This window comes from Lithobates pipiens, unplaced genomic scaffold (genome assembly GCF_037356315.1).
Source record: "Lithobates pipiens isolate NorthernLeopardFrog02 unplaced genomic scaffold, aLitPip1_a1.2 Scaffold_1, whole genome shotgun sequence".
NCBI lineage: Eukaryota > Metazoa > Chordata > Amphibia > Anura > Ranidae > Lithobates > Lithobates pipiens.
This window is the reverse complement of record NW_027507685.1, coordinates 99401459-99473547: the sequence shown is the minus strand read 5'-3', so window position 1 is coordinate 99473547 and position 72089 is coordinate 99401459. Positions and strand designations below refer to the sequence as shown.

At 46.9% G+C, this 72089-nt stretch overlaps 1 protein-coding gene across 2 annotated transcripts; it reads left to right on the top strand.

The window, feature by feature from the left end:
• Positions 1 to 34841: 34841 nt before the first annotated feature.
• PDCL (phosducin like) lies at positions 34842 to 67649 on the top strand. 2 transcript variants are annotated; one of them, XM_077467432.1, is made up of 4 exons: positions 34842 to 34987; positions 52571 to 52730; positions 54512 to 54693; positions 66958 to 67649. In XM_077467432.1, exons 2-4 carry the CDS (start codon positions 52574 to 52576, stop codon positions 67507 to 67509), a joined length of 891 nt encoding a protein of 296 aa, XP_077323558.1. In that variant the 5' UTR covers positions 34842 to 34987; positions 52571 to 52573; the 3' UTR covers positions 67510 to 67649. The 2 variants fall into 2 exon arrangements, with proteins under 2 accessions (XP_077323558.1, XP_077323556.1); XM_077467430.1 differs by having other exon boundaries at positions 34851 to 34998.
• The last annotated feature ends 4440 nt before the right edge of the window (positions 67650 to 72089 follow it).

The following is a 72089-nucleotide window of genomic DNA, read 5'->3' as shown; positions in this document are numbered from 1 at the left end:
GTACAGTATATAGGGTTGTACACGTATAATATACTTTCTTCCAAATATAAAAAGAATATTATACTTGACTGCTGCCCTATTCTGCAGCAGTCCTTTATCAGTGTAGGGACTGAGGTACAGTCTGAAAATCACTAGCTACTTGGTCCACAAAGGTCCTTGTAAGGACTGATATAGGTGTACTGTTTGGAGGTTTGTGGTGCACTGCTGCAGATTGCTGCCCTATTCTGCAGCAGTCCTTTATCAGTGTAGGGACTGAGGTACAGTCTGCAAATCACTAGCTACTTGGTCCACAAAGGTCCTTGTAAGGACTGGTATAGGTGTACTATTTGGAGGGTTGTGGTGCAATGCTGAAGATTGCTGCCCTATTCTGCAGCAGTCCTTTATCAGTGTAGGGACTGAGGTAAAGTCTGCAAATCACTAGCTACTTGGTCCACAAAGGTCCTTGAAAGGACTGGTATAGGTGTACTATTTAGAGGGTTGCGGTGCACTGCTGCAGATTGCTGCCCTATTCTGCAGCAGTCCTTTATTAGTGTAGGGACTGAGGTACAGTCTGCAAATCACTAGCTACTTGGTCCACAAAGGTCCTTGTAAGGACTGGTATAGGTGTACTATTTGGTGTGCAGTATATAGGTGTGTAATACACATATAAAATACTTGCACATATAGAAAGCATAGTATAGTGCAGGGATATGCAATTAGTGGACCTCCAGCTGTTGCAAAACTACAAGTCCCATCATGCCTCTGCCTCTGGGTGTCATGCTTGTGGCTGTCAGAGTCTTGCTATGCCTCATGGGAATTGTAGTTCTGCAACAGCTGGAGGTCCGCTAATTGCATATCCCTGGTATAGTGCATTTCCACTGTGCAGCATTGTGACTGCTGAGCGGTTCTTCAGCGATACTACAAAGAGCGACAAACGCAATAAAAAAAAAGTATTATAACTGGTGTGATAGACCAGTGGTCCCCCAAAAACAACAGATTGAAGCGGGGTGCTATATACCTTCTTCCACATACATACTGCACTTCTCTAGAGACTTTTGTCACAGGGTCATTTAAAAAATGACAGGCAGAGGAAGAGGCAGGCCCTTCTGCAGGGGTGGTAGGGGTAGGGCAGGAGCAACAGACTTGGTTGAGTGCCTCACTCAGCCTTACTCTTCTGCACCCTCCTCATCCTCTCGATCTGCACCCTCTTCTTCTTCTGTGTGCACCCCCAAAGACACTACCACCAACACCACCACCACCATATTCCTTCCGCTTGAGTCACAGGAATTATTTTCTGATCCATATCAAGACATTTCCGATGCGCAGCCACTCTTGGCATTGGATCAGGAAGAGGAGGTAGCAACAACCGCCGCTCAACAGTCTGACGACAGTACCCAGATCAGCCCAAGGAGGAGGTTTGTCCCAGCTGTTGCTGCCTACTCCGAGATCTCTAATTATAGCGGTGGGGAATGTGACGTCGATGATGACGTGTCTAGTGATGCCACGTGGGTGCCCACAAGAGAGGAAGAGGATGGGAGTTCAGAGGGAGATATGGACCAGCAGATAGGGAGGAGAAGCAGGAAGAACTTAGAGTGCACAGGAGGGACAAAGCAGAATGCGCATTTATCAGGAGCAAGGCATCAACCATGTACGTTCACATCTGGCTCTCCCAGGACGCCGGCACATGGCTCCACAGTGTGGGCTTTTTTTAACGTGTCCGCTAATGACAATAGTGTTGCCATCTGCAATCTTTGGAAGTAAACGCATAAGTCGCGGTAAGCCCAACACTCACCTAGGGATGACCACCTTAAGAAGGCACATGAGCTGTTATCACCGAGCCCAGTGGGAGCAACAGAACACACAAAGCCACACTCCAGGCTCTCACTGTCCAGCCTCGTCTTACATAGTTACATAGTTAGTCAGGTTGAAAAAAGACACATGTCCATCAAGTTCAACCACAACAAAAAAAAAAAAATGAATAAAAATATCATACAATCCCATATACCCAATTCTATACCCACAGTTGATCCAGAGGAAGGCAAAAAAAAACAGCAGAGCATGATCCAATTTGCTAAAGCAGGGGAAAAAATTCCTTCCTGATCCCCAATCGGATTTTCCCCGGTTCAACTTTACCTATAAATGTTAGTACCCAGTTATATTATGTACACTTAGGAAATAATCCAGGCCCTTCTTAAAGCAATCCACTGAGCTGGCCAGAACCACCTCTGCAGGGAGTCTATTCCACATTTTCACAGCTCTTACTCTGAAGAAGCCTTTCCGTATTTGGAGATGAAATCTCTTTTCCTCTAGATGTAAAGAGTGCCCCCTTGTCCTCTTTGTTGACTTCTACTTCTCCTTCTTCTCTCTCCTCACAATTGTCTTCCACTCCACCTTCCATCACGGCAAGCTCACGTTTTTCTGCAAAAAGGCAGGCTTCCGTGGGCCAAATGTTCGAGCGTAAAAAAATGATGACGCCGGATAACCCTCTTGCCCAACGGTTGACGGCTGGCTTGTCAGAACTCAGAGCCCGCCAACTACTGCCATATAAACCGGTGGACTCGGAGGCCTTTCGAAAATTTGTGGCCATTGGAACACCACAGTGGAAGGTCCCAGGAAGGAAGTATTTCTCACAGAAGGGCATCCCAGAGCTATATGGCCACGTTCAGCGGCAAGTGAATGTATCTCTGGCACACTGTGTCGGTGCCAAGATACATCTGACCACAGACATGTGGTCTAGCAAACACGGGCAGGGAAGGTATATCACTTTTACTGCCCACTGGGTGAACCTTCTGACGGCCATCAAGCATGTAACCCGTGGCACCCGTGTAGATTTGGTTTTACCGCCACGGATTGCATGCAGGCCTGGCTCTTCTTCTCCTCCTCCTCCTACTCCATCCTCCTCCCACCTCCTCGGTTGACTCCTCCTTTTGCGCTGCTAGCGTCTCTTCCGCTGCGCCACCCAAGCTCCCCAGAACCTATTCGACGTGCCAGGTGAGACGTTGCCATGCCATGCTGCGTCTGTTGTGCCTGGAAGCCAAGAGCCACACTGGCCCGTCACTCCTTTCAACTTTGCGTTCACAGACAGATCATTGGCTAACACCGCTCAATTTGACAGTTGGTAAAGTGATGTGTGACAACGGTGAGAATCCGATTAGCGCATTGAAACAGGGCAAAATTACGCACATGCCATGCATGGCACACGTCTTAAACTTGGTCAAGCAGCAATTCGTTGTCAAATACCCTGGGGTCCAGGAAATCTCCCCATTTCAGAAGATCTTACGCGGCCATGGCTCGCCTTGCTGACATTCAGCGGCGACACAATCTGCCGGTCAGACGTCTTATTTGCGATTGCCCGACGCAATGGAACTCAACCTTCTATATGCTTGATAGGCTGCTCCAGCAGAAACGTGCAGTTAACGTCTACCTGTATGAACTCTGCGGCAGAAAAGGTTCTGGGGAGCTGGGTTTTTTTTTCACCGCGCCAGTGGCTGCTCCTGCGCAGTGCATGCAGACTTCTGTGGCCATTTGATGAGATCAAAAAACTGGTCAGTCGCAGCCATGGCACCATCAGTGATATGGTACCTTATGCCTTCTTTATGGAGCGTGCATTGCATCGTGTCATTGATCAAGCCGTGGAGGAGCAGGAGCGGGAAGATGAGGAAGTCGCAATACTGGATGAATTCCCAGGGGGGGCTACTCTATCTGAGACAAGTCAACAACAGGAGTCTGAAGAGGAGTCAGAGGAGGATGGTGCCGGGGCGGATGAGGAGGAGCAAGAAGAGCATGCTTTAAACCTTTCTGGGATCCCTGTTGTTGTGCGTGGAGGGGGAGAGGAGAACAAGGAGGACGACATTATCCTGGATGATGAGCAGGAGCCTGGCCACCCCACCGCTTCCAGTTTAGTGCAAATGGGGGCCTTCATGCTCCAGTGTTTTAACAGAGACCCCCATATAAATAAGGGTCAAGGACCAGTACTGGGTGGCAACGTACTTAGACCCCCGGTACAAAGACAAAATGGCGGAAATGTTACCACTGTCACAGAGGGTTGTCAGAATGGAGCACTTCCAGGCCTTGCTTCGAGAAATGCTGCATTCTGCTTTTGCGTGCGCTGGCAGAGGAGCAATTCCCAATCCCAGAGAAAGAGTTGCGGGTATCAATCCAACAGCGCCTGCAAAAAGAGGGCGGTTTGAAGATGTGTTGGTGACTTCTGATATGAGGTCATTCTTTCAGTCGACCCATCTACAGACGTCATCTGGATCCAGCATCAGGGTACGCCAAGACTGATAGGTGTCCGACTACATCGGGTTAACAGCCGATGTGGACGCTCTGAGGAGTGATGAACCCCTGGACTACTGGGTGGGCAGGCTTGACCTCTGGCCAGAGCTTGCCCAATTTGCAATGGAACTGTTGGCTTGCCCCTCGTCCAGTGTCCTGTCCGAAAGGACGTTCAGCTCAGCAGGGGGGATCGTGACCGATAAGCGCACTCTCCTAGCTCACGACAGTGTTGACTACCTCACATTTCTAAAAATGAATGAGACATGGATCTCGGAGGAATTCAACATATGTGACCAGTAGACCATGTATATTTCTATAAACTATGTATTTAATCGAGCACACAGACCTTTTTTCTACATTTGGCTCACTTCCTTGTACAAAAAAAGCACACCGTACTATATGCCCCTACCCTCCTGTTTGGAGAGGTTGAGCGGTGTCATATTTTTGGGGCCCAGCAGCGAGTTGCTGGTATCAGTGCTGCTGTCAGTGCTCTCTATCTTGGTGCTGGTGTCAGTGCTCTATATCACGGTGCTGGTGTCAGTGCTCTCTATCACGGTGCTGGTCTCAGTGCTCTCTATCATGGTGCTGGTGTGGTCTCAGTGCTCTATATCACGGTGCTGGTGTCAGTGCTCTATATCACGGTGCTGGTGTCAGTGTACTCTATCACGGTGCTGGTGTCAGAGCTCTCTATTACAGTGCTGGTGTGGTGTCAGTGCTCTCTATCTCGGTGCTGGTGTCAGTGCTCTATATCACGGTGCTGGTGTCAGTGCTCTCTATCACGGTGCTGGTCTCAGTGCTCTCTATCATGGTGCTGGTGTGGTCTCAGTGCTCTATATCACGGTGCTGGTGTCAGTGCTCTATATCACGGTGCTGGTGTCAGTGTACTCTATCACGGTGCTGGTCTCAGTGCTCTCTATCATGGTGCTGGTGTGGTCTCAGTGCTCCATATCACGGTGCTGGTGTCAGTGCTCTATATCACGGTGCTGGTGTCAGTGTACTCTATCACGGTGCTGGTGTCAGAGCTCTCTATTACAGTGCTGGTGTGGTGTCAGTGCTCTCTATCACGGTGCTGGTGTCAGTGCTCTATATCACGGTGCTGGTGTCAGTGTACTCTATCACGGTGCTGGTGTCAGAGCTCTCTATTACAGTGCTGGTGTGGTGTCAGTGCTCTCTATCTCGGTGCTGGTGTCAGTGCTCTATATCTCAGTGCTGGTGTCAGTGCTCTATATCACGGTGCTGGTGTCAGTGCTCTATATCTCGGTGCTGGTGTCAGTGCTCTATATCATGGTGCTGGTGTCAGTGCTCTCTATCTCGGTGCTGGTGTCAGTGCTCTATATCACGGTGCTGGTGTCAGTGCTCTCTATCACGGTGCTGGTCTCAGTGCTCTCTATCATGGTGCTGGTGTGGTCTCAGTGCTCTATATCACGGTGCTGGTGTCAGTGCTCTATATCATGGTGCTGGTGTCAGTGCACTCTATCACGGTACTGGTGTCAGTGCACTCTATCACGGTGATGGTGTCGGTGCTCTATATCACGGTGCTGGTGTCAGTGCTCTATATCACGGTGCTGGTGTCAGTGCTCTATATATCACGGTGCTGGTGTCAGTGCACTCTATCACGGTGCTGGTGTCAGTGCACTCTATCACGGTGCTGGTGTCAGTGCTCTTTATCACGGTGCTGGTGTCAGTGCACTCTATCACGGTACTGGCGTCAGTGCTCTCTATCACGGTGCTGGTGTGGTGTCAGTGCTCTCTATAACGGTGCTGGTGTCAGTGCTCTATATCTCGGTGCTGGTATCAGTGCTCTATATCACGGTGCTGGTGTAAGTGCTCTCTATCACGGTGCTGGTGTGGTGTCAGTGCTCTCTATCAGGGTGCTGGTGTCAGTGCTCTATATCTCGGTGCTGGTGTCAGTGCTCTATATATCACGGTGCTGGTGTCAGTGCACTCTATCACCGTGCTGGTGTCAGTGCTATATATAACGTTGCTGGTCTCAGTGCTCTCTATCATGGTGCTGGTGTCAGTGCTCTATATCTCGGTGCTGGTGTCAGTGCTCTATATCACTGTACTGGTGTCAGTACACTCTATCACGGTGCTGGTGTCAGTGCTCTCTATCACGGTGCTGGTGTCAGTGCTCTCTATCACGGTGCTGGTGTCAGTGCTCTCTATCACGGTGCTGGTGTGGTGTCAGTGCTCTCTATCAAGGTGCTGGTGTCAGTGCTCTATATCTCGGTGCTGGTGTCAGTGCTCTATATCTCGGTGCTGGTGTCAGTGCTCTATATCACAGTGCTGGTGTCAGTGCTCTATATCTCGGTGCTGGTGTCAGTGCTCTATATCACGGTGCTGGTGTCAGTGCACTCTATCACGGTGCTGGTGTCAGTGCTCTATATCACGGTGCTGGTGTCAGTGCTCTATATCACGGTGCTGGTGTGGTGTCAGTGCTCTCTATCATGGTGCTGGTGTCAGTGCTCTATATCTCGGTGCTGGTATCAGTGCTCTATATCACAGTGCTGGTGTAAGTGCTCTCTATCACGGTGCTGGTGTGGTGTCAGTGCTCTCTATCACAGTGCTGGTGTCAGTGCTCTATATCTCAGTGCTGGTGTCAGTGCTCTATATATCACCGTGCTGGTGTCAGTGCACTCTATCACCGTGCTGGTGTCAGTGCTATATATCACGGTGCTGGTGTCAGTGCACTCTATCTCAGTGCTGGTCTCAGTGCTCTATATCTCGGTGCTGGTGTCAGTGCTCTATATCACTGTACTGGTGTCAGTGCACTCTATCACAGTGCTGGTGTCAGTGCTCTCTATCACGGTGCTGGTGTGGTGTCAGTGCTCTCTATCACGGTGCTGGTGTCAGTGCTCTATATCTCAGTGCTGGTGTCAGTGCTCTATATCACGGTGCTATTGTCAGTGCTCTATATCTCGGTGCTGGTGTCAGTGCTCTATATCACGGTGCTGGTGTCAGTGCACTCTATCACGGTGCTGGTGTCAGTGCTCTATATCACGGTGCTGGTGTCACTGCTCTATATCACGGTGCTGGTGTCAGTGCACTCTATCACAGTGCTGGTGTTAGTGCTCTATATCACAGTGCTGGTGTCAGTGCTCTATATCACGGTGCTGTTGTCAGTGCTCTATATCACGGTGCTGGTGTCAGTGCACTCTATCACAGTGCTGGTGTTAGTGCTCTATATCACGGTGCTGATGATCATCTCCTGCACCCTCTTCATAGCCTACCCTGACCTTTTCTCTCCTCCATTGCCTTCATGCGCTCTTAAGTCCTGAATTGTCAAAATTTCACATATAAAAAGAGATTGCTTGTAGTTGTCGATCCCAGATTCACTTCATACATGTGTTATGTCAGTGGCCATGTGGTGGGACTATGAGACATCTCGAGGTTTCATCCGCCAATCCTCGTCTCTTGCTGGTGCTGGTTTCTTCTTTGTGAAAAAGAAGAGCGGTGAACTGAGACCTTATATAGATTATAGGGGTCTCAATCGTGTCACGATTAAGAATGCCTACCCGATTCCATTGATTACAGAGTTATTTGACTGCCTCAAGGGAGCGCATTAAGGAGGGTGACGAGTGGAAAACTGCGTTTAATACCAGAACAGGCCATTATGAATACCTGGTAATGCCTTTTGGCCTTTGTAACGCCCCGGCAGTTTTTCAGGAATTTATTAATGATGTCCTCCGAGATTTGTTGCAATTGTGTTTGGTGGTTTATCTCGATGATATCCTCATATTTTCCAAGTCTCTGGAGAGCCACCACACAGATCTCTGTCATGTAATTCAGAAACTAAGAGAGAACAATCTCTATTGTAAACTGGAGAAGTGCGAGTTCCATCGTGAACAGGTTACATTCCTGGGCTATGTCATTTCCACTGCTGGTTTTTCGATGGACCCAGAGAAACTGTCGGCAGTCATACAGTGGCCTCGACCCCTGGGTTTATGTCCTCTGCAGCATTTCCTGGGCTTTGCCAACTACTATCGGAAGTTTATTCGCAACTTCTCACCTCTGGTCAAGCCTCTGACTGATATGACCAGAAAGGACGGTAACCCACAGAGTTGGTCTCCAGAGTCCATTAAGGCCTTTGAGACTCTCGAGGCTGCCTTTGTTTCTGCTTCTGTGTTGGCACATCCTGATCCTACGTTGCCTTTTATCCTAGAAGTTGATGCTTCTGAGACTGGAGTTGGCGTCCTTCTGTCTCAACGTCCTAACTCTGAGAGCGCTATGCATCCGTGTGGCTACTTTTCCAAAAAACTATCACCTGCTGAGTGCAATTATGAGATTGGTGACAGAGAGCTGTTGGTGATCATTTTAGCCCTGAAAGAATGGAGACATCTCCTTGAAGGTACCACTGTACCCATTCTTATTCTTACAGACCATAAGAATCTTACATTCTTGTCTGAGGCTAAGCGACTCTCTCCCAGAAGGGCACGATGGGCTCTTTTCTTGTCCAGCTTTAATTACATTGTCTCATTCTTACCCAGTACTAAGAATGTAAGGGCTGATGCCTTGTCATGACAATTTTCCTCCACTTCCAAGTCGGATTCGGTTCCTATGATTCCTCCTGATTATATCTTGGCTACGGTTCGCACCAGTCTTACTTCTCCTTTGGGTGACAAAATTCTTGCTGCTCAGGTCCATGATCCTCCTGATAAACCTTGTGACCGCTGCTTTGTCCCAGAGAGTCTCTGTACTGCAGAGCTCCAAACTTACCATTCTCCCAAGGCAGCTGGCCATCCTGGGAAGAATCAACTCATTTGGGCCATCTCCCAACAATTCTGGTGGCTTAGTCTACGGGCTGATGTTACTGCCTTCATAGCTGCCTGTCCCGTGTGTGCCCAGAGTAAGACTCCACGACACCTTCCAGTGGGCCTCCTACAACCCATACCCAATGGAGAGAGGCCCTGGACTCACCTGTCTATGGATTTCATTGTGGAATTGCCCAACTCCTAAGGTAACACTGTTATCCTTATGGTGGTTGACCTGTTCACAAAGATGTGTCATTGTATTCCTCCAAGGAACTGGCTTCCATTTTTGCTCGGGAGATCTTTCGCTTACATGGGCTACCCAAGGTGATTGTCTCGGATAGGGCTAGTCAGTTTGTCTCCCGGTTCAGGCGAGCCTTTTGTGCACAGTTGGGAATCCAGCTTGCGTTCTCTTCTGCGTATCACCCGCAATCTAATAGGACCGCAGAACGAGCCAATCAGTCCTTGGAGCAATTCCTACGTTGCTACATTTCTGACCATCATAACAACTGGTCTGAACTATTACTTTGGGCAGAGTTTGCTCACAACAGTGCCTTGAATTCTGCCTCCCGATTGTCTCCATTTATGGCGAATTATGGTTTCCAACCTTCCATGTTGCCTGATTTGTTTGTTCCGCAGAGTATTCCTGTGTTAGAGGAGCATCTCTGTGGTCTTCGTTCCACTTGGGTACAAGTCAAGGAGGCTTTGCGTCGTGCTAATGATAGGTACAGACTCCATGCTGACCGCAGACGCCTGCCTGTGCCTTCCTACCAGGTTGGGGACAGGGTCTGGCTATCATCTCGCAACCTCCGGCTTTGTGTTCTTTCACTGAAGGAACATGAAGTTTGCACCTCGGTTTATTGGGCCGTTCCGTATCCTTCGCAGGTAGTGATGGACGAACTTCCGACGGGACGTTTCGCGAAAGCGAAATGCGAACGGACCCAAACGTTCGCGAAACCGAACGTTCGCCGCGGGCCCCATTGACTTCAATGGGAGGCGAACTTTGCAAACCTTCATGTCGAATTTGCGGCCACGTGGTAATTATTAGGGGGTAAAACGTAGTCCCACCATCTGGACAATGACATAATACATGTATGAGGTGAATTTGGGATCGATAACTACAAGCATTTTTATTTTATTTGGGAAATTGTTCTAACAATTCAGGACTATGGAGCTAATGAAGGCAATGGAGGAGAGGGAAGGTCAGGGACCAGGGTAGGCAAAGAAGAGGGTGCAGGAGATGATCACCAGCAGCGTGACATACCGGAATGACACATGCACCGTGATAGAGGCATCTGACAGCAGCACCGTAATACAGAGCACTGACAGCAGCACCGTGACATACAGCGCTGACAGCAGCACCGTGACATACAGCGCTGACAGCAGCACCGTGACATACAGCGCTGACAGCAGCACCGTGACATACAGCGCTGACAGCAGCACCGTGACATACAGCGCTGACAGCAGCACCGTGACATACAGCGCTGACAGCAGCACCGTGACATACAGCGCTGACAGCAGCACCGTGACATACAGCACTGACAGCAGCACCGTAAGCAGCCCCAGGAGGAAGTCAGCACAGCACAGGGATGGTGTGATCCCCTCATAATAAGAACCCCCAGGAGGAAGTCAGCACAGCACAGGGATAGTGTGATCCCTTCATAATAAGAACCCCCAGGAGGAAGTCAGCACAGCACAGGGATATCATAAGCAGCCCCAGTAGAAATATGACACCGCTCAACCTCTTCAAAGAGGAGGGTAGGGGCATATAGTACGGTGTGCTTTTTTGGGTCAAGGAAGTGAGCAGACTGTACGTCAGTCCCTATACCGCTGAAGGACTGCTGCAGTATAGGGCAGCGGTCAGCAGTGGTGCACGTCAACCCTATCTATTGTGGACCTATAGCGGTCCTTACAGAACAGCAGACTGTACCGCACTCAAGCCTATGTACCGTAGCACCCTATACCAAGTTACCAGTCCTTATAAGAACTTTTGTGGACCAAGCAGGTTGTGTATTAGTGTTTAGCAGACTGTACGTCAGTCCCTATACCGCTGAAGGACTGCTGCAGTATAGGGCAGCGGTCAGCAGTGGTGCACGTCAACCCTATCTATTGTGGACCGATAGCGGTCCTTACAGAACAGCAGACTGTACCGCACTCAAGCCTATGTACCGTAGCACCCTATACCAAGTTACCAGTCCTTATAAGAACTTTTGTGGACCAAGCAGGTTGTGTATTAGTGTTTAGCAGACTGTACGTCAGTCCCTATACCGCTGAAGGACTGCTGCAGTATAGGGCAGCGGTCAGCAGTGGTGCACGTCAACCCTATCTATTGTGGACCGATAGCGGTCCTTACAGAACAGCAGACTGTACCGCACTCAAGCCTATGTACCGTAGCACCCTATACCAAGTTACCAGTCCTTATAAGAACTTTTGTGGAACAAGCAGGTTGTGTGTTAGTGATTAGCAGACTGTACGTCAGTCCCTATACCGCTGAAGGACTGCTGCAGTATAGGGCAGCGGTCAGCAGTGGTGCACGTCAACCCTATCTATTGTGGACCGATAGCGGTCCTTACAGAACAGCAGACTGTACCGCACTCAAGCCTATGTACCGTAGCACCCTATACCAAGTTACCAGTCCTTATAAGAACTTTTGTGGAACAAGTGAGTTGTGAATGTTTAGCAGACTGCAGCAGAAGGGCAGCAGTCAAGTATAATATCCTTTCTATATTTGGAAGAAAGAATATTATACATGTACAAGCCTATTACTGTACCACTGATACCAGTCCTGAAAAGAACCTTTGTGGAACTAATAATAACAGCAAGTCTTTAAAATTACCCTCACTGCCTGACAACACTGCTTCCTTCCTGTCCCTATACAAATTGGCAAAAAAAGAGAACGATTAGTGGTTACTGGAACAGCTCTTTTGTGGACCTTGATAGTAACAGCTAATGATGATGATGATGATGATGATGATGATGATGAAAGACTAATCTGGCTGTCCCTGTAGCATACACCGTCCTTTCCCTTTCTCTAAACTAACAAAAGACACTCAGGCTGCTGCAAGAATCAGCAGCACAGCAAACCTATCAACACCTAACACCTATACCAGTCCTGAAAAGAACTTTTGTGTACCAAATAGCTAGTGGTTTATCTCTCCCTACTCCACACAGGAACCTGTCCCTATCGTAACAGAAGAAAGAATGTAAAATGGCCACCGGATCGGGTGTATTTATAGGTTAGGGGGAATGTCCAAGTGTCCATGTGCTGTCATGTCTCAATTGGCTGTCCTGTATCACATGATAAACGTGTCACCAAAGGTTAAAGTTCTTGTATACATTAAACACGTAAGTCCGCCGCGGCGAACGACGGAAAAAGGCGTTCGAACGTGCGGACCGCGAATGTCGGAAATTCGCCGCGAAACGACCGCCGGGCGAAACGTTCGTCCATCACTATTCGCAGGATTAACCCAGTAGCTTATGCGTTGGACCTTCCTCCTAGTATGCGCATCTCAAATGTGTTTCATGTCTCCTTATTGAAACCGTTGGTCTGTAACCGATTTACCACCTCGGTGCCACGTCCTCACCCTATTCTGGTTGAGAACTATGAGGAGTATGAGGTACAATCCATTGTTGACTCTCGTAGGTTCCGTAGGCGCATACAGCACCTGGTGCATTGGAATGGGTACGGTCTGGAGGAACGCTCCTGGATTTCATCCTCTGATGTACATGCCCCTGTCTTATTCCACGAGTTCCATAGACGATTTCCCCTCAAGCCCGGTTGCCCTCTGGGGGAGAGGGGTCATTGGGGGGGGGGGGGTACTGTCAGGGCTGGCTTAGCCCTTCCTCCTCTGGACTGGCTGCTCAGCTGTTGGCTAATTGCCAGCTCTCTTCTCTTTCCACAGTTACCAGCTGTTCCCGATGATGCTCGTCTGACCTGCCTATTTAAAGCCTTCCTGCTCACTTTTTCATTTGCCTTGGCGTTGGTCACATCACAAGGAACCATCTCCTGCTGTTTGTTTCAAGACTGGCTTGCTGACATCACTCCTGGCTTCTTATCCTGCTTGCAGTTGCTCTCCTTGGATCCCTGACGTCTGGACTGGCTGATTACCCGATCTGGTTTATGAACTTTGGACTGGCTGACTACCCAATCTGGCTACTGGACTCTGGCTTGCTTGACTACTAGTGATGGACGAACTTCCGACGGGACGTTTTCGCGAACGCGGCCGATAGTTCGCAAACCATAACGTTCGCGACGGGCCCCATTGACTTCAATGGGAGGCGAACTTTGCAAACCAACAGGTCAAATTTGCAGCCACAAAATAATTACTAGCTGTGCACACATAGTCCCACCACATGGCCAATGACATAACAAATGTATGAGGTGAATCTGGGATCGACAACTACAAGCATTCTTTTTTTATATGTGAAATTCTGACAATTCAGGACTCTTGAGACAATGGAGGCGAGGGAAGGTCAGGGCAGGCAAAGAAGAGGGTGCAGGAGATGATCACCAGCATCAGCACAGTGATATACAGCACTGACACCTGCACCGTGATAGAGTGATCTGACACCAGTACCGTGACATAACACATGTATGAGGTGAATCTGGGATCGACAACTACAAGCATTCTTTTTTTATATGTGAAATTCTGACAATTCAGGACTCTTGAGACAATGGAGGCGAGGGAAGGTCAGGGTAGGCAAAGAAGAGGGTGCAGGAGATGATCACCAGCACCGTGATATACATCACTGACACCTGCACCGTGATAGAGTGATCTGACACCAGAACCGTGAGATAACACATGTATGAGGGGAATCTGGGATCGACAACTACAAGCATTTTCTTTTTATATGTGAAATTCTGACAATTCAGGACTCTTGAGACAATGGAGGCGAGGGAAAGTCAGGGTAGGCAAAGAAGAGGGTGCAGGAGATGATCACCAGCACCAGCACCTGATATACAGCACTGACACCTGCACCGTAAGCAGCCCCAGGAGAAAGTCAGCATAGCACAGGGATGGTGGGAGCCCCTCATAATATGCACAGCAGAGGGTGCAGAAGAGTAAGGCTGAGTGAGCCACTCAACCAATTCTGGTGCTTCCTTTGACGTAATCGCACGCACCTTCTGCAATTTCCCACTTTGGCTCAAGCCTGTTGCTCCTGCCCTACCCCTACCACCCCTGCGGAAGGGCCTGCCTCTTCCTCTGCCTGTCATTTTTTAAATGACCCTGTGACAAAACTCTCTACAGAAGTGCAGTATGTATGTGGAAGAAGGTATATAACACCCCGCTTCAATCTATTGTTTTTGGGGGCCACTGGCCTATCACACCAGTTACAATACTTTTTTTTGGATTGCGTTTGTCACTCTTTGTAGTATCGCTGCAGAACCGCTCAGCAGTCACAATGCTGGACAGTGGAAACACACTATACTATGCTTTCTATATGTGCACGTATTTTATACGTGTATTACACAACTATATACTGCACACCAAATAGTACACCTATACCAGTCCTTAAGGACCTTTGTGGAACTACTAGGTTGGGATTAGCAGACTGTACCTCACTCAACCCTATATGCTGTAGTATGCTATACCTTACCAGTCCTTAGAAGGACCTTTGTGGAACTAGTAGGTTGTGATTAGCAGACTGTACCTCAGTCCCTATACTGATAAAGGACTGCTGCAGAATAGGGCAGCAGTCAGCAGTAGTGCACCTCAACCCTATATATTGTGGACCTATACCAGTCCTTAAGGATTAGCAGACTGTACCTCACTCAACCCTATATACTATAGTACGCTATACCTTACCAGTCCTTAGAAGGACCATTGTGGAACTAGTAGGTTGTGATTAGCAGACTGTACCTCCCTCAACCCTATATACTGTAGTACACTATACCTTACCAGTCCTTATAAGGACCTTTGTGGAACTAGTAGGTTGTGATTAGCAGACTGTACCTCAGTCCCTATACTCATAAAGGACTGCTGCAGAATAGGGCAGCAGTCAGCAGTAGTGCACCTCAACCCTACATATTGTGGACCTATACCAGTCCTTAAGGATTAGCAGACTGTACCTCACTCAACCCTATATACTGTAGTACACTATACCTTACCAGTCCTTATAAGGACCTTTATGGAAATAGTAGGTTGTGATTAACAGATTGTACCTCAGTCCCTATACTGATAAAGGACTGCTGCAGAATAGGGCAGCAGTCAGCAGTAGTGCACCTCAACCCTATATATTGTGGACCTATACCAGTCCTTAAGGATTAGCAGACTGTACCTCACTCAACCCTATATACTATAGTACGCTATACCTTACCAGTCCTTAGAAGGACCTTTGTGGAACTAGTAGGTTGTGATTAGCAGACTGTATCTCAGTCCCTATACTGATAAAGGACTGCTGCAGAATAGGGCAGCAGTCAGCAGTAGTGCACCTCAACCCTACATATTGTGGACCTATACCAGTCCTTAAGGATTAGCAGACTGTATCTCACTCAACCCTATATACACTAGTACGCTATACCTTACCAGTCCTTAGAAGGACCTTTGTGGAAGTAGTAGGTTGTGATTAGCAGACTGTACCTCACTCAGCCCTATATACTGTAGTACACTATACCTTACCAGTCCTTAGAAGGACCTTTGTGGAACTAGTAGGTTGTGATTAGCAGACTGTACCTCAGTCCCTATACTGATAAAGGACTGCTGCAGAATCGGGCAGCAGTCAGCAGTAGTGCACCTCAACCCTATATATTGTGGACCTATACCTGTCCTTAAGGATTAGCAGACTGTACCTCACTCAACCCTATATACTGTAGTACACTATACCTTACCAGTCCTTATAATGACCTTTGTGGAACTAGTAGGTTGTGATTAGCAGACTGTACCTCACTCAACCCTATATACTCTAGTACACTATACCTTACCAGTCCTTAGAAGGACTTTTGTGGAACTAGTAGGTTGTGATTAGCAGACTGTACCTCAGTCCCTATACTGATAAAGGACTGCTGCAGAATTGGGCAGCAGTCAGCAGTAGTGCACCTCAACCCTATATATTGTGGACCTATACCAGTCCTTAAGGATTAGCAGACTGTACCTCACTCAACCCTATATACTGTAGTACACTATACCTTACCAGTCCTTAGAAGGACCTTTGTGGAACTAGTAGGTTGTGATTAGCAGACTGTACCTCAGTCCCTATACTGATAAAGGACTGCTGCAGAATTGGGCAGCAGTCAGCAGTAGTGCACCTCAACCCTATATATTGTGGACCTATACCAGTCCTTAAGGATTAGCAGACTGTACCTCACTCAACCCTAACCCTATATACTGTAGTACTGTCATGACCGTCCTGGTGATCCGATTGCACATGGGAGGTCTGCTCGCAGGGGCCCGTTGCTGAGAACCTGTCGTTACCCTTTGGCGCGTGTTAACGTGAACGGACGCACGCGGGTGCGCGTTGGTACGATCGGGCGCACGCGGGTGCGCGATGTTGCGAACGAGCGCACGCGGGTGCGCGGGGTCGCGAACGGACACACGGCTACTCGCGGGGGCATGCGGACTCGTGGTGCGACCGATTTGGCGCCCTAAAGGCTACTTAAGGACTCTGCCTCCGCTTCCCTCTTGCTGTCCAGTCTACAGCGTGTCCGGAGATTCTGTTACTTGCTATCTGTTGCCTTGATTCCTGTTACCCGGCCTGTTCCTGACTACGTTCGTTTGCTGCCTGCCACCGACTCCTTGCCTGTCTGACTACATCTCTGCCTCTTCCCTTGTACCGTTGTTGTCCGCCTGTTACCGACCCGGCCTGTACCCGACTCTGCTGTTACCTCCTGCTGATCCGATCGGTTATCCAAATACCTGCTGTCACCTGCTGACGACCTTCTGCTATTCCAGTCCATCTGCCTGTGCCTGCTGCCACCTGCCGACTGTCACCAGCCGTTCTTATCTACTGCCTGTGTTGCTGCTGACAATCCGGATCTGCCTTACACCTGCCAGGCACTTGTGCCCTCTGAACTTTTGAATCCCTGTTACCACCCTCAGGGGTTCTCTAGCCAGGGGCTACGAGAGGCCGCTCCCTGCATTCTGGGCTCACCTACCAGGTACGTGACAGTACTGGACAGCCATGTCCGAGCCCACGCAGGGAGCCTCCCCTATGGACGAGCTCTGCCGCCATCTTGCCGGCCTTACCCAGGCGGTGAAGAACCTGCAGGAAGGTTACGGCCGATTGGAAGAACAAGTTCAAGCCCTATCCGCTACCTTGCCAGCCACCTCCGGGTCCTCTGCCCCACCATCGGTGGTGATGATGCCGCCCGAACCTAGGGTCCCTACTCCGGAACGGTTTTCGGGCAACCGGAACAAGTTTAGAGCCTTTCGCAACTCCTGTGAACTCTTTTTTGCCTTGCAACCAAGGACTTTCTCCCTCGAGGCAACCAAAGTGGGATTCGTCATTTCCTTGTTGATGGACGAACCGCAGGCCTGGGCACACCGCCTCTTGGAGCGTAAGGATCCATCTCTAGACACCCTGAATACCTTTTTCCTGGCAATGTCAAGGTTATATGAAGACCCTCAACTTACTGCTACAGCAGAGGCAGCCTTACACGCTCTGCAACAAGGTCGCAGGCCCGTGGAAGATTACGTGTCGGAATTCAGACGCTTGAGCTCCGACACGGACTGGAACAACGCAGCTCTTCGATACCAATTTCGTATGGGCCTGTCAGAGTCTCTGAAAGACGAACTGGCCCGAGTAGGTATCCCCGAGACTCTGGAAGCCCTCATAGACCTGTCAGTCCAAATCGACAGACGCTTAAGAGAGCGTCGTCAGGAGCGTTCCTCCACAACCACTCGCCCCGTCTGGATGATGCCACGTGTGCCAAGCTCCACTCATTCGGCCCCTTCTGCTCCTGCCACGGCCACGCCGGACCTTCCGGAACCCATGCAGCTGGGGTTACTCCGACCATCTCTGACACCCGAAGAACGCCAACGCTGCCGGGCCAGCAACCTTTGTCTTTATTGCGGAGAACCGGGACATTTTGTTCGCACTTGCCCTGCTAAGATGCGTAAGTGCCTTTTCATCCCACCTGCTTCCTCACCCGTTTTGTCTAATAACACTTCTCACCTGGCTGTTCCTGTTCTTTTGCAGCTTCCAGGAAGGACTATCCAAACCCACGCAATTATTGATTCCGGGGCGTGTAGTGGCTTTGTGGACTCGTCTTTCGCCCGAAGGAACAATATTCCTCTTCGGCCTAGGGAGAAAGGACTATCAGTATTTCTGGCCGATGGTTCTACCCTTGACTCCAAACCAGTGACCCAGGAGACTTCCCCATTGTCCGCTACCATTGCCGGGGTTCACCAGGAGTTCTTATGCCTAGACGTCATCAAGTCTCCATTGTTCCCTGTCATTCTAGGCATGCCTTGGTTGAGGGCACACAATCCACGCAACGATTGGGCAACAGGAAGAATTGAGTTCCCTTCGGCCTACTGCCTCCAGCATTGCTGCCTGGTTGTCGACAGGGACTCTTCTGCCCTCCTCTGCTTGGAAACAGACGCTGAGATCCGACAAGCCGTACCTAAGGATTATCATGACTTTCTGGACGTATTCAGTAAGAAGGGTGCCGAAACCTTACCTCCCCATAGGCCATACGACTGTCCTATAGAATTGCTACCCGGGGCAGAGATTCCTTTCGGAAGAATCTTCCCTCTATCTGAGACTGAGTTGAGTACCCTGAGATCCTACTTAGATGACAACCTAGAGAAGGGATTCATCCGACCTTCCACCTCCCCGGCGGGTGCAGGGATCTTCTTTGTTGAAAAGAAAGACCATTCCCTACGCCCATGTGTGGACTATCGGGCACTGAATAAGATTACTATCAAAAACCGTTACCCCCTGCCATTAGTACCCGAACTATTTCAGAGACTAGGATCTGCTAAAGTATTCACCAAGCTGGATCTTCGGGGGGCCTACAACCTCATCCGTATTCGGAGGGGTGATGAATGGAAGACTGCCTTCCGTACCCGCTTCGGGCACTTTGAATATCTAGTTATGCCGTTTGGTTTGTGCAATGCCCCAGCCACATTCCAACACTTTGTTAATGATATTTTTAGAGACTACCTTGACCTATTTGTAATAATCTATCTTGATGACATCCTGATTTTTTCCTCCACTTTAGCTGATCACCGAGAACATGTCAAGAATGTCTTAGCTCGTCTCCGTCTTCACGGCCTGTATGCCAAGCCTGAAAAGTGCATCTTCGAGCAACAAAGCATCCAGTTCCTCGGTCTGATCATCTCAGTAAAAGGAATCGAGATGGATCCTCAGAAAATCTCTGCTATCCAGGACTGGCCTGCCCCTTCTTAGAGGGTTTTCCTCTATCATTTCCCCCATCACCAGACTGACCAAACAGGGTCAGAAGTTCCGATGGACCCCCAAGGCGCAGGAGGCCTTCAAGATCTTGAAGGACTTATTTGTTTCAGCTTCAGTCCTAAAACATCCCGACTCCACTCTGCCATACATCCTAGAGGTGGATGCTTCAGAAATAGTGGTTGGGGCAGTGCTCTCCCAGAGACAGGGGCCCAAGTCTCTGCTGCACCCGGTCGCCTTCTTCTCCGGCAAGCTATCCGAGGCGGAAAAGAATTACGATGTCGGTGATCGTGAGCTACTGGCGATAAAGGCGGCACTCGAGGAATGGCGCTATCTTCTTGAGGGCGCCACCCACCTGATCCTGGTTTATACAGACCATAAGAATTTGGAATATCTTAAATCGGCGAAGAGACTGAAACCACGTCAGGCCAGGTGGGCTCTCTTCTTCTCCAGGTTTTTGTTTCATATTACTTACCGTCCAGGATCCAAGAACACCAAACCTGACGCCCTGTCTCGCATGTACAGTCAACCAGAAAGCCCTTCGTCTCCGGATACCATCCTTTCCGCAGGGAACTTTCTCTTGCTCCAGGGAGACTTACTGTCCCAAATTAAGCAGGCCTCCATAGGCACCGCCTCCCCACCCGACATCCCGCTATTATCCAGTGATGATCTCCTTTGGTACAAGGATAAGATCTTTGTTCCCGAGGAAGTACGAACTTTAGTTCTGAGCTCCTGTCACGACCATTTGTTGGCCGGCCATTTTGGGGTGCATAAGACTTTGGAGTTACTCCGACGTAGGTTCTGGTGGCCACAGATGAAAGAAGACTGCAGGAAATATGTGGAGGCTTGTACCACCTGCATCCGGAGCAAGGGCAGTAAGTCGAGAGCCTGGGGTCTGCTGAAGCCACTGCCCGTTCCTGACAGACCATGGAGGATGATCTCCATGGATTTCATCGTCGAGTTACCCCTCTCAGAGGAGTATTCTACAATTTTCGTAGTGGTAGATAGGCTCACCCAGATGGCCCACTTTTTGCCCATGAGGGGCACCCCTTCAGCCACAGAGACGGCCAAGACCTTCATTAGGGAGATTGTGAGGCTCCACGGCATCCCCGCTAATCAGGGGAGGGCTGGGCTGGGGGGCAGGGATGCAATTGCCCCCTGGGCTGCTCTGATATGCTGTGGCAAAGGCTGCTGTGCCATCAGCTCAAGAGCACACATGTGCAGATCTTGAGCTGGCCGAGTCCAGTACTGTGATCCAGCGATGTCTTCATTTCAGGGCTGACAGTCTGTGTTACACAGCACAGCCCCGCCCAGCCCCTCCCTCCTCCACACCATTGGCTGGCAGAGGCAGGACCTGGTTCTTTCCCCGCCCACACTCCGGGGCAGCCCGTGTGCTGTCTGTGAGGAGGATGTGTGGGCGGGAAAGTTCAATCTGAGCAGTCGGCTGGAATCCAGTGAGGCTCCTGGGAGGCTGAGACCATCCTAGTAAGTGAACTCCTCCTCCCTCCCCCACTTTGCAGCCAAAGAGTTTTTTTTTCTACCAGCCTGAGCAGTACCTTCTAGGTGGTATGATGTGGGCTCACACTGGAATGCTGCGGTTTGGCTGCAGTGCTGGTGTCCTGGCAGTCTTCCTGCATGTTGTCCCTGGTCCCATAGAGGTTGCACATTTTTACTGCATGTTCTGAAAGTGCACAAAACGTCCTGCATGCTGCATCTTTGGTGCAATTCCAGAAAATGCAGCAAAAATGTGCAACCTAAAAGAAGTCTGGGGGACTGTGAAAGCCGCCAGTACACTCACACTGCAGCACACTAAAGGCTTGTATTCACTTGCAGCAGCCACTCCTCTAAAAAGTGATCCATGCTCAGGTCACTTTTCAGAGGCATTTGACAGGCAGTGAGGAGTTGATATTACATTTCATCCCTGCCTGTTTTAACCCTCTAAATGCCAATCCCTGCAGGTAATTATACGGTTCACTTTGAACTCCACCTCATTTCCATTACTCTCTGTAGGTATTAGATGTGCTCTCACCTTATTGTTTGCACATCTAATATCCAAGGGTACTTTCACACTGGGGCGGTGTGGGCAGTAGTGGTAAAGCATTGCTCGTTTTGGCAGCGCTAGCGGGGCACTTTTAAAACCCACTAGCAGCTCAAGAAAGAGTTAAAACCGCCTGTGTTGCTCATTTCAGTGGGCAGGGCACCTCTCCCAAACTGCCCTAATAATGCTGCTTGCAGGACTTTTCAGAATGTCCTACAAGCGCACCGCCCCATTGTGAGGGCACTCGGGGCTTTCACACGGCATGAGAGGCAGTTTACAGGCGCTATTTTTAGCACTAAAACGCCTGTAAAGCGCCTTCAGTGTGAAAGGACCCTAAAAAGAGTTCTGGAAATAAGGTTCAAAGTGAATTTCTACACCTAAGTGGAGCGCTCCTTTCAGAAGATTTGAGGATATTATTAAACAGAGACTGGTGGACTTAGACCACCATAGACAGATTGAAATTCTACCTGTTCAGCAGAAATTTCAATCAATCGATGTGCAGACTGGCTGCACAGAATTCGATCTATCAACTGACAATACAACCAGCTTGTCTTTATTTCTTTTTTTTTTTGTGATCACTGCTGGCTGCTAAGCTGCCGGCAGCGATCACTGTATTCTGATGGCTTGAAAACTTTCACCTCAGAGTACACACCCACACACGGGTCTTATGGATGCTTAGTAAATCAAGTGCCAGGCTTCACTAGCATTACATTTTTGTAACAAAACACTGCGCTATTCTTACAAGAAAATAAATATAAATCACACAAGATAGCTGCTAACACATCGCAGGGGTATCAAGTGTAAGGTAAACAATGTTATAAAAAAGTGTAGCGCTTCTCACAACTTCAAATATCAAATATCCTTAATCTTACTTATAGGTGTAAAATTACAGTGAAAAAATCCCACTATAAAGTAGTGCTCATAACACATACATTTTTACATAAATTGCATATATAAGTGACTCAAAGAAAGAAGGTTTTACCAAAAAAAAAAAAAAAGGAAAAAAGGGGAAAAAACAAAGTCCCAATAGAAAAAAAACAGAGTCCTTTGTGTATAGTGTCTTTATATAGTCCACAAGCATGTAGGAAATATATTACACCTCCTTTCAACACAATTGCTGCAACACAATTGCAGCAGAGTCCCGACGCGTTTCGTCGTAGAAGACGTCATCTGGGGTACTACTCAGCTGCAACTTACTCACTTAAATACCAGGACCCCCAATTAGGCACAAATTCATTCAGCCCGTGTCATCGGAATTCATTTCCGGTATGAAAATGGCCGCCAGCATTGTGTTTTATCCTTTCCCTGTGACACTGCGCTATCCAAAAAAGAAAGAAAGCTGCTAACACAATCACAAGGATAAAACAGTGAATAATAAAACAAATACCAAACCAAAGTGTAGCGCTTAACAAAGTTATGAATAATCTAGTTAGTGCATCATCATACAGTTTAACCAAAACACCTTAAGTGTGACAATTCTTGAAAACTTGCATAGAGATAAAAAATACACTTCCAAAAGAATATAAATGAATTAAAAGTCTCTATGTGAGGAGTTGATCCAGTCCAAACGTGAAATACAGGTCACCATCCACCTTCTTAAATGAGACTAGCATGCAGACACCCTGTGATGTTCCCGTCACCTTTAGAATTAAAGGCTTACCGGATAGTATGGATCCAAACGAATCTATATTCGAAGGATCATACAAGCTTATGACTTAGAAGCCGAAATTTGCAGGTGTAGATTTTCAAGGAAGTATCAACTCAGACTCCTCATAAAGTTGTCCCAACTAGTTGTTAAATCCACATCAGTATACTCCGGCTCAAAATGTTGAACTCATACAAAGGAAAATAAGGAGCCACAATAGTGTAAATCCATTTAAAAGGAAAAAATTTAATAAAAAAGTAATGAACTCACATGTAACCAATGAAATCAAGCGCTTAATCCATAAAAACAGTGCTACAGCACTGGGACTGGGACTGGGACTACTGCTGTAGCACTGTTTTTATGGATTAAGCGCTTGATTTCATTGGTTACATGTGAGTTCATTACTTTTTTATTAAATTTTTTCCTTTTAAATGGATTTACACTATTGTGGCTCCTTATTTTCCTTTGTATGAGTTCAACATTTTGAGCCGGAGTATACTGATGTGGATTTAACAACTAGTTGGGACAACTTTATGAGGAGTCTGAGTTGATACTTCCTTGAAAATCTACACCTGCAAATTTCGGCTTCTAAGTCATAAGCTTGTATGATCCTTCGAATATAGATTCGTTTGGATCCATACTATCCGGTAAGCCTTTAATTCTAAAGGTGACGGGAACATCACAGGGTGTCTGCATGCTAGTCTCATTTAAGAAGGTGGATGGTGACCTGTATTTCACGTTTGGACTGGATCAACTCCTCACATAGAGACTTTTAATTCATTTATATTCTTTTGGAAGTGTATTTTTTATCTCTATGCAAGTTTTCAAGAATTGTCACACTTAAGGTGTTTTGGTTAAACTGTATGATGATGCACTAACTAGATTATTCATAACTTTGTTAAGCGCTACACTTTGGTTTGGTATTGTGTTTTATCCTGTTAAGCGCTTAAACCACTGTACACATGTGAGTTTTGTACTTTTATTTTCTATTTGTTTCTATAAAAACGGAATTACGCTATTTTTGGTCCCTGTTTTTTTCTTCGTATGTTCTTAACATGCCTATGGGTATATCTGGCTGGAGTCAAAATAGCTCTCAACGTATGAAGTGATTTTCTACATTTGAGGTCCCTCCAGATAACTGGTTGCTGGGTGAATCTGCACATAGTTGCAAAAGCTTGTATGATCCCCCAAATGTAAATTTGTGAGGATCCAATAACTCCGGTAAGCCTTCAATTCGCCTGCTGACGGGAATCTCACGAGACTAATGCATGAATCTTTTTGAAAGGAGGTGTAATATATTTCCTACACACTTGTGGACTATATAAAGACACCATACACAAAGGACTCTGTTTTTTTCTATTGGGACTTTGTTTTTTCCCCTTTTTTCCTTTTTTTTTTTTTTTGGTAAAACCTTCTTTTTTTGAGTCACTTATATATGCAATTTATGTAAAAATTAATGTGTTATGAGCACTACTTTATAGTGGGATTTTTTCACTGTAATTTTACACCTATAAGTAAGATTAAGGATATTTGATATTTGAAGTTGTGAGAAGCGCTACACTTTTTCACTAGCATTACACCTGTGTGACTGCGACCAAGTCTGGGCACAAGCTAGCACAGGCTCCTGGAAACATGGGAAGGGTAGCCAGTAAGAGGAGAGCTGGGAAATGACATTACTTGCCTCATATTCCTGCCACTCCTAAACCTGCTCCACTGCAGCACCAGGCCCACAATGCCCTTAATCTGGTTGGTGCCCCAGGGTGTGCACCTGGATGTGCTTTTCTCACTACCCGCAATTGACACAGGAGGAGCCTGCACCCTGGTGAATATGGTGGTCATGCCAGGGAGAAAGCAGGACTTGCATGTTTAGCCTGCTGAACTCGCTGTGACTCTCGGCTACTCTGCTGGCTTGGCTTGCCCAGTGGTGTGGTGCTCACTCACCAGAGAAGCTCCAGACTCCACAGGTAGCACTTAGTGTGGCGGCAGTGACAGAACAGTCTTTAGTCTTCACCTTCCTGCAGTCTTATTGGTCTTTGTACTGGGTGTGGGGAAGGGACAAGCTCTTTTTCTCAGTCTCTCTGGGGCAATCATGCAGTCTCTCTCCGGGAGACTGCTCCAAAATGATTGCCCCCACAGGGAGTGACTGCTCCACACTGCCTGCACAGAGAGTGACCGATTCACACTGCCTGCACAGAGAGAGTGACCGCTCACACTGCCTGCACAGAGAGAGTGACCGTTTCACACTGCCTGCACAGAGAGAGTGACCGCTTCACACTGTGTGCACAGAGAGTGACCGCTTCACACTGCCTGCACAGAGAGTGACCGATTCACACTGCCTGCACAGAGAGAGTAACTGCTTCACACTGCCCACACAGAGAGTGACCGCTTCACACTGCCCGCCCAGAGAGTGACCGCTTCACACTGCCCACACAGAGAGTGACTGCTTTACACTGCCTGCACAGAGAGTGACTGCTTCACACTGTCCACACAAAGAGTGACCGCTTCACAGTGCCTGCACAGAGAGAGTGACCGCTTCACACTGCCTGAACAGAAAGTGACCGCTTCACACTGCCCGCACAGAGAGTGACCGCTTCACACTGCCTGCACAGAGAGAGTAACTGCTTCACACTGCCCACACAGAGAGTGACCGCTTCACACTGCCCACACAGAGAGTGACCGCTTCACACTGCCCGCACAGAGAGTGACCGCTTCACACTACCCACACAGAGAGTGACTGCTTCACACTGCCCACACAAAGAGTCACCGCTTCACACTGCCCACACAGAGAGTGACTGCTCCACACTGCCTGCACAGAGAGTGACCGCTTCACACTGCCCACACAGAGAGTGACCGCTTCACACTGCCTGCACAGAGAGAGTGACGCTTCACACTGCCTGCACAGAAAGTGACCGCTTCACACTGTCCGCACAGAGAGTGACTGCTTCACATTGCCTGCACAGAGAGTGACCGATTCACACTGCCTGCACAGAGAGAGTAACTGCTTCACACTGCCTGCACAGAGAGTCACCGCTTCACACTGCCCACGCAGAGAGTGACTGCTTCACACTGCCCGCACAGAGAGTGATCGCTTCACACTGCCCACACAGAGAGTGACTGCTTCACACTGCCCACACAGAGAGTGACCGCTTCACACTGCCCACACAGAGTGACCGCTTCACACTGCCTGCACAGAGAGAGTGACCGCTTCACACTGCCCACACAGAGAGTGACCGCTTCACACTGCCTGCACAGAGAGTGACCGCTTCACACTGCCTGCACAGAGAGTGAATGCTTCACACTGCCCGCACAGAGAGTGACCGCTTCACACTGCCCGCACAGAGAGTGACCGCTTCACACTGCCCGCACAGAGAGTGACCGCTTCACACTGCCTGCACAGAGAGTGACTGCTTCACACTGCCTGCACAGAGAGTGACCGCTTCACACTGCCCACACAGAGAGAGTAACTGCTTTACACTGCCTGCACAGAGAGAGTAACTGCTTTACACTGCCTGAACAGAGAGAGTAACTGCTTCACACTGCCCCCACAGAGAGTGACCGCTTCACACTGCCTGCACAGAGAGTGACTGCTTCATACTGCCTGCACAGAGAGCGACTGCTTCACACTGCCTACACAGAGAGCGACTGATTCACACTGCCTACACAGAGAGCGACTGCTTCACACTACCTACACAGAGAGTGACTGCTTCACACTGCCTGCACAGAGAGAGTGACTGCTTCACACTGCTACACAGAGAGTGACCGCTTTACACTGCCCGCATAGAGAGTGACTGCTTCACACTGCCTGCACACAGAAAGTGACTGCTTCATACTGCCTACACAGAGAGTGACCGCTTCACACTGCCCACACAGAGAGTGACCGCTTCACACTGCCCACACAGAATGAGACCGCTTCACACTGCCTGCACAGAGAGTGACCGCTTCACACTGCCTGCACAGAGAGAGTGACCGCTTCACACTGCCTGCACAGAGTGACCGCTTCACACTGCCCACACAGAGAGAGTGACCGGCAGTGTCAAGCAGTCTCTCTCTCTCTCTGTGGGGCAATGTGGAGCAGTCTCCCTCCCTCTCTGTACGGGAAATGTGGTGTAGATGGATGGTCAGCTGATTCTGGGGTTCAATGGGCCACTTGACTGGACTTGCCCCCCAGGCCTAAGGCTGCCAGCCCTCCCCTGCCGCTAATATCACATCGGATAGGGGGTGCAGTTCACCCCAAGGTTCTGGAGAGCGCTCTGCGGGGCCCTGAAAATTGAACGCTGCTTGTCCTCGGCATATCATCCCCAGACCAACGGCCAGACAGAAAGGACGAATCAGACGTTGGAGCAGTATCTACGTTGCTTCTCCTCCTTCTCTCAAAACGACTGGGCCTCGCTTCTGCCCTTGGCTGAGTTCGCCTACAATAACTCTGTTCACTCTGCCACCAAGCAATCCCCGTTTTTTGCGAACTTCGGCTTTCACCCGCTATTTCTATCTGGCAATCTCCCCGAATGTCCGGTACCGGCAGTACAGGAGGAGAACCTCAACTTCTTCACAACTAACAACAAACTTCTGCAAGAGACTTTGACCAAAACACAGGAGTACAACAAAGAAGTGTTTGATAGAAAGAGAAGGGGGAACTGGATCTCAAGGTCGGGGATCAGGTCTGGTTGTCCACCCTGAATCTAAAGCTGTCTTGCCCATCCATGAAATTAGGCCCAAAATTTGTGGGTCCCTTTCCGATCGTGAGGAAGTTAAATAGCGTGGCATTCGAATTGAAGCTTCCGGAATCTTTTTGGATTCACCCAGTTTTCCACGCATCTCTACTCAAGCCTGCAGTTCTGGATTCTTTTGCCAACCGAGATACCAGTCCTCCGGAACCCGTGATTATCGATGGGGAAATCGAATTCGAGGTTGAATCCATTTTAGACTGTAGGAAGAGACGGAACCAGATTCAATTCCTGGTTAAATGGAAAGGATACGGGCCTGAGGAAAATTCCTGGGAATCAGAATCCAACATCCATGCGAAGAGACTAATCCTTGCTTTTAAGAGGTCTCATCCGGGTAAGATGGCACAATTGGGCATCCGGAGGCTGCCCCTTGGGGGGGGGGCAATGTCATGACCGTCCTGGCGATCCGATCGCACATGGGAGGTCTGCTCGCAGGGGCCCGTTGCTGAGAACCTGTCGTTACCCTTTGGCGCGTGTTAACGTGAACGGACGCACGCGGGTGCGCGTTGGTACGATCGGGCGCACGCGGGTGCGCGATGTTGCGAACGAGCGCACGCGGGTGCGCGGGGTCACGAACGGACGCGCGGCTACTCGCGGGGGCGCGTGGACTCGTGGTGCGACCGCTTTGGCGCCCTAAAGGCTACTTAAGGACTCTGCCTCCGCTTCCCTCTTGCTGTCCAGTCTACAGCGTGTCCGGAGATTCTGTTACTTGCTATCTGTTGCCTTGATTCCTGTTACCTGGCCTGTTCCTGACTACGTTCGTTTGCTGCCTGCCACCGACTCCTTGCCTGTCTGACTACGTCTCTGCCTCTTCCCTTGTACCGTTGTTGTCCGCCTGTTACCGACCCGGCCTGTACCCGACTCTGCTGTTACCTCCTGCTGATCCGATCGGTTATCCCAATACCTGCTGTCACCTGCTGACGACCTTCTGCTGTCCCAGCCTGATTGCCTGAGCCTGCTGTCACCTGCTGACGACCTTCTGCTATTCCAGTCCATCTGCCTGTGCCTGCTGCCACCTGCCGACTGTCACCAGCCGTTCTTATCTACTGCCTGTGTTGCTGCTGACAATCCGGATCTGCCTTACACCTGCCAGGCACTTGTGCCCTCTGAACTTTTGAATCCCTGTTACCACCCTCAGGGGTTCTCGAGCCAGGGGCTACGAGAGGCCGCTCCCTGCATTCTGGGCTCGCCTACCAGGTACGTGACAAGTACACTATACCTTACCAGTCCTTAGAAGGACCTTTGTGGAACTAGTAGGTTGTGATTAGCAGACTGTACCTCAGTCCCTATACTGATAAAGGACTGCTGCAGAATTGGGCAGCAGTCAGCAGTAGTGCACCTCAACCCTATATATTGTGGACCTATACCAGTCCTTAAGGATTAGCAGACTGTACCTCACTCAACCCTATATACTCTAGTACACTATACCTTACTAGTCCTTATAAGGTCCTTTGTGGAACTAGTAGGTTGTGATTAGCAGACTGTACCTCAGTCCCTATACTCATAAAGGACTGCTGCAGAATTGGGCAGCAGTCAGCAGCAGTGCACCTCAACCCTATATATTGTGGACCTATACCAGTCCTTAAGGATTAGCAGACTGTACCTCACTCAACCCTATATACTGTAGTACACTATACCTTACCAGTCCTTATAAGGACCTTTGTGGAACTAGTAGGTTGTGATTAGCAGACTGTACCTCAGTCCCTATACTGATAAAGGACTGCTGCAGTATAGGGCAGCAGTCAGCAGTAGTGCACCTCAACCCTATATATTGTGGACCTATACCAGTCCTTAACCACTTAAGGACCAGGCCTCTTTTTCGGACTTGGTGTTTCCATGTTTAAAACAGTTTTTTTTGCTAGAAAATTACTTAGAACCCCCAAACATTTTATATTGTTTTTTTTCTAACACCCTAGAGAATAAAATGGCGGTCATTGAAATACTTTTTTTCACACCGTATTTGCGCAGCGGTCTTAGAAGCGCACTTTTTTGGGAAAAAATTCACTTTTTTGAATAAAAAAATAAGACAACAGTAAAATTAGCCCAATTTTTTTTTATACTGTGAAAGATAATGGTATGTCGAGTAAATTGATACCCAACATGTCACGCTTCAAAATTGCGCCTGCTCGTGGAATGGCGTCAAACTTTTAGCCTCAAAAATCTCCATAAGCGACATTTAAAAAATTCTACAGGTTGCATTTTTTGCGTTACAGAGGAGGTCTAGGGCTAGAATTATTGCTCTCGCTCTACCGATCGCGGCGATACCTCACATGTGTGGTTTGACCACCGTTTTCATATGCGGGCGCTACTCACGTATGCGCTCGCTTCTGTGCGCAAGCTCGTCGTAACGGGGTGTTTTTTAAAAAAAAATTTTTTTTCTTATTTATTTTAATTTATTTTATTTATTTTTACACTTTAAAAAAAAAAAAAAAATGGATCACTTTTATTCCTATTACAAGGAATGTAAACATCCCTTGTAATAGAAAAAAGCATGACAGGTCCTCTTAAATATGAGATCTGGGGTCAAAAGGTCCTCAGATCTCATATTTGGGCTAAAATGCAACAAAAAAAAAAAAAAGAAAAGAAAATCTGACATTTAAAAAAAATATATACCTTTAAGAGGTATGGGCGGAAGTGACGTTTTGACGTCGCTTCCGCCCTCCTATGGTATAGAGACGAGTGGGGGCCATCTTAGCCTCACTTTTCTCTATGCCCAGCAGACGGAAGGACCCGATCGCCTCCGCCGCTACCGACGGCTCCGGTAAGCGGCGGAAGGTGCGGGAGGGCGGCGGGAGGGGGGTGGCACCTCTCCCGCCGCCGATAGCGGTGATCTCGCGGCGAATCCGCCGCGGAGACCACCGTTATCGTACAGCCGACCGCCGCCTGAAGAGATGGATATCTCGGTTGTGGCAGCAGCTGCTGCCGTTACCGAGATATCCCTCTTCAAAAAATGGACGTACATCGTTGTGCGGCGGTCGGCAAGTGGTTAAGGATTAGCAGACTGTACCTCACTCAACCCTATATACTCTAGTACGCTATTCCTTACCAGTCCTTAGAAAGACCTTTGTGGAACTAGTAGGTTGTGATTAGCAGACTGTACCTTAGTCCCTATACTCATAAAGGACTACTGCAGCAGAAGGGCAGCAGTCAAGTATAATATTCTTTCTATATTTGGAAGAAAGAATATTATACGTGTACAAGCCTATTACCATACCAGTCCTGAAAAGAACCTTTGTGGACCTAATAGTAACAGCTACTGATTAAACTGACTGTCCCTCACTGCCACACACAGCTTCCTGTCTGTCCCTATTTAAACTGACAAAACACAGGCTGCTGCAACAATAACTTGAATAGCACTCAAAACTATATCCTGTACTACTTTACCATACCAGTCCTGAAAAGGACTTTTGTGGACCTAATAGTAACAGCTAATGATTAAACTGACTGTCCCTGTTGCACACAGCGTCCTGTCCCTCTCTCAGCACTGACAAAAGACAGGCTGCTGCAACAATGACTTGAATAGCAGTGCTTCAAACCTACCGTATATACTCGAGTATAAGCCGAGATTTTCAGCCTCTTTTTTGAGGCTGAAAGTGCCCCCTCGGCTTATACTCGAGTCACCGCTGTCTGACTGCTCGATCAGCGTATCGAGCAGACAGACGGCGGACATTAAAATTCAAAAGCCGCGCCTCCTTCTCCGCCTCCGCCTGTGATAGGCGGAACACTGAATTTCCCAGCAGTCAGTGTTCCGCCTATCACGGACATCCGCTCATTCTCATACTACGGACGAGTATGAGAGGATGTCCGTGATAGGCGGAACACAGGCTGCTGGGAAATTGAGTGTTCCGCCTATCACAGGCGGAGGCGGAGGCGCGGCTTTTGAATTGTAGAATGGCCGCCGAGAAGAGCGGCGATCCTGGAGCGGCGATCCATCGGCACGGCACGGGACGGAGGAGGCACGAGACGGAGGAGGCACGGCACGGGACGGAGGAGGCTCGGGACGACGGCGGCTCGGGACGGAGGCTTGGGACACAGGTAGGCTGGACACACACACAAGGCTGCACGGACACACACACACACACACACACACACACACACACACACACACACACACACACACACACACACACACACGGATGGATACACACACACACACACACAGGGATGGATGGATGGATGGATACACACACACACACACACACACACACAGGGATGGATGGATGGATGGATACACACACACACACACACACACAGGGATGGATGGATGGATGAATACACACACACACACACACACACACACACAGGGATGGATGGATGGATGGATACACACACAGGGATGGATGGACGGACACACACACAGGGATGGATGGATGGATGGATGGACACACACACAGGGATGGATGGACGGACACACACACAGGGATGGACGGACACACAGGGATGGACAGCCATGTCTCACCCTCGGCTTATACACGAGTCAATAAGTTTTCCAGTTTTTTGGGGGTAAATTGGGGGCCTCGGCTTATATTCGGGTCGGCCTATACTCGAGTATATACGGTATATCGTGAACTACACCTAACACCTATACCATACCAGTCCTTAAAAGAACTTTTGTGGACCTAATAGCTAGCGATTTGGGTCACTGCAGTCTCTCCCTGCTCCACACAGCAACCTCTCCCTATAGTGACATACGAAAGAATGTAAAATGACCGCCGGATCGGGTCTATTTATAAGTTAGGGGGAATGTCCAAGTGTCCATGTGCTGTAATGTCTCAATTGGCTGTCCTGTACCCCATGATGGATGTGTCATCATAGGTCAAAGTTCTTTTACACAGTAAACACGTAAGTCTGCCGGGCGAACAGCGGCAATAGTCCGCCGATCGGGTGGACCGCGAACAGCCGAAATTAGCCGTGAACCGACCGCCGGGCGAACCGTTCGCCCATCCCTATTGACTTCGCTTTTTCCTATTTACCTTTTTATTTTTATTAATAAACAAGTGTGATTTGAGTGTACTTCTGTCTCTGTCTGTTTCATGGTTCCTTACAGCAAGGTCTCTAACATCCACCAGCTCTGTGATGTCATCATGGAGGAGTGGAAGAGGACTCCAGTGACAACCTGTGTAGCTCTGGTGACCTCCATGCCCAAGAGCATTAAGGCAGTGCTGGGAAATAATGGTGGCCACACAAAATATTGACACTTTGGGTCCAATTTGGACATTTTCACTTAGAGGTGTACTCGCTTTTGTTGCCAGCGGTTTAGACATTAATGGCTGTGTGTTGAGTTATTTTGAGGGGACAGCAAATTTACACTGTTATACAAGCTGTACACTCACTACTTTACATTGTAGACAAGTGTCATTTCTTCAGTGTTGTCACAAGAAAAGAAGAAAATATTTACAAAAATGTGAGGGGGATACTCACTTTTGTGAGATACTGTTTATATATATATATATATATATATATATATATATATATATATATATATATATATATATATATATATATATATATATATATATAAAAGATTTTTTTCTTTCAATCATTTTTTTTTAAATCAAAATATATTTACATGACATAACATAACATGTGTAGAGAAAGTTATAACAACAATTGTTTTTTTTTTTTATTAATTTTTTATTAATAACATTTTGAGTTATTTTTTTTTTTTATAATTAACGTATTTATCTGTTTGTTTCTTTGTTTATTTTTATTTTTTTTCTTTCAATCATTTTTCTTAAAAAAATAAATATTTACATGACAAGTGTAGAGAAAGTTGTAACAACAATCAATTTTTTAAAATGTATTTTTTATTAGTAACAGTTTTAGTTTTTTATATAATTAATGTATTTATCTGTTTGTTTCTATGTTTCTTTTTATTTATTTTTATTTCAATCATTTTTCTTAAAAAAAAAAGGAATTTTTACAGGACAAGTGTAGAGAAAGTTGTAACAGCAATACATTTTTTTTTTATTAATAACATTTTCATTTTTTTATAATTAATTAATGTATCTGTTTCTTGGTTTATTTAATTCTTTTTTCTTTCAATCGTTTTTCTTAAAAATATATATATAGTTACAGGACAAGTGTAGAGAAAGTTGTAACAACAATACATTTTTTTTTCATTAATTTTTTATTAATAACAGTTTAATTTTTTTAATATAATTAATGTATTAATCTGTTTGTTTCTTTCTTTGTTTATTTAATAAAAATATATATAGTTACATGACAAGTGTAGAGAAAGTTGTAACAACCATAAAAATATATTTTTTTAATTAATAACATTTAAAAAAAATTATAATTAATATATGTATCTGTTTGTTTCTTGGTTTATTTCATTCTTTTTTCTTTCAATCGTTTTTCTTAAAAAACAAAACAAAAAAATACATGACAAGTGTAGAGAAAGTTGTAAGAACAATAAAAAATGTTTTTTTTTTCATGAATAACATTTTTTTTATATAATTAATATATGTATCCTGTTTATTTAATTATTTTTTCTTTCAATAATTTTTCTTAAAAAATAAAAATAAATTACATGACAAGTGTAGAGAAAGTTGCAAAAACAATAAAAAAAGTTTTATTTTTTTTATTAATAACATTTTCAGTTTTTTTATAATCAATGTATTTATCTGTTTGTTTCTTTGTTTATTTTTATTTATTTTTTCTTTCAGTAATTTTTCTTAAAAAAATGTAAAAAAAAATTATTTACATGACAAGTGTAAAATCCTTCATAAAAATATAGCAAAAAAATATATAAATAAAAAAATTGATTGTTGTTACAACAATCAAATTTTTTTATTATATATATATATATATATATTTTTTTGCTATATTTTTTATGAAGGATTTGTTTCTCATATACACTATTTATCTCCCAGCCACACCGCTTCCTCCCTTCACCCTGCACACCCCTGTTTATAGCTCATCCTCCGGCAGATGTCGCTGCGGTACAACAAGCCTGGGAATCTCACTAAAAGCAAGAACAAGGAAGAGCGCCGCAGCCAATCACAGGAACGTAGGATAATCCTCCACCCAATCAGCGGCAGGCTAATCCCTCCCCCCCCTCTTCTGTCAGCCGCTTTGGAAGCCGGAAGTGTCGGGCGGCCAATCGGATCTACGGAGACTGTACGGAAAGTGAGGAGAGCGGCCAATCAAAGGCGGGGATTGGCGGAAGCAGCGGAGGGCTCCTTTGTGTGTGTGGAGAGAGAAGAGCGGCAGGGATCGGTCGGTGAGTGTCCGGTGTGTGTATATAATGATGGATAGAGGTCTCTGGGGATGTATACAGCAGTCCCGATTGGCTGAATCCGATCTCTTCTCTTGGGGGGCTTTTCTTTGTTGCCATGGTAACTAGTGATGGCCCCCATTAGTGTGTAGGCCCTTAAAGAACAAATCCACTTTTTAGGGCCCCTTCACATCACATGACCACGTACTTTACGTGGTGTGACGCATGACTGTCCACGGGGAGGGGGATGTAGAAGGGCTTTTTGTGGTCTCCAGGCCCGGTCCTGTGATGTCACAGTGCCTCGGCATGGGGGGGGCGGTCCTTAGACCTCAGACCTATAGTAGTGTGACTGGGACATTCCTCGGGGGCTGCCGTGTCGGCTTTTTTTCTATTAACTCATTCAGTACGGGGGGGGGAGTGGCGTTCTCAGTTGGTGGGCATTGATTAGGTGGCACTGATGAGGCATTAATAGGTGGCACTAGTGGGCACTGATGGGCTGAACTTACGGCCACTGATGAGGAAGCACTAATATGCCATACTTATGGGCAGTAATAGGTGGCACTGATAAGCAGCACTAATGGGCACTAATAGGCTGAGTTGGTGGGCACTAAGGTGGCACTGATAGCTGTCACTGATGCGCACTAATGGGTGGCACTGATTGGCACTAATGGGTGGCAGTGATAGACTGAGCTGGTGGGCATTGAGGTGGCCCTTATGGACACTGATTAGGAGGCACCTATGAGACTCTAATATGCCACACTGATAGGTGGCACTGGACACTGTTAGGGGGCATTGATGGACACTAATATGTGGGACTGATGAGAGTCACTAGTGGGCACAGGCTGAACTGGTGGGCATTGATGAGGTGGCACTTATAGGCACTGATGAGGCACTAATATGCCGCACTGATAGGCGGTAGTGATGGGCATTGATGGGTGACACTGATGGGCATGCACTGATCGGTGGGACTGATAGCCAGCGCCGACTGGCGTCACTAATGGGCACTGATAGGCAGAGTTGGTGGGCACTGATTAGGTGGCACCTATGAGGCATTAATATGCCACACTGATAGGTGGCACGGTTAGGTGGGATTGATGGGCACTAATGGGTGGCACCAATTGGCACTGATGGGCAGGACTAATAGCCAGCACAGACCGGCATCACTAATGGGCACTGGTGGCACTGATTGCTGGCAGTGGTGGGCACTGATTGCTGGCACTGATTTGTGGCTCTGGTGTCGCTATTGTAATCAGGGCACTGATGATTCGTGCCCTGATTACATGGGTAGATGTCTCCTGTGAGGAGATGCCTGCCGGTAATCTGCGTTCCTCGCCTCACACTGACAGAGTGTGAGGAGAGCCAATTGGCATCTCTGTGTTTACATGTGACCTGCTGTGATTGGACACAACCAATCACACGGTTAAGATGCAGGCGTGGCTCTCTACAGAGATCGGGCCGTGCCGTGTCCTAGTAACACAGTGCGGTCACGAGAGTGGTCGTTCTGGGACGCCGTCGTATGACGTTCACCCAGAACGAGAGCTGCCCCTCCGTCTTTTGATGGTGGGCGGCAACTAGTTAATCAGCTACAGCGATTGGAGCAGGAGAGCCAACCTGCCGCCGTATAATGACTACGGCTGGTCAGCAAGTAGTTAATGAGTGAAATACGTGTTTTCTGTTTTTTTTGTTTTGTTTTTTTGTTTTTTACCCTTCGCAAAAAACATGACTTGTTGGCAGTCACAGAGGTCAGATGTTTCTTGTAGTTGGCCCCACCGGGTTTGCACACATCTCAGGAGGGATTTTGCCCTCTTTGCAGATCCTCTCCAAGTCATTAAGGTTTCCAGGCTGATGTTTGGTAACTTGAACCTTCAGTTCCCTCCACATATCTTCTATGGGATTAAGATCTGGAGACTGGCTAGGTCACTCCATGACCTTAATGTGCTTCTTCTTGAACCACTCTTTTGTTGCCTTGGCCTTGTGTTTTGGGCCATTGTCATGCTAGAATACCCATACAGAACCCATTTTCAATGCCCTGGCTGAGGGAAGGAGGTTCTCATCCAAGATTTGATGGTACATGGCCCCATCCATCGTCACTCTGATGTGGTAAAGTTGTCCTGTCCCCTTTAGCAGAAAAACACCCCCAAAGCATAATGTTTCCACCTCCATGTATGAAGGCGGGGATGGTGTTCTTGAGGTCAGGCAGCATTCCTCCTCCTACAAACACGGCAAGCTGAGTTGATGCCAAAGAGCTTGATTTTGGTCTCATCTGACTACAACACTTTCACCCAGTTCTCCTCTGAATCATTCAGATGTTCATTAGCAAACTTCAGACAGGCCTGTACATGTGCTTTCTTGAGCAGGGGGACCTTGTGGGCGCTGCGGGATTTCAGTCCTCCATGGCGTAGTGTGTTAGCAATTGTTTTCTTGGTGACTATGGTCACAGCTGCCTTGGGATTATTGATAGGATTCTCCCGTGTAGTTCTGGGCTGATTCCTCACTTTTCCCATGATCATCCTCACCCCATGAGGCGAGATCTGGCATGGAGCTCCAGACCGAGGGAGATTGATGGTTATTTTGGATTTCTTCCATTTGGGAATAATCGCTCCAACTGTTGTCTCCTTCTCACCAAACTTCTCCCTGATGGTCTTGTAGCTGTCCAAGGATGACAGGGACAAGATTGTAGACCTACACAAGGCTGGAATGGGCTACAAGACCATCGCCAAGCAGCTTGGTGAGAGGGTGACAACAGTTGGTGAGATTGTTTGTTTGCAAATGGAAGAAACACAAAATAACTGTCAATCGCCCTCGATCTGGGGCTCCATGCATGGTCTCGCCTCGTGGAGGTTCAATGATCATAAGAACGGTGAGGAATCGGCCCAGAACTACACAGAAGAATCTTGTCAGTGATCTCAAGGCAGACAATTCCAGCCTTGTGCAGGTCCACAATCTTGTCCCTGATGTCCTTTGACAGCTCTTTGGTCTTGTCCATGATGATGGTGGGGTTTTAATGGAATAAAAAGATTCTGTGGACAGGTTGTCGTTAGGAGCACCTTACATTTGACGGGACTAATCTCTGCAGAGGGACCTTGCAGGTGCTGCAGGATTTCAGTCCTTCACGACGTAGTGTTACCAATTGTGTTCTTGGTGACTATGGTCCCATCTACCTTGATATCATTGACAAGATTCTCCCGTGTAGTTCTGGGCTGATTCCTCAGTTTTAATGATCATTGAAGCTCCACGAGGTGAAATTTTGCATGGTGCCCCAGACCGAGCGAGATTGACCGTTATTTTGGGTTCCCTCCATTTGCGAAAAATCACACCAGCTGTTGTCACCCTCTCACCAAGCTGCTTGGGGATGGTCTTGGAGCCCATTCCATTTTTGTGTAGGTCTACAATCTGGTCCCCAACATCCTTGGACAGCTCTTTGGTCTTGGCCATGGTGGAGAGGTTGGAATCTGATTGCTTCTGTGGACAGGTGTCTTTTTTTATACAGGTAACAAGCTGAGATTAGGAGCACTCCTAATCTCACCTTGTTTCCTATATAGAAGACACCTGGGAGACAGCAATCTTGCCGATTTTGATAGGGGATCAAATATTTATTTCACTCATTAAAATGCAAATCAATTTATAACTTTTTTTGAAATGCGTTTATCTGGATGTTTTTGTTATTATTCTGTCTCTCGCTGTTAAAATAATCCGACCAATAAAATTAAAGACTGATCATTTCTTTATCAGTGGGCAAACGTACAAAACATATGCACCAGATTTGGATTGGTTGTGGCGTCCATCCATTCCTAGCACGAGAGAAGCATGAACAGGCCTTTTGTGGTCCTCAGGCCACCATGTAGTCCTGGCCTTTCCTGTCACTTTTTTTTATTTTATTTATTTATTTCTTTGCTAGAAAACTACTTGGAATCCCCAAACGTTATCTTTTTTTTTTTTTTTTTTTTTTTTTTTTTTTTATTATTCCACAGGATATAAAAATATATAATTAGCCATTTTATTATCTGCAAAATAAAAAAAAATTATATATATATATATATATAATCTCTGGCTTTCTAGTCTGAAGGAGAGATCTGAGTCTTATAGACCCCACATCTCTCTATAAAGAGGACCTGTCACACACTATTCCTATTACAGGAGATGTTTACATCCTTTGTAATAGGAAAAAAAGTGATAAAATAAAACAATACATTTTATTTTTTAAAGCGCCCTGTCCCCTCCGAGCGCATACGTAAGTGGTGTTCAAACCACAAATGTGATGTATCGCTGCATTTGTTAGATCTCTTCTGTAGCTCTAACCTGGTAACCTGTAACAAATTTTTAAAGCGTCGCCTATGGAGATTTTTAAGTACCGAGTGTGTCGCCATTCCACGCTAATATGAGCAGTTTTCAAAAGCGTGACATGTTGGGTATCTATTTACTTGGCATAACATCACCTTTCACATTTATACCAAAAAATTGGGCTAACGTTTTACTGGGGTGTTTTTTTTTTTTTTTGCCCCAAAAAACACCTTTTGAAAAATTACTGCGCATAAACAACCATTTTATTTTCTAGAGTCTCTGCAAGAAAAAAAAAAATCTATTTTAATGTTTGGTGGGTTATTAATGTATTTTTTTTTATTTTTTTGTTCGAATCTGTTATTATTATTATTATTATTATTAACAATAAATAATTAAGCCTTACTGCTTAAAAAAATAATAAATTACTAAACACACTAACGCAAAATGTATTAATAATAATGTATTTTTCTGTTCGAGTCTGGGTGTTATTTTTATCATTAATAATGTATTTAATATTTTTAAGGTTAGAGGTTTAATTATTTATTAACCACTTGCCGTTGGCAGGCTGTCATATGACGACCTCAATTTTGCGGTGGTATATTCAGGGCCGTCTTTAAGGCAGGGCAAAAGGGGCAGCTGCCCCATACTTGCCAACTACCCTGGTTTAAATTCCCTTGTCCCTTGAAGTTTTAGTCCTGTGTTGCTACTAATGCTGCCCAGCTTTGCCCTATTGTTGTGTATGGATGACTCACCTGCAGACCCTGTGTTTACATGTAAATACCCGGCATTTATATGTAAATAGCAGCGTCCTGCAGCATTGATATGTAAATAAAGGTGGCATTCTTATGCATATATCATGCTCCCCTGAGGTCATATCCACCATCACCTATACTGAATGCTGCCCACTGGGGAGGGGCATGCTTGAAAGTCCTGCCTGCAATTGTGGTCATTAAGCCTACCATCAACCTGTTCTGCAAAGGTAATCAAATAGGTGGGGGGAGGGTAGTGTGCAGAGGTAGGCAGAGAAGGAATTACAGCTTGGGGTGCACAGGTGAGCAAGGAGGGGATGTATGGAGGTAAGGAAGGTGGGTGCAAAGATGAGCAGAGGAGGCAGGTAGAGTTAAAGGGGGGAGGGTTGGAGTGGAGAGGATGGGGGAGGTTTGGGGGTGCAGAGGCACTGCTATGTATCTGCTAAAGGGCAGCACATTTCTGTGGTGTCAGGAAAGCGATTTTGCATGTGTTCCCAACACACACATGTGAACGCAGGCTAAATCTTCTCATTACATTGAGGCTTGGTGTAGAATCCTTTCATTCACACTCTTGGCCAGTGTGAATGCTCCCCTTACATTAGTGGTCAGTGTAAATCCCTCCTTACATTGGTGGTTACTGTGACTGCTTTTATTACATTAGTGGTCAGTGTACACCCCTATTACATTGGTGGCCAGTGTTAGACTCGTCTTTATATTGGTAGTCAGTAAAAAAAAATCAGCATTGCCATTGGTCACACCCTCCCCTCCCCCCCAGTACTGCCACTGATCCACGGAGTTCTAGGATCCCTTTGAGTTTTCTGTCTATTGATGGGTCCATTCACCACCCCAGTCCATGGTATGCAGGCAGTGAGGAGATGGTGTGCTGAAACCCCTAGCAACCAATCAGTGAGCAGTATTACTGTACAGAAATCTCTAGCAACCAACAAGCAGAAATCATGTGTTGTAACCTCTAGCAACTAATGTGAGCCATATGTGTGCTGTAACCTCTAGCAACCAGTCAATAAGTGGTAATGATATACTGTAACCTCTGGCAACCAATCGCAATTGCTCCATGATCTGATACAGTAAACTGATTTTGAGTCCAGTAGCTATTTATTGTATGTCTCAGAGCAGGTGGAGAGCAAAATTACATGGCGGGGGGGCCCAAGAAAATTTTTGCCCAGGGTCCAATCAATATTAAAGACGGCCCTGGGTATATCCGAATGATGCCTGAGGCTACAAGCATCATTTTAGATATCGGCATTTTCAGCCGGTGATTCCCTACACCATAAGAAAGATCATAGTGGCTGTTCCACTGCTTGATCGTTCTTACTGGTGGCAAAGGGGGACACCCCCCAACCCCGCCGCACTCTGGTGCTTCTACTGACTCACCGCAGTGATCAGTGAGTTGGAGACGGAATCCGCCGGCCCTTGATGTTAACCATAGAGATTCCCGGCGGACCAGATGGTCGCCAGTGTCTCTATGATCGTCGGAGGCCGTGCGTGATGTTATGACGTCATGCCCAGCCTCTGCATTCAAAAATAAACGGTGCCGCTTCGGCTGGGAAGCCATGATCTCTTCCCTTTTTATTTTTTTTTAATTTTAGGCTTCCCAGCCTAGAGGTGAGATGTGGGGGTCTTATTGACCCCGATCTCACTGTAAAGAGGACCTGTCATGAGATATTCCTATTACAAAGGATGTTTGCATTCCTTGCAATAGGAATAAAAGGGATTCAAACCACACATGTGAGGTGTCACCACGAACGTTAGAGCGAGAACAATAATTCTAACCCCAGATCTCCTCTATAACTCAACATGTACCCAGTAAAAAATTTGAAAGTGTCGCCTATGGGGATTTTTAAATAGCGAAGTCTGGCGCTTTTCCATGAGCGTGTTCAATTTTGAAGCATGACATGTTAGGTATTTATTTACTCAGCGTAACTTAATCTTTCACATTATGCAAAAATAAGGCTAACAATACTGTGTGTTGTTGTTTTTTTTTTTTTTTTTTTTTTTTTTTTTTTTTGAAAGCGTGAAACTTTTTTATTTTTAAAATTTTTTTTTTTAAACCCGTTTGAAAAATTGCTGCACAAATACCGTGTGAGATAAAAAGTTGCAATAACCGCCATTGTATTCTCTTGGGTCTCTGCTAAAACAAAAAATAAATAAAAAAAAAAACATATATAATGTTTGGGGGTTCTGTGTAATCTTATAGCAAAAAAAATTGTGATTTTTACATGTAGGAGTGAAGTGTCAGAATTGACTTGGGTGCGAAGTGGTTAATGTATTATTGCATTATTTTACTTATTTATGATGATTTTTATTTATTCTACATTTTATTCATATATAATTACTATTTTTTATTTTTTGCTTTTTATTTTTTTATTTTTCATTAGAGCAGAAAATGGCGCAGAAACGTGCGAATGGTGCATTTCTATTCATTTCTATGGGAATACAAATGCGCCAAAAACGCCCCAAATGTGACCGATACGAGCGAAAAAAAAAAAAAAAAGACAGAACTTGTTTGAGCTTCAGGAGACATGGACTGGAGATGTGAACCGTCTCCATAGAAAATCATTGATTTTTATTTTATTTTTTTCTCTCCTTTTGGTGTTTTTAAGCTTCAAGCGGATAAGTGCTCGGGTGTGAATGGGGCCTAAAAACTGTACTGGGGGGTGATTCCTGCAGCTGCATATCCTCCCGCTACAACCACGTGAAGTCACATGATGTACTGGGTACACGATTTGGCGGCAAATGGCTAATAAATATTTATATGTAAACACATCAAGGTTTATAACCGGAAAGCTTCAATCTCTGCAGCCATTCTTTGGTCTCCATGACAACCGGGCCGCAGAGATTTTTATCATCTCCTAGAAAGCTGGAATTATGGAAAGTCCTCTAATCTCCTTTAGTCCATTTCCCTGGTGTTGGCAGAGCTGCCCTGATTTGAGATTTATTTTATTTATTATGAGCGATTGTATGGCGTTGTCAATGTACGCAGCGATTCACGTAAATATTATACATTCATATCAGTTCCAGCCCTCAAGGAGCTTACAATCTAAGTAAAACACCCCAATGTATATTCTGTAAGGCATGATGAGTCTTTTGAACAGGTCATTTTTTTCCCACAAGTTTTTGGAAAACGTGGAATGAAATCTAAGGTCTCTATCTTGCATACATACTGGGGGGGGGGTCGCAATTTAGACTGCAGCCAATGAGCCTACAAGCATGTGTTCCCGCTTTCCGGCCGCTAGCGGGGCGCTTTCTGAATCGCTTTTCAGGTGCCTTAGAAGCGCTGCTCATTCATTTCAATGTGTACACAGCTCTCCCAAACCGCCCCAAAGATGCTGCTTGCAGGACTTTTTCTGATGTTCCGCAACCGCACCACCCCCCCCCCCCCCCAGTGTGAAAAGACACATTGAAATGAATGGGAGGCGGTTTTCCGGCATTTGGTTAGAGGCTATTTCTAGCGCTAAAACACCGGAAAACTTCCTCAGTCTTAAAGGGTTTGTAAACCCTCATGTTTTTTTTCACTGTAACGCATCCTATGCATTAAGGGGAAAAAACACCTGTCAGTGACCGGCCCCCCAGCCCCCAGCCCCAGTTTTACTTACCTGAGCCCTGGAACTTCACCTGGCGTGGACACGCTGTCTCTCTGCCCGGAGTTCTCAGCTCTTGATTGGAAAGATTGATGGCAACGCAGCCATTGGCTTCCTCTGCTGCCAATCAAATCCAATGACTGGGGGCGGAGCTGAGTCATACATTCGTTGGCTATGGAACAAGGTAACCCCCACCACCAGGAGAACACTTCTCCTCCTACGGGGTTATCTGATGTGGGGAGAAGCCGCCGCGGGACCCCAGAAGACGAGGTTCGGGGCTACTCTGTGCAAAACGAGCTGCACAGTGGAGGCAAGTATGATATGTTATTTAAAACAAAAAAAAAAAAACAGCCCTTCTGCATGCGGGGATGGGGGTGCTTTAATTTTTTTTTCTCTTATATTCACAGACCGACACAGCTCCTCTCTGTAACAAAATGGGTTGTTAGCCCTATCACTGGAGATACAAGGCAAGTTGTAATACAACACTTCAGAACTTTTAGTTCAGCCCATGGGGCAGTCCCTATGCTACGACCCCACAGCCTATTCAGGCAGAACTCAGTACGTCAACAAAGGGTATAACGTAAAGAGAAAAAGGAGGGGCAGGTGCTGTGTTGGTCGGTGAATTACAGAGAAAAGGATTTTGCGGAATATCCCCAGTCCGGCCAGCGAGCATGTGCAGGTCGCAGCTAAGGCTCGGCAGGCCACGACATACCTCGGCTCCAGTGGTGGTCGGTGAGCTTTATGCTCTGGGGCATACATATGACCGGGCTACTGATGTCTGCGTCACAGTATGTCGAGACCAGTAGTTTTCCCTGTACTGATCAGGAGCTGACTACTGTGGAATGTCTCCCAGCTCCAGGACTGGTAAGTACAGCTCTCCCTGGAGCAGCTGGGCATTCCCTGGGAGGTGGATTCGGGGGTCCTCCTCCCCCCCCCCTCTGTACATGTGCTGAGTGGTGTGTGTGTGTCTGGGCTCTCACCTGGGGGTTTTAGCTGTGCCTGGGTCCTGAAGCGTAGTCCCGCTGGATGCCTGTGTAGTCATGCCCCTGTGTTGGTGCAGCGCCGTGCCTGCCACATGTTCTTTCTAGTCCCTCATGGCGCTGTTCGGCAGCCATTTTAAGTATGGACGAGGGTCAGACTGGCATCTGGCTTCAGTCGGCCATTTTGCTGGTGATTCCCTATTGAAAACAACGGCGGCCATTTTCTTGTAGCCGGACCATGTTTTTGTGCTCTTGCAGCTGCCTCTGTGCCCTCTGCTTCCTGTTTGGTCATCACAGGGCACTGGGAAGGTTATCTTGTGTTCTGAACATGTGTGTTTGATCGCCCACCGATCGTGCGACTGGCCGGCCACCGACACAGTTTTCTGCTATCTCTGCATCTGGGAGCGCTGGGGATCATCAGGCATTGCGGTAATACAGCACAGAATGGTCCAGGGTGGTGAGTTCAGCGAGTTAGAGCCCCTCAGCCAGTGGCAGCAGGAGGGTGGGACTGTCACTGTCCTAAGTCCCCGTCCGGTGGCAGACAGGGTAGGGTCAGCATGGCTTCAGAAACTGGTGTTTCTTCCCCCAAAATCCAGGCAATTGCAACTGGGTTACCTGCGGACTGCGCGGTCCCTATGGACACCCTTACGGCGGTCCTCAGTTCGTTGCCAAGATAGAGGCGGTACATGGGCAGAAAGGTGCTAAAAAGCGGTGATGGCATTCTTAAAAATGCCACTGGCTAGGAAGGCTAAGGAGCAACGCCGTAGGTAAGGGCCCTCTTTTTCTGCTCACAAGCGGCTTTTTTGTCCGCCCGTTACTTTGACAAAACGCCCCCAGCCCGACAGGATGCCCACAGACGTCCAGAAAGAGTCCCTGGAAGCCTAATAAGCCTGCGAACAAAAGTGCTACCGCATGAAGGTTTGCCCCCACCCATGTCTCGGGGGGGGTTGGGGTTTCGCCTTTGGGAGTCCTCCCGGTTATCCGACCAATGGGTCTGCGATCTGATCTCCACAGACTACAAGATAGAGTTTCTCTCTTGGCCGCCATTTTCTTCCCCTCCAGCATACCCGTATCCCCGGTTCGCCTGGAGGCCCTGTTGGGGGCGGTAAGGGACTTGCTGAATCAGGGGGTTATTGTACCAGTTCTGGAATCGGAACGCTTCCAGGGGTTCTACTCAAATCTGTTTGTGGTTCCCAAGAAGGAAGGGGTACGTCCGATCTTGGACTTGAAAGCCCTCAATCACTTTGTAAAAGTGCAGAGGTTCAGAATGGAATCAGTTTGCTCAGTAGTCACTGCAGTCCATCAAGGGGACTCCCTGACATCCTTAGACATCCAGGATGCGTACCTGCACATACCCATATGCCTTCGGCATCAAAAATGTCTCAGTTTTGCAGTCGGGGAAGCATATTACCAATTTGTGGCTCTTCCCTTTGGCCTGGCATCAGCCCCCCGAGTCTTTACCAAGGTACTGGCTCCAGTATTGGCGTTGCTGCGACAGCGCGATCGTGGGCTACCTGGACGATCTCCTCCTGAGAGCATCTTCCACCTCAGAATTAGAGGAGGATGTGGCGATCACCTTGCAGACCCTGCAAGAATTTGGGTGGCTGTTGAATCTAAAGAAGTCAGTGATTGTGCCGACCCAGCGTCTGGAGTACCTAGGTTTCTATTGGACTCCAGGGAAGCGAGAGTTTTTCTCCCTTCAGACAAATTGCAGACTCTCAGCTCTGCGGTCAAACTACTGTTGTACGGCAAGTGGTCGTTGCTCCGCTTTTGCATGCACATACTAGGACTCATGGTAGCCTCCTTCGAGGCAGTACCTTATGCCCAGTTCCACACCAGAGTACTGCAGAAGGAGATCTTGTTGAAATGGGTCAATTCTCAGTTGTCCCTGGATCGACAGATCCAGGTGAGCCAACCAGTCAGGGACTCTGATCTGGTGGTTGAGGTCCCCGGTGATTCAGTCCGGAAAATCGTTCCTTCCTCTGACATGGACGGTGATCACTACGGACGCCAGTCTCTGGCTGGGGTGGAGTGATGAGGATTCAGTCGGCTCAGGGCCTCTGGTCGACAGAAGCATCCAAGTTGCCGATCAATCTGCTCGAATTGAGAGCAATCAGGCTGTGCCTCCACACATGGTTGTTGAGTCTTCAGGGGCGTCCGATCAGGATACAGTCGGATAACGCCACGCCTGTGGCATACATAAATCACCAAAGGGGAACCAGAAGCTCAGCTGCTGCTCGGGAGGTCGCTCACATACTTCAGTAGGCAGAGCGACACGTGTCAGCCATTTACATCCCGAGGGTGGAAAATTGGCAGGCAGACTATCTGAGTCGACAGATGCTGGACCCAGGAGAATGGGCGTTGCATCCAGAGATATTCAGGCTGCTGTGCCTGAAGTCGGGCACACCAGATGTGGATCTATTGGCCTCCCGTCTCAATCGGAAGGTGGCAAGATTCGTGTCCAGGACAAGAGATCCGTGGGCAGACACGTCAGATGTGCTGGTGGCTCCATGGGATCAGTACCAGCAGATCTATGCCTTTTCTCCGCTGAAACTGTTGCCACGTCTGCTTCGCAGAGTGGAAGCTGAGGGGATTTCAGTAATCCTGGTTGCCCCAGATTGGCCTCAGCGTCCCTGGTGCGTCTGGTGGCAGATGCTCCCTGGCGACTACCGTTGTGAGAGGACCTCCTGTCTCAAGGTCTGATCTTTCACCCTGCTTTACCATCGCTGGCTTTAACGGCATGGCTATTGAGAGCCAGGTGTTGAGGAACCGGGGTCTGTCGAACTCTGTGATTCCAACTATGTTGAGGGCATGGAAATCTTCTTCTCGGAAGATATACCATCGTACCTGGAAGGCCTACATCTCCATGTGTGAGGAGAAAAGATGGCATCTGCGCTCCTTTTCCATATCCAGGATCCTGCTGTTCTCCAGCAAGGAGTTGACCAGAGATTGGCATTAAGCACCATCAAAGGGCAAATTTCAGCTTCGGCTGTCCATTTTCAACGACCCCTGGCATCACACTCCTTAGGGAGCCCCTCCCGGTGTCCACTGTTACCCCCATGGGATTTGAACCTGGTGTTGTCGGTGCTTCAAAAACCACAGTTTGAAAACATCAGGGAGATTCCTCTGTTGACTCTTTCCCAGAAAGTGGTCTTTCTAGTGGCAAGCACATCAGCCAGGAGGGTTTCGGAATTGGCAGCCTTGTCCTGCAAGTCGCCTTATCTGGTCATCCACAGGGATAAGGTGGTGTTGCGTCCGCCACCGTCCTTTCTACCGTAGGTGGTCTTGGCTTTTCATATCAAGGAGGACATTGTATTACCATCGTTGTGTCCTAAGCCGAAGCACCCCAAAGAGATGGCCCTTCACGCTCTCGACATGGTTAGAGCTCTGAAGGTGTATTTGTCTGCCACGGCTCTCTTTTTGGAAGTCAGACTCACTGTTTGTTTCGGTGGCTGGTCCAAAGAAGGGTATGGCGGTCTCGTAGGCGACCATTTCCAGGTGGATCAGACAGATTGTAGTACAAGCCTACGCCTTGAAGGGCCAGGTGCCCACCTTTCCGGTCACGGGCCACTCTACAAGGGCAATCGGAACGTCTTGGGCCTTCCAACACCAAGCGTCGGTCGCTCAGGTGTTTAAGGCGGCGACCTGGTCCTCTGTCCATATACGTTTACCAAGGTCTACAAGGTAGACGTTAGTGCATCGGCGGATGCTTGTTTTGGCCGCAAAGTTTTGCAGGCGGCCGTGTAGTTGCAATTGATATTTTTTTCCTGGGTTTTCGATTAAAAACGCAGTACTGTTTATGGTAATGTACTGTTGCATTACTTCCGCAAATGATTGCGGTTTTGGGCATGACTCCTGTTGAGGATACCCGGTTTTGTGGTGGTTTTCCACGCACTGCTGTTTTTTTGTGGGTTTAGTTTCACTAGTTACCACCTGCCGTGGTGGATGAAGTTTTTATGCTGTTTTTCCCACCCCTTGTTTGGCACTGCTTGGGGACGTCCCATTTAGTTAGAGAGGAGCTGTGTCGGTCGGTGAATATAAGGCTGCTTTCACACTGGGGCGGGAGCGGCGTCGGCGGTAAAGCGCCGCTATTTTTAGCGGCGCTTTACCGTCGTTTTAGCGGCGGTCTGCGGACGCTAGCGGGGTGGTTTTTAACCCCCCGCTAGCGGCCGGAAAAGGGTTAAACCCGCCCGTAAAGCGCTGCTGCAGCGGCGCTTTGCCGGTGGTATTGCCGCGGTGTCCCATTGATTTCAATGGGTAGGAGCGGTATAGGAGGTGTATTCACCGCTCCAAAGATGCGGCTAGCAGGACTTTTTTCACCGTCCTGCCAGCGCATCGCTCCAGTGTGAAAGCCCTCCGGCTTTCACACTGGAGGGAAAGGGGCCGGTTTTTTTCAGGCGCTACACAGGCGCTATTTTTAGCGCTGTAACGCCTGAATACCGCCCCAGTGTGAAAGCAGCCTAAGAGAAAATAGGATTTTTGTACTCACCGTAAAATCCTTTTCTCTGTAATTCACCGACCGACACAGCACCCACCCCTCCTTTTTCTCTTTACATTATACTGCTTGTTGACGTACTGAGTTCTGCCTGAGCAGGCTGTGGGGTTGTAGCATAGGGACCGCCCCCTGGGCGGAACTAAAAGATCTGAAGTGTTGTATTACAACTTGCCTAGTATCTCCAGAGATAGGGCTAACAACCCATTTAGTTAGACCCCTTTCACACTGGGGCGTTTTTCAGGCGCTTTAGCGTTAAAAAAAGCGACTGTAAAGCGCTTGAAAGAAGCCTCATTTGCAGTCCCAATGTGAAAGCCCAAGTGCTTTAAGAGCCCTTTCACAATGCCAGCGCCCGAAAAACGCTCGCAAATCGCCGCTTAAACTAGCAGCGCTTTACCAGCATTTTCGAGTGTTATTGGGGCGCTTTTAACCCCTGCTAGTGGCCAAATAAAGGGTTAAAAGTGCCCACAAAACGCTGCTGCCAATAGCGTTTTACAGGCGCTTCCCATTGATTTCAATGGGAAGGGGCATTTTAGGAGTGTTGTATTCACCGCTCCAAAAGCGCTGCAAAGAAGCTGCTTGCAGAACTTTTTTTGACGCCCTGCCAGCGCAGCACCTCAGTGTGAAAGCACTCTGGCTTTTACATTGGGATTGCAGTTGCAGCTTCTTTCATACGCTTTTTTTTTTAACGCTAAAGCGCATGAAAAACGCCCCAGTGTGAAAGGGGTCTTACAGAGAGGAGCTATGTCGGTCAGTGAATTACAGAGAAAAAGGATTTTACGGTGAGTACAAAAATCCTATTTTTTTTTTTATTATTCTTATTACACTTTAATGATTTTATTAAAAGATTAGTTTTTTAACCACTTCCAAACGCGTTTAAGAAACAAAATGGTAAAGCAAGATTCCAGTACACTTAGGTGTGAATGAAGCCCAAAGAGCTTGCAATCAATCTGGTAAAATATTATATATATTAATATATTTACACTTGAAACTTGAACAGGAGCCAGTTCAAGTCAAATCAAGTTCCAGCCTAACTAGTCTTAAAAACACTCCCCTCCCCTCCCCTAACGCCTTTGCTGACTGATCTGTGTAAAAGATCTTATATACTTACCTATTTTCGGCCCTGGTTACATGATCCCCCTGTGTCAGTCAGCGGGGAGAAAGTAGAGTCATGTGATCCGGCTCCCTTGTGTCAGCGGCAGGTGATGAGGAGTGAAGAGAACGCTTCTTGACAACAGCTGGGGAATTCAAAAATTCTCCAATCATTGTTGAGCGTTCTCTCCACTCCTCTGTACCAACCACTAGAGGTCGACCGATATGGGTTTTTCTCTGGCCGATGCCGATATTTAGAAATCGTGGCGGCCTTTGGCCGATTATATGATGCCGTTTTTTTTTGTTTTTTTTTCCCCTTCATCTCATAAAAACTAAGTTGGACACCTTTCACTCTGGGGCGTGTTTCAGGCGATTTTGGGCTAAAAATAGCGCCTGTAAATTGCCTTCAAAATGGCTCCCCTGCAGTCTGTGTGAAAGCCCGAGTGCTTTCACAATGAGGAGATGCGCTGGCAGTACGTTTAAAAAAAAAAAAAAAAAATAATAAAAATAAAAAAAAAATCCTGCAAGCAGCATCTTTGGAGCGGTGTAAACCGCTCCTCCACCACTCCTGCCCACTGAAATGAATGGTCACCACTGCTGAAGCACATGCAATGCAATTTTGCAGCAGTGCTTCACTTCCCCGCTAGCAGCCAAATAGCAGGGCTAAAATGACGGTAAATCGCTGCTAAAACTTGCAGCGTTTTACCGTCAACGCCTGCCCGATCCAGTGTGAAAGCAGCAATAAGTGATGCAGAAAATTTCTTACACATTTATTAAACAGAACAAACCTCCAATCAGTTCACTTGTATGTATAATTTAGATTTAAAAAAACAAAAAACTATTTATTAAATACACAAAAACAGGTACTCAAAACTTTTGGACGGAATAAAAAAGGGGCTAACTTGCGTTTGAAAGACCTCTGCGCAAATACCGCGTCACATAAAATATTGCAACAACCGCTATTTTATTCCCTAGGGTCTCTGCTAAAAAAAAAATTAATATATAATTTTTGGGGCTTCTGAGTGATTTTCTAGCAGAAAATACTGGATTTTTACTTGTAAGCAACAAGTGTCAGAAAAGATTTAGTCTTTAAATGGTTAAACTGAGAACTTCTACACAGGGAGTTCAGCCCATTGAAGAAGAAACATTGTATCAATTTGATCTTTTCTTGGCAGCCTGCCCAGAGAGGATGAAAGTCCTTCACTGATGTCTTCAGGCAACTTACATTGACTTCTATTACAGAAGTCTTTTGCAAGTTTTATCAGCACAATCGGCTGATGCCGATTAATTAAAAAATGCCAAATATCGGCTGATGTATCGGTCGACCTCTACTAACCACTGACTGACACGGGGAGCCAGATCACATGACTCTACTCTCTCCTCACCGGCTGACTCGGGGGATCACATGATTGGGCTGAAAATGGGGAAAGTATATACAGTGCCCACTGCCTTGAAAAAGAATTCACACCCCTTGGAATTTTCCACGTTTTGTCATGTTGCAAACAAAAGCGTAAATGTATTTTATTGGGATTTTATGTGATCGACCAACACAAAGTGGCACATAATTGTGAAGGGGAAGGAAAATGATAAGTGGGGCATTTTTGCATTGAAGTCACTAGGGGTCCCATTGACTTCCATGAAAAATTTTGTTCCATTGACTTCAATGCAAATAACACACCCGAATTACCTCCAATGCAAAAAACGCTAGCCACATTAAATAAAAAATAATAAAAATAAACGATCTGTTTTGGTCTGCCAAGTGCCTCCAGAATTGTCATGTCAGTGCACCACTATTGATAAGATGTGATCAGACTGGATCACTCGACGAGCCTCCCTTCTCCACCCACCCTTCTCAGTGGGCCTCCCACCCTCCCTCCCTCCTTTTCCAAGGGCCTCCCTCCCTCCTTTTCCAAGGGCCTCCCTCCCTCCGAGGGCCTCCCTCCCACCCTCTTTCTCTATGGGCCTCCCACCCTCTTTCTCGTGAGCTTCCTGGTGGTCCTTCCTCTCTCCCTCTCGGTGGGCCTCCCACCATCTACTTTTTGCCACCACTTGACTCGTACATCTTCTTGGCTGCCCATCCCACTCAGAGCCATCCATTCTGAGAGATCAGAACTCCCACAAGACACCCGGCACAATCGCATTTTATTAATATTACCGGTATAATTGTGAACTGGATGGACGTCTCGGGTTAGGAGAATCCCAGCTAGCTGTGCGCCTGCTGCCAGCGCATATTTTTGTGGCTGTTCTTGTCATTTTTAATGAGAAAAATAAATTGATAGTAATGTACCTGTTGTTGTTTGTTTTGTTTGTGTGGTGGTGGAGGTGTTGTGTGTTTTTTTTTTTTTTTTTTTTTCCCTTAATGACCCGGTGACCTAATTCTCGTTGCCTACATTTAGGAGATGATGACAACCCTGGATGATAAGCTGTTGGGAGAAAAGGGTCAGTACTACTACAGCAGCAGCAGCGATGACGAGGACAGCGATCAGGACCGCAGGGTGCGGCAAGGTTCGGTCAGAGAATCCGAGGGGAGCAAAGAAGAAGGAGCCATGAATACAGGTAGCTTCTACATCGGGAGGGTTTAGCTGTGATAGTAAACACACACTGTTTGAAGAGGAACTGCAGTCTGCTTGCATAATTTGTATTAAAAACATCTTTGACATTCTGAAGCTTCCCTCCAACCACTTTGCTATATATATATATATATATATATATATATATATATATATATATATACATATATATATATATATATATATATATATATATATATATATATATATATATATATATATATATATATATATATATATATATATATATATATATATATATATATATATACACACACACACACACATACACATTCTTTACTTGCCAAATATGCAAACTCTCACAACAGCAAGGGCAGAATACTTAATAAACATGGAAATTTGAAGGGAAAAAAAAAAACTCAAGGTCCGATTTAAAGGGCAAGTCCACCCTAACACTAAAATCTCTACATCTACTGTCATTCATGATCTAACACTAACCTGTCTAGCCCTGTAAAGAAGAAATTGCTATACATTCCTTTTTCTGAAGCGGCGGCGCCGCTCCAGTTCTACACTGAGCTGTCTGTGGAGGGGGGTGCAGAGGACACAGCTGACAACGGAAGCCCCACAGTAAGTCTATGGGTGACGTCACTTCCCAGCACTGGTCCGCTGTCTCTGTAGAGCTTCCACCGCTGGAGACCAGAGCGGCTCTTTTTTTTTTTTTTTTTTTTTTTTTTTTGTCTCTCAGGATAGTGGAGAGAGATTAGATGATGTGCCAGGTTTCAGGTTTTTATTGCTGTCTGTGCCCCCCCCCCCCCCCCCAGTAAGGAGATTGACCCTCCTCTATTTGTCATATTTATCATTTAGGGCTCATTTGCACTTCGGCTTCAACATGCTTTTGGACTCGTTTACACTTGCTTCAAAACAAGGCTTCGGACAGGCTTTGTGAAAGCTCTCTGAACACCAGTCAAAGCTCCTTTTCACTAAATAAAATGGTTAGCTTAAAGTCCTGTTTCCACCTTGCTTTAGTTTGAGGCTTTGGGGCTTTGATGGAGCTTTGGTGAGGCTGCGCATGCGTATTGAAGGTCCTGGCGTATCGCGCCAGAACTTCAGAGCTCCTCGTCTTCGCAGCTCTGGCCACTCACGGCTCCGGAGCCCACGAGCCTGCAATAAATGCCGGGGGGGAACATGTTGGCCCCCTCAGTGGTGAAAAAAAAAAAAAGATGGTGGGGGGGAATAATAATAAAAAAAGAAAACCTGCAAGACAATAGATAATGTGCTAGTAAGCGCCTGAAAGAAGCCGCAACTGCAATCCCAATGTAAAAGCCTGGGTGCTTTCACACTGAGGCGCTGCGCTGGCAGGGCGTCAAAAAAAAAAGTCCTGCAAGCAACTTCTTTGCAGCGGTGAATACACCGCTCCTAAAGCGCCCTTTCCCGTTGAAATCGATGGGAAGCGCCTGAAAAGCGATTTTGACAGCAGCGTTTTGTGGGCGCTTTTAACCCTTTATTTGGCCACTAGCGGGAGGGTGGGAGAAAAAAAACAAAATATATATATATATTTTTTTTTTTTTTTTTTTGTGCATTTATAAACCCTTTCTGCCTTCTTTTTACACCCCACATAGGAATATCGTTTTCACAAAATGAATACATGAGAGGTTTCCTATTTAAGAAAACATTCGCAATCGTTCTGCTGTTTTGATCATATCTAAAAAAAATGCAAGAAATGTGATTTATTTTTTTTATTTTTATTTTTTAATTTTTTTTCCTATTGTCTGCTTATTAAGAGGTTTGTTCCGTGTGATTATATAGGTCCGAAAGGCGTCATTAATGACTGGCGGCGGTATAAGCAGATGGAGACGGAGCAGAATGCGGAGCAGCGCAGGGAGATGGAACAGCTTATTAAGAAGCTTTCGATGACTTGTAAATCTCATCTGGATGAAGAGAAGGATAAAGAGAAGCAGAAAGAGCTGGAAGATAAGCTGCACGGCAAGGTAACGTGCGATACGAGAAGCAGGCAGATCTGCTCACTCATGGGGATAATTGGATCTTGGCTCATGGTTTTCCTTTTCTCCCTTTTTTTTTTTTTATTTTATTTTTATTTTTTTATCAACGGTATGGGGTCCCCTCCAAAATCAATACCAGACCCTTAATGAGCATGCAGCCCGGCCACTCAGGAAAGGGAGAGGATGAGTGAGCACCCTCTCCCCTCCTTCACCATACCAGGCCACATGCCCTCAAAATGTGGGAGGTGCTTTGGGGGGGGGGGCTCTGATGGAGACAGTGACCTCTTCCCCACAACCCTGGGCTGGGCTGTGGTTGTGGGTATAGGAAAATCTGACCCCCCCCCCCCCCCCCGATACCGCCACCCCCCACCTATGTGAATGAGTATACCCACTGCCCATTCACTAAAATAGCGAATAAAGACTGTACACAAGTTTTTGACAAGTCCTTGGTTTTTATTTGTTTTTAATAATGTCACCCATCAATGTAGATCCCAGGGTTGTGGGGAAGAGGCCATTGTCCCCATCAGAGCCCCCCCCCCCCCTGCCCCAAAGCGCACCCCCTTCCCCCATGTTGAGGGCATGTGGCCTGGTATTGTTAAGGGGGGGCGCGCTTGCTTAAGGGTATGGTATGGATTTTGTTGGGGGGGAGGGGGGGGGCACATCTTCTTTTAAATCCATAACAGGCCCGCAGGTTCTGTGGGTTGTGGGAAAGACACACCCCACATCACCCCCCCACTTTATTTTTTTACATTCAGCCAGAACCCCACTGACTCATCAGTTGTTAAGGATGCTTTCTGGCCCGCTCCCTAGCAACCAGCTATACACAGCAGGATTTATTTACAAAAGAGTAATCCACTATGCACTGCGAGGGCAGTCGCTGTAGGTCCGAGGGGGACATGCAAGGAAAATAAACAGCATTTCTCTTATATTCACTGACCGACACAGCTCCTCTCTTTAACTCAGGGGTCTCAAACTAGCGGCCCTCCAGCTGTTACAAAACTACAAGTCCCATCATGCCTCTGCCTGTGGTAACCATGATTGTAACTGTCAGCCTTGCAATGCCTCATGGGACTTGTAGTTTTGCAACAGCTGGAGGGCCGCCAGTTTGAGATCCCTGCTGTAACCAAATGGTTTGTTAGCCTGCCATTAGGAGAACTAGGCAAAAATTGTAACACAATACACAGAACTTTAGTCCCGCCCCGGGGGCGGACCGTGTGCTAACAACCCTCCCTGCTCCCAGGCAGAGCTCAGTTTTATTTTGCCTAGTGAAGAAGAATGACCTAGGAACCCTGCGGGCCCTTTGGTCAATTTTTTTTTTGATGCAAGTTTGATGTTTTTTACGCAAGATAGAAGATCCCAGGATCTTTCATCAACTGCCGGCTGGGTGACAGGCTGGTTAAGTTATCCTTGTAGTCTCCCCAGTCCGGCCATCGAGCATGTGCAGGCCGCAGCTACGGCTCGGCAGGCCACAACATGCCTCATCTCCAGAGGTTGTCGGTGAGCTTCAGTGCTCCGGGGTATACATATGACCAGGCTACTGATGTCTGGATCACAGTATACCGGGCCAGCAGCTACCCTAACTGCGCAGGAGTAGGTCTGTGATGGAATGTCTCCCAGCTCTTCAGGACTGGTAAGTACACCTCTCCCTGCTTCTGGGCATTCCCTGGGAGGTCGATTTGGGGGCCACCTCACCTCCTTCTCTTCTCTCCCACATCCCTATCTCCCCTCCTTCCCACCTCTGGTGGGGGGGGCTGTGTGTGCTGTGGGGGGGGGGGGTTCGCTGGGTCTCATCTGTAGGGGGCTCTGTGCGGCTAGCGTTGGTCCTGGTCCCGGTCTGGGGGGTCCCAAAAGGTGTCTGTGCAGCACTGTTCTGTGATTTTTATTTATTTATTTTTTATTTATTTTTTTCCTCTGTCACCGCATGGCGCTGTCCGGCTGTGGTCAAAGCAGGTTCCCCTTGTGAGCCTCAGCAGCCATTTTCTATAGGATTAGAACGCCCCAGGGTGGTGAGTCTGGCGCTAGATACCCCTACCACCCCCCCCCCCCCACGCGGCGGCAGCAGGAGGGTGGGAACTTTACTGTCCTAAGTCCTCTTGCAGGTGGCAGACAGGGTAGGGTCAGCATGGCTGGTGTTTCTTCCCCTGAAATCCAGGCTAGAAAGGTGCACGTAAACGGCCCCTACCCCCCCCCTCCCCCCCCCCACCCCCGTCGTCTGGGGAGAGCTCTGATGCAGACTCGGGCCCTGCTGCGGCTGGTGACCCCTGCTCTGACCTATCGGACGAGGCTGACCAGGACTATTCGGACAGTGAGGATGATTCCGGGTCCGGGCACGACAAAGCGCTTGTTGGAGCACTTATCACAGGTGTGTGTGATACCCTGAAGATAGAGGAGCCAGCGGATCCCTCTGCTGAGGTAGCGGTCCCTTTTGGGTCCCTCAAGCCAGCACGTTCACCTTAGGTGTTCCCGTATTTGGCTAATTTTGACAAGTTCATCTACAGGGAATGGGGTCGGCTGCAAAGGAAAGCCTTCTCAAAAAATGGTCGGCTCCTCCGGTCGTGGACCCCCCAGTATCCAGGTTAAATAAAGTAACCATGATCCCGGTAGAGGGGACTCCTGCATTCAAGGATCCCACGGACAGGAAGGCAGAGGCAGAGACAGTGGCTCGTTCCTTGTTTACAGTTGTGGGGTCAGCCGTGCGACCAGTACTGGCATCCGCACTGGTGTCACAGACACTGACTGAGTGAGCAAAACTTTTGCACTGCGAATTGGGAGAGCAAAACGCCTCCCCTGTCTGCGTGGAACTAGCAGACCAACTAGTGCAAGGCCTTAAGTACACGGCCCTGGATACTCTCCCTCTGTTATCCAGGGCTTCAGTGTCAGCTGTGGTGCCGAGGCGCCTGATTTGGCTTAAATGCTGGTCTGCTGACCAGGCATCCAAAAAAGCCCTGACAGATCTTCCCTTCCTTGGCGACCAGCTCTTTGGAGCTTCGTTGGATGACATTATTAAAAATGCCACGTGTGAGTACACTACTCCCACAGGCCAGGAGGGCTAAGGAGCCACGCCGCAGGCAAGGGCCCTCTTTTTCCGCTCACAATCGGCTTTTCCGTCCGCCTGGTGCTTCAACAAAACGTTCCCAGCCCGACAGGACATCCACGGACAGTCAAAAGCGTCCCTGGAACTGCAAGCTTAGCAAGCCTGCGAACAAAAGTGCTACTGCATGAAGGTTTGCCCCCACCCGCGTATGGGTGGTGGGGTCGCCTTCGGGAGTTTGCAGCCTGGTGGACCTCACGGTTATCCGATCAATGGGTCTGCAACCTGATTTCCACAGGCTACAAGATGGTTTTCTCTCTTGGCCGCCAAACAGATTCTTCCACTCCAGTATACCCGCGTTGCCGGTTCGCCGAGAGGCCCTGCTAGGGGCAGTAAGGGGCTTGCTGATTCAGGGGGTGATTGTACCAGTTCCGGAATTGGAACGCTTCCAGAGGTTCTACTCAAATCTGTTTGTGGTTCCCAAGAAGGAAAGGGTATGTCCAATCTTGGACTTAAAAGCCCTCAATCGCTTTGTAAAAGTGCAGAGGTTCAGAATGGAATCGGTTCGCTCAGTAGTCGCTGCACTCCATCAAGGGGACTCCCTGGCATCTTTGGACATCCAGGATGCGTACCTGCACATACCCATATGCCTTCGGCATCAAAAATTTCTGCGTTTGGCAGTCGGGGAAGCCCATTACCAGTTTGTGGCTCTTCCCTTTGGCCTGGCATCAGCCCCCCGAGTCTTTGCCAAAGTACTGGCTCCAGCCTTGGCGTTGCTGCGACAATGAGGGATCGCGATCGTGGGTTACCTAGATGATCTCCTCCTGAGAGCATCTTCCACCTCAGAATTAGAGGAGGATGTGGCAATCACCATGCAGACTCTGCGAGAATTTGGGTGGCTGTTAAACCTAAAGAAGTTGGTGATTGTACCGACCCAGCGTCTGGAGTACCTGGGTTTACTATTGGACTCCAGGGAAGCGAGAGTCTTTCTCACCTCAGACAAATTGCAGACTCTCAGATCTGCGGTCAAACTACTGATGAACCGCAAGTGGTCGTCGCTCCGTTTTTGCATGCGAGTGCTGGGGCTCATGGTAGCCTCCTTCGAGGCAGTACCTTATGCCCATTTCCACACCAGAGTCCTGCAGAAGGAGATTGACAAAATGGGACAAATCTCCGTTGTCCCTGGATCAACAAGTCCAGGTGAGCCAGCCAGTCAGGGGCTCTCTGATCTGGTGGTTGAGGTCCCCAGTGATTCAGTCCGGAAAATCATTCCTTCCTCTGAAATGGACGGTGATCACTACAGACACCAGTCTCTCTGGCTGGGGTGGAGTGATGGGGATTCAGTCAGTTTAGGGCCTCTGGTCGAGGGAGGAATCCAGGTTGCTGATCAATCTGCTCGAATTGAGGGCGATCAGGCTGTGCCTCCACACGTGGTTGACGTGTCTTCAAGGACGTCTGACCAGGATACAGTCGGACAACGCCACAGCTGTGACGTACATAAATCACCAAGGGGGAACAAGAAGCTCAGCCGCTGCTCCGGAGGTCGCTCGCATACTCCAGTGGGCAGAGCAACACGTTCCGGCCCTGTCAGCCATTTACATTCCGGGGGTGGAAAATTGGCAGGCACTGTCTGAGTCGTCGGATGCTGGACCCAGGAGAATGGGCGTTGCATCTGGAGATTTAAGCTGCTGTGCCTGAAATGGGGCACACCAGATTCTCAATCCGAAGGTGCTGAGATTCGTGTCCAGGACAAGAGATCCGTGGTCAGACGTGCTGGTGGCTCCGTGGGATCAGTACCAGCTGATCTACGCCTTTCCTCCACTAAAACTGTTGCCACGTCTGCTTCGCAGAGTGGAAGCCGAGGGGATTCCAGTAATTCTGGTTGCCCCAGTTTGGCCTCAGCGGCCCTGGTACGCAGACCTGCTGCTTCTGGTGGCAGACGCTCCCTGGCGACTGCCGCTGCGAGAGGACGTCCTATCTCAAGGTCCAATCTTTCACCCTGCTTTACCATTGCTGGCTTTAACGGCATATTGAGAGCCAGGTGCTGAGGAACCGGGGTCTGTCGGACTCGGTGATTCCAACTATGCTGAGGGCGCGGAAATCTTCTTCACGGAAGATATACCATCGTGCCTGGAAGGCCTACATCTCCATGTGTGAGGAGAAACAGTGGCATCCACGCTCCTTTTCTATATCCAGGATCCTGCTGTTTCTTCAGCAGGGAGTAATTGGAAATTGGCGTTGATCACCATTAAGGGGCAAATTTTAGCCCTGGCTGTCCTTTTCTTTTTTTTTTTTCAGCGACCCCTGGTGTCTCACTCATTAGTGGGTACCTTTTTGTTCAGGGGGTACGACATGTAGTCCCTCCGGTGCATCCACCGTTGCCCCCATGGGATTTGAACCTGGTTTTGTCGGCGCTTCAGAAGCCGCCGTTTGAGAATATCAGGGAAATTCCCCTGTTGACCCTTTAACAGAAGGTGGTCTTTCTAGTGGCCATCAATATCGGCCAGGAGGATTTTGGAATTGGCGGCCTTGTCCTGCAAGTCGCCTTATCTGGTCATCCACAGGGATAAGGTGGTGTTGCGTCCGCAACCGTCCTTTCTACCAAAGGTGGTTTCAGCTTTTCATATCACTGAAGACATTGTATTACTATCGTCGTGTCCTAAGCCGAAGCACCCCAAAGAGGTGGCCCTTCACGCTTTCGATGTGCTTAGGGTTCTGAAGGTGTACTTGTCTGCCACAGCTCCCTTTCGGAAGTTAGACTCGCTGTTTGTTTTGTTTTTGTTTTTTCCTGGTTTTTCGATAAAAACGCAGTACTGTTTGTTAATGCACTGTTGCATTACTTCCACAAAAAGGTTGAGGTGTTGGGGATCTCTCCTGTTGAGACTGCCCCGTTTATATGGCGGTGTGTTTTTCCGTACACTGCTGTTGTTTTTTTTTTTTTTTTGTGTGTGGATTTAGTTTCATTAGTTCCCACTTGCCATGGTGGATGAAGTTTTAATGCTGTTTTTTCCCACCCCTCGTTTGGCACTGCTTGGGGATGTCCCATTTAGTTACAGAGAGGAGCTGTGTCGGTCGGTGAATATAAGAGAAAATAATAGGATTTTTGTACTCGCCGTAAAATCCTTTTCTCTGTAATTCACCGACCGACACAGCACCCACCCCTCCTTTTTCTCTACGTTTATACTGCTTGTTGATGTATTTGGGGAGCAGGGAGGGTTGTTAGCACAGGGTCCGCCCCCCCAGGGCGGGACTAAAGTTCTGTGTATTGTGTTACAATTTTTGCCTATTTCTCCTAATGGCAGGCCAATAACAAACCATTTAGTTACAGAGAGGAGCTGTGTCGGTCGGTGAATTACAAAAAAAAAAAATCCTATTTTTTTGCTTGCATATGATTGGATGATGGAAATCGGCAGAGGTTCCCCTCATTTCAGGTCTTCCCCCCTCAGATTTACAGAGACTGCACATGTAGCGCATCGGGAGTTTGCCTTTAGTAAATAACCCCCAGTGTGTTTAAAGAGAAAAAACGCAACAGTTGTGTGTTTTTTATTTATTTTATTTTTTTTTGTTTTTTTGTGTGGGTCCATTGAATTTTATTGCACGCAAAACGCAATCTGCTGCGGGAAAGTAAGTCTCTGGTCCTTTCCAAAAACGCAGTGGCTGAAAAACGCATAGTTGCGAACGTGTACCATAGGAAACCATATTAAATGGACTAGTGCATTTCTGAAAATTGCACCAAAAAAAAAAAATGCATAGGTGTGAACATAGGGTAAGTATCTGCTCAAATGCAAAATCTGCATAGTGTCACAGTCCCGCCGATGATAGAAAATCGCAGGCGCTGGAGGCGCTCACATGGCTTAGGAGATGTAGAGGTGGTTCCGCCCCCCCCCCCCCAAGCTGACATCACTTCCGCCCTATACCCACAGGGGGCCCGGGACTTCACCAGCCCTGTGAACACCTCCAGTGGCTGTGATATTTTTTTATTTTTTTCCATCATCGGCGGACCGGGACTTTCCTTCTTGATCAAATCGCATGCAATTCTTTGCAGTGCGATATTTAATTATTATTTATTTTCTATCCGTACTCCTAGTTGTCGATTTAAAAAAAATAAAAACAGGGAGGGCACATACACAAAGCCATCCAAGCAAGTCATGCTCAAGTGAGGCTCCGCACCTACCAGGACAAGACAGCCTCTCAGCACCGTATCGACGGCCCACTGACCCCACAGATGGCTAGGAACCTCCGTAGCCGCGCTTGTGATGGTTCTCACCAGCGGTGAGTAAAGAACAAGCCGCAAACCATCCAGGACGCTGTCCTCAGGGCTGCACCTAAAATGGCCGTAACTCCATCTTCTCGGCCCTCTACCTCACTGGCGCCATAGCACTAGACAGAGGTCCAGGCTCACTGCAAACGCTGCAGCCGCAAACCTCACGGGTGAGTCGGATGCAGAGCTTGATATGAAACACCCCCCCCCTTGGATTTCCAATCAGATAAACCAGCACCAAGCCTGCTCTTACAGTTTGAGAGAATTCTCACTACAGCTTTAAACAAAATTTCTGACCCAATTACTGGCAAGCTGACTCAAGAGATACGCAAAGTAGGCCACCACACCTCGGTGTTGGAGCAGCGGATGGATGAGCAAGAACTCCTTACAGGCACCCATGCTTAGGAGCTAGAAATCATACGTGAAGAAAACGTAACCCTCCAAACACACCTGGAGGATTTAGAAAATTGGAGCCAGACGCTCAAATCTCGGCATTTGTGGAATACTGGAGTCAGTTATTCACCTCCAATTCACCAGAAAGGTTGGAAATGGACAGAATTCATAGAACCCTAGTACCACGCCCAGAAGATGGCCCGCCTTGAGATATTGTGTTAAAACGCCTCCATTTTTAATTTATTTTTATTTTTTTCCCTACAAAGGAACAATTAATGATGGCATCCCAGAATAAAGAATCGCTGACATTCCAGGGTCACCACCATCAGATATTCCAAGACCTCTCCCAGATCACTCTTTCTAAACGGAAAGTAATGAAACCCCACCTACAGGTCTTACAACGGCACCGCATCACCTATTGCTGGCATTTTCCTTTCACCATTCTGTTCTACAAGGGATCCTCATACCAATCAATCTGTCGAAGATCTCCAGACCACACTTCAAGACCTACATCTTCTGCCAATCAAACCGGACGCAGAGGAATCAGAGCAGCCTTCCAGCTCTCCCCCCCAAGAAACCACCAACCTCCTCAGTTCTCCAGGCCGCATCCAATGACAACAAGCGCGGACACTACCTCTCCCCAGGTCCACCCCCTGAAGAAGATACTATGGACTGAAACTTTGACCCTAGTAATTAGGGGTATCTCCCATTGCTTATATATCCTTCTCCTTTCACTTGCCTCTACGACAAATCTGTTAGGTGATGCTTCTTGGAACAATATTCCACTACTACTCCTTACTGCAACATCTGAACTCTACTACCTAGTTTGTTCATTTACCAAGATTACACTCTGCTAGCTGTAGGCTTACAGCTTTCCCAACCCCCTACCCCTCACCCCCCCAACATTCACTCCCTCCCTCTATTAGTAAAGGTTAATGCACTAAGATTGTTTGTTTGTCAGTGGTGACTCAAGATCTCTGGATGCTTTGGCTTCCGCACCACCATCTCCCAAGGATGGCCTCCCTTTTTAATGCTCAATGTTCCCCAGTGAAATGGACTAAAGCATTTCGGTCATTTTCAGCCCAAGTGGTTTGTCTACAGGAGACACACTTCTCCCCTAAATTCTTTGCCCGTCAATATTCTCAAGTATACACCCCCTTTGCGCCCACCAAACAAAGGGAGTCCTTGTTGCATTTCACCATTCACTCCCCTGGCGGAAATCAGAGACCCGGAAGGTTGCTATCTCATGCTTTCTGGAAATATTTTAGATCAGTGGTCTCCAAACTGCGGCCCTTTGCTTGCTTGGGTCCATATTTTATTCGCTGACACCAATGAAGGGGCACAGTTCCTCCTAATGACACCAACAATGGGGCTAAATAATACCGATGATGGGGACCATGCCTAAGAATGAGGCCCAATGACACCAATGATGGGGGACCATTCCTCCCAATGACGCCAATGATGAGGCACAGTTCACCGCCAATGATGAGGCACAGTTCACCCCCAATGACCTCAACAATGGGGCACTATTGCTCTCACTGACACCAACAATGGGGCATTGATTACTCCAACTGGGACAGTCTGGCCCCCCTAAAATCTGAAGGACAGTAAACTGCCCCTTTTGTTTTAGAAAGTTTGGAGACCCCTTTTTTAGATGATGAAATGCCAATTGTCTCCTATTATGCTCCTAACAAAAACCAAATAGCCTTTCTTTCCAATTTTTGCTATCAGTGGTGGCCTCCCACAAAAAGGAATGCTTGTGATATGTGGTGACCCCAATCAAGTGATATATCCCTTCTTTGATAAATCACCAATGCCACGCCCAACGCCTCTGCTTTCAGCAACTTCTGAAACAATATGTTCTTCTAGACTCCTGGAGGGAACAGAACCCAACAAGACGCCAGTATACCCACTACTCCCACCCTCCTAAACAATTTTTTTTCCTGAATTGACCACATTTTCGTTACTGTCGGTACATCCCCCGCTGGTCCTATCCTCGATGATTGCACCTTGCTCATGGTCTGACCACATTCCTGGTCTATCAATGACAGCATGCTAACCCTCTCCCTTAATCTCCTCCCCAAACCTACTAGACATTCTCTCTTCTCTCTTCTCTCTTCTTCTCTCTTCTTCTCTCTTCTTCTCTCTTCTTCTCTCTTCTCTCTTCTCACTCTTCTCTCTCCCCTCTCTCTCTCTCCCCTCTCTCTCTCGCTCTCGCTCTCGCTCTCGCTCTCTCTCTCTCTCCCTCCCCCCCCCCCCCAAACTATCGGACCTTCATGTCAACCCACAAAAATCGACAGCCCTAAATGTTTCCCTACAGTCCCACCTCAGCGAAATCATACCATTCCCCTGGACCACCTCCCATATCACATACCTTTTTTGGGGTTAAATTTACAGCTACACCCTCAGATCTCTTTTCAGCCAACTACCCACCAATGCTAACGCACCTTTTCCACTCTCATGTCCAAATGGACTACACTTCCCTTGGCCTGGATGGGTAGAATATCGATAGAGAATTTTTGGGAGGATGGACATTTTCACTCTTTTTCGTGTACTACCAATACCAGTCCCGCATATTTTCTGTGAATTCTACAATGCAGAACCCTCCAATTTTATATGGGGGGGGGGGGGCGGGAATTCATACATCGACTACCTAAACTAACTCTACACACCCCGCATTAGAGGAGGCCTCAGTGTACCAAATTTTACAAAATATTATCACGCTGCACAGCTTGCACAACTACCTAAATACTATGCCACAAAGGAAACTCCCCTAAGAGTCACTTCCGATTACAATCTCCCCTACAACCCCCTACTGTCATTTTAACCATAATCCTGCTTCCTACCCGGCTTGGTCTTCCCCATCTTACTTTTCAGCCTGGACTCAAGCCGATCTTCTACGGGCCCACCATCTTTTCTCTCATGGCTCAGTTAAACCCTTTCCAGTTTTGCTGGAAACCCATGGCCTACCATCCACTGAAATCTTTTGCTACCTGCAAATCGAGCACTTCTTCACCCCCCCCCCCCCCCCCCACACGTTTGAACAGACCTGAAAAAACAGACCCACATAGTAGTAGTTTTAATCTCGGACCTCTATGCCCTAATTTTATCACACTCCACATCCCCCCCCCCCCACCAGCCTACACAAGCAAATGGGAAAACAACCTTCACCAAACCCTAGATGCGGCAGATTAGGTGCATATATGGCAGGCAACCAAGTCAGCCTTGCCCAACATTGTAGCCTTGGAAACCAACTACAAAGTGCTCACCAGATGGTATCTAGTCCTCGCCAGGATCTCTAAATTCCTCCCCCAATACTCCCCACATTGCTTTAGAGCAGTGGTTCTCAACCTTACTAGTGCTATGACCCCTTGATAAAATTTCCCAAGTTGTGGGGACCACTAACGGTAAAGGTATTTTCTTGGTCCTTTATTGCTGTAATTTTGCGAATCGAAATATAAATATCTGATATGCAGGTCTTGTATAGTATATAAGCTCAGTTTACTGATAAAAATATGTGTAAAATGCAAGACTTTGGGTGTAAAAAGATGTCCGCTTTCCAACTCCTTACTGCAGACAAGAGTACCAAGATGGCAGCATCTACACATATAGTGGGAATGTCCCACAGCACAAATATTTTGGGCCGAAGTGTTCAATATCCTCTCAACCTTAGTCAAGAAGACATTGCAACCTGACCCCACTGTAGCTCTCCTGAACAACAAACCCTTGACTGTGGCTCACTGCCAATTCAAACTCCTTGTCTTTATCACCACAACAAAGGCCTGGAAATCCCAGACTCTATGTATTCTGGCAATCAAACACAGAGTCACTCCAAAAATTGAAACAATCTTCATGAACAAAGTGTCCGCCTAAGAAAAATTATGGAGACCCTGAATAACCCATTTCCAACCCCCTGACTTTGGCTCATTCCTACTAGAACAAGTCCCTCTCTCTAGGGACCTCTATTCCCCCTTGACCCCGCTCCTCCCCCCCCCCCCTTCCTTTCTTTGTCCAACTTCGATTCCAGGGCAACAATAAGGGACTAACCCTCAGTTTCAAATATGTTGCTTAGCACTACTTGTTTGACGCTACCTCCTGCTTACTGTCTTTGCCTAAAGTTATGATGAACTAATACTAATGTAATGTTCTTCAAATTTTTTTGATTAGACCAGCCTTTCTTAACCTTTTCGACACAGAAGAACCCTGGAAATCTCCGGTCTTGAGGAACCCCTGCTAAAAATGGGAAATCTACAAACTCATCATACATTAGTGTGATGCTCAATGAGAAGAAGGCTTCTTACACTTGTGGTTATTGGGAAGAATTACTCCCTTACAGATAACTAAAAAGATCAATGGTGTCCTTGAGAACTTACCTGAGAGGCAGAAATTGACCATTGCTCATGGAACCCCTAGCAACCTCTAGAGGAACCCTAGGGTTCCACAGAACCCTGGTTGAGAAACCCTGGATTAGACTTTTTTTTTTTTTTTTTTCCTGTTCTATATGTGGATATGCTAATATATGCTCAATGCAACCCTTATTTTTATTTATTTTTTCTCCCTTTTCTAGATGACGATGCAAGAGTACAACATGCTGAACGAGGAGGAAGACGAGGAGTTCCTGGAGAAGTACAGGAAGCAGAGGATCGAGGAGATGAAGAAACAGCTGAGCCCCTCCCAGCATTTCAAGGTGGTGTTTGACATCCGGAGCGCGGAGGAGTTCCTGGACATCATCGATAAAGAAGAGAAAAGCGTTCTGGTGATGATCCTGATTTATGAGGACAATGTCCCCGGGGCCGAGGCAGCGAACGGCAGCATTATCTGCCTGGCGGCTGAGTACCCTGAGGTCAAGTTCTGCCGAGTGAAGTGCTCCCTATTGGACACCAGCACCAAATTCACAGAGAAAGCTCTCCCGGCCTTCTTGGCGTACAGATCGGGATTGCTGATGGGGAACTTCGTCCGGATAACGGACCAACTCGGGGACGACTTCTTTGCCGTCGACCTGGAAGCCTATTTGAAGGAGTACAGCCTGTTGCCGGAAAAGAACCTGCCGTGCGCTGTCATCCGTCACCCGGCCGTTCAGTGCTATGACAGCGACGACAGCGACTTAGAAATAGACTGACAGGTGCCTTCGCCCCCCCCCCCCCTCCAATTGTGTGGTAAAGTATCGGGAGATGTACATAGACGCTTCCTTTCTTTTACATGTTATTTAATTTATAATAGTTTATATGTAAAATAAAACATAATCTGCTTTAGCATAAATGTCTGCCTCTTGGTTTTTATTTAATTTTTTTAATAAATATATATATATATTTTTTTTATCTTTCTTTTTTATTTTTAGTTTTTTACATATGAATAAATATAAAATTAACTAAAAATCATCGTGAATAAAAAAAAAAAGAATAATAATTAACCCCTAATTTTAAAATATACAATAAATGATTAATTATAAAAAAACAAACTCAAAGTTTAAGTTTATATTATTATAAATGGTAATTAAAGTGGAGCTCCACCCAAAAAGGGCTTGCTTGTCTGCCTCCTGCTGGTTTTGATAGGTACCTGCCGCTCCACCTCTGGCCGAGTTTGCTGCGGTAAACTCAGCTGAAAGTGTTCAGCCTTGATTTCCCCCCCCCCCCCCCCCCCCCCTTTCGTCTGCAGCCAGCCCATTCATGGAGTGCAGCGTGATATGCGCAGTAGGAAAACAGCTGTGAAGCCGCACAGCTTCACACTGCCAGTTTCCCTTAGCCAAGATGGCTGCGCCAGCACCTGAGAGCCAATTTATCAAGAATCGGCTCGGGTGAGGACACTGCTGCTGGGGCAGGTAAGTTCCCTAATGGTAAAAGTCAACAGATACAGTATTTTGTAGCTGCTGACTTTTCATTTTGCGGGGGGGGGGGGGGGGGCTCCTTTTATTTATAATTATTATTAATATTAATAATAATATTATTGTTGTTAATAATCATGCATTGTTTTTAAGTTTGGGTGGTTTATTATTTATAAATTTTTCTAATAGAATGTTTATTTAATTTTTTTTGGGCTTCGGTAATTATTTATTACATAGTAGTATTAGCACTCTAACAAAAAAAATAATAATAATAATAATAATAATAATAGGACTATAAAACAACGCCCTAACCTTAACTCTAACCCTTTACCCTAACACAAAAAAAAAAGGTGAATAATATTAATAAAGAAATAAAAGCTGTCGGAAAAGCAACAAAATGCCAGAACTCGTGTATAAAATCGCAGAATGTGAATGGCCTACACCAGCGGTGTCCAGCCCCTGCAGACAGCTTGTGGCCCCCAGAGAGTTGAGAAGGAGGATGCTGTGCAAGCGGGCTACATTGACGAGCCAGGCAAATGCAAAGTCTGAAGGGATGTCACGGCTGCCATACTTGCAATAGCACCGGCAGCAGGGAAATGCAGAGGGGGGGGGCAGAAAAGTAAATGGGGCCCACCTCCCCCCAAAAAAAATCTGCTGCAAGGTTGATTAGTGTTCTCACTGGGGATGCACCGATAACAATTGCTTCTGAAACTGATACTTTTGCAGTGAAATTTGCATCAGTACAAAATGAATAGGCGCAAATCCCACCGCAAAGAAATGCATGCGATTTGAGCAGGAATGAAGAGCTATTCCTGTCTGGCGTGCGATTTTTTTTTTTATTTTTTATTTTTTTTTTTTCCCCAAACTGCCCACTAGATGGCAATTTAATCCCTTTCTTATTCACAAAGGCCCAGTGGGGGAAATCGCGTGCGATTTTAGACAGAAATCGCACTGCATTCCTGTTCAGATTGCATGCGATTCTTTGCAGTACGATTTGCTGCAATTAAATTTTTTTCGTATTTGCGCACAAATATCAGTACTCGTACTCGCGGATAATTTTTTTTTTTTATAAAAAACAAAACAAAAAAAGTTTGATGCAACCCTAATTCTCACGTCAAAGGGGCATGTTATGTATAAAACATCGGGCTACTATTTAGGAGCGAAGTGATATATAAACACTAGATGCTGATATACACCATCTGTCAGGAGAGAATCTGTAGTACAGACCCCCTTCCCTATATTTTACATCGGCATTCGTCTTCTTTTTTTATATTTAAATCGCTTAATAGGCTCTTCATTTTATCTTGTTTTTATCTGGAGCTCAAACTCCTAAGAGGGAGGGAACCACTTCCATATCTACAAATGGATTCTTCAAAGAATAAATATTTTTTTTTTTTACAATCGGGGTGGGGGGAGGGGAGCATGTCCAGTAATTTTCTGCAACTCAAATTCCTAAATCTTTCTGCTGGAATAAGTCAAAAGAAATCCCTTCTATACTAAAAGTAGACGTGTCTGCGGGATGCTGGGACTTAACGGGTATTTATACATGGAGATCATATCCCCCCTTATGTATTTATACATGGAGATCATATCCTCCCTTATGTATTTATACATGGAGATCATATATCGCCCCCTTATGTATTTATACATGGAGATCACACACCCCCCCCCCCTTATGTATTTATACATGGAGATCATATCCTCCCTTATGTATTTATACATGGAGATCATATCCTCCCTTATGTATTTATACATGGAGATCATATATCGCCCCCTTATGTATTTATACATGGAGATCACACACCCCCCCCCCTTATGTATTTATACATGGAGATCATATCCCCCCTTTATGTATTTATACATGGAGATCATATCCCCCTTATGTATTTATACATGGAGAGCATATCCCCCCTTTATGTATTTATACATGGAGATCATATCCCCCCTTTATGTATTTATACATGGAGATCATATCCCCCCTTTATGTATTTATACATGGAGATCATATCCCCCCTTTATGTATTTATACATGGAGATCATATCCCCCCTTTATGTATTTATACATGGAGATCATATCCCCCCTTTATGTATTTATACATGGAGAGCATATCCTCCTTATGTATTTATACATGGAGATCATATCCCCCTATGTATTTATACATGAGATCATATCCCCCCCTTATGTATTTATACATGGAGAGCATATCCCTCCTTATGTATTTATACATGGATATCAAGATCATATCCCCCCTTATGTATTTATACATGGTAGTCATATCCCCCTTATGTATATTTTACATGGAGATCATATCCCACCTCATGTATTTATACATGATGATCTAAAATACCCCCAAATCTCTCCTTTACCTTTAAAAGCAAAAGATAATATATATATCTATAATCTTCTTAAGAAAAAAAAATGTCCTGAGAACAGGACGTAACGTCATGCTGTCGCTCCGGTCCTCCAAGGCATAGAGGTGAGCGGTGACCATCTTGCCACATCCCTTTTATGGGAAAGCCGGCCGCCTTAGGGAAAAAAGAAACCTTTGGGGGAGGGGGGGGGGGGTGTGTGTAACGAAAATGTAAGCATAGGATAGTTTTGCCTTAGCGAAATGTGATGTGATCTATAGAAGTAGTGTAAATGTAGATGTAGTTTAATTCTGCTTATAGTATTATATGTCAGTCATGCACATAAGTTCTTTCATTAGCATTTGAAAAGGACAGAGACAGTTTTCTAGGAGCGAAGTGACACATAGATGCCGATAAAAGTTCCCATTCGCAAGGCCCCGGCCGGTCTGCAAACTTTGAGTAATATCAACAGATCTAAAGAACCTATTTTATCTCTTATAAAAGCTAAAATATTAGTGGCAGAGAGATGAAAATAATTCCTTTTGATCGTACACGTGATGGGTTACGTGGACATGCAACGCTGTATTTTTAGCATGTGTGGAATCCTAGAGAACCACACAAAACCGTTATATGGTGCCTGATTGCGTCAGGCAGGCAGTGATTGGTACTGTTGCGATCGGACTGATGCGCTGGTATCGGAAATCCAATCCATGACTTATGCAAACTGCATGCCAGGTAGAGTCGTGGTTGAGATTCAAACCAGCGACCCTTTTTACTGCTAAGTGAGAGTGCTACCCACTACACCGCTGTGCCTGTGTAAGCTGACAGATCTTCCAGACAGAGATCTGTGTGTGTGGTGGCTCAGCAGACCAGTCTACGGACAAACTGTTGGGTGGTGGCAGGCTATCGTTTATGTGTGTCTAGTGTGGGGACAGTGGGAAGAGTGAGTAACACCGGATTTAAGCTTGCAGGATAGCTGGTGGAACCCTAGAAGTGTGTAGTAATTTCTAGACTGCTCCCCAACCCTTAGAGTGCACCAGATTGTATGTAAGATTCGTATCTGCCTGTGAGTGGTCAGCTAGCTGGATTGGAGTGGAGTCTCCCTCTAGTGGTGGCCAAAGGTAGTGCAGGCTGTGAAAGTACCACAGCCAGTCTTACATGCTCAGTATAAGTTCCCTCTTAATTCCTCTAAATTCCCTTAGTTCCTCATATACCCCAGTCACAGGACGCACATCACTGTTGGCTAGTTGCCGTGGACGGCGTGATCTGTGGTAGGGGGGTGTTATGGCAATGAGCTGCAGCCATAACCCCGGTATTTATCATCCTAGTAATGATGATGTGTATCCTGGTTAGGCGGTCGGTGAGTCATTAAACCCCTCACTTTATTTACCATTTTCAGCAGCTGATCTACTCTACTTTATCTTTAATCCTTGTCTATGTCCTTCTTTAAGCTTGTAGTGGGGCTGCAGCCCCGGGTTTCCTGTGTTCCTTTCTCTTTCCAGCATCTTATGGAGTTCCCCCTTGTTATG

Coding starts and splice junctions, on each gene's coding strand:
- PDCL (XM_077467432.1), top strand. CDS start 52,574: ATGATGACAACCCTGGATGATAAGCTGTTGGGAGAAAAGGGTCAGTAC. Junction 52,731..54,511: donor AGAAGGAGCCATGAATACAG/GTAGCTTCTACA, acceptor GTGATTATATAG/GTCCGAAAGGCGTCATTAAT. Junction 54,694..66,957: donor AAGATAAGCTGCACGGCAAG/GTAACGTGCGAT, acceptor TCCCTTTTCTAG/ATGACGATGCAAGAGTACAA.